At 34.4% G+C, this 72089-nt stretch overlaps 5 protein-coding genes and 2 pseudogenes across 8 annotated transcripts; 4 read left to right on the forward strand and 3 right to left on the reverse strand.

The window, feature by feature from the left end:
- Positions 1 to 1891: 1891 nt before the first annotated feature.
- LOC120187190 lies at positions 1892 to 3621 on the forward strand. Its single transcript, XM_039190975.1, has 4 exons — positions 1892 to 2050; positions 2237 to 2384; positions 2670 to 2780; positions 3236 to 3621. Exons 2-4 carry the CDS (start codon positions 2268 to 2270, stop codon positions 3470 to 3472), a joined length of 465 nt encoding a protein of 154 aa, XP_039046906.1. The 5' UTR covers positions 1892 to 2050; positions 2237 to 2267; the 3' UTR covers positions 3473 to 3621.
- A 5722-nt stretch (positions 3622 to 9343) lies between these two features.
- LOC120187085 lies at positions 9344 to 14346 on the forward strand (annotated as a pseudogene).
- Positions 14347 to 17328: 2982 nt separating this feature from the next.
- LOC120187086 (ATP-dependent Clp protease proteolytic subunit-related protein 4, chloroplastic-like) lies at positions 17329 to 20046 on the reverse strand. Of its 4 annotated transcripts, XR_005522258.1 has the most exons (9): positions 19712 to 20046; positions 19229 to 19432; positions 18957 to 19012; positions 18425 to 18551; positions 18226 to 18303; positions 17890 to 18003; positions 17698 to 17806; positions 17407 to 17466; positions 17329 to 17365 (listed from the first exon to the last, which is right to left on the reverse strand). XR_005522258.1 is itself a non-coding variant. In XM_039190886.1 (8 exons), exons 1-7 carry the CDS (start codon positions 19979 to 19981, stop codon positions 17735 to 17737), a joined length of 921 nt encoding a protein of 306 aa, XP_039046817.1. In that variant the 5' UTR covers positions 19982 to 20046; the 3' UTR covers positions 17365 to 17457; positions 17698 to 17734. The 4 variants fall into 4 exon arrangements, 3 of the variants coding, with proteins under 3 accessions (XP_039046817.1, XP_039046815.1, XP_039046816.1); XM_039190886.1 differs by having other exon boundaries at positions 17365 to 17457; XM_039190884.1 differs by lacking the exon at positions 17329 to 17365 and having other exon boundaries at positions 17366 to 17469.
- A 1844-nt stretch (positions 20047 to 21890) lies between these two features.
- Positions 21891 to 25034, reverse strand: LOC120187123 (ankyrin repeat-containing protein BDA1-like). Its single transcript, XM_039190912.1, has 3 exons — positions 24639 to 25034; positions 24441 to 24549; positions 21891 to 22567 (listed from the first exon to the last, which is right to left on the reverse strand). Exons 1-3 carry the CDS (start codon positions 25005 to 25007, stop codon positions 21891 to 21893), a joined length of 1155 nt encoding a protein of 384 aa, XP_039046843.1. The 5' UTR covers positions 25008 to 25034.
- A 384-nt stretch (positions 25035 to 25418) lies between these two features.
- Positions 25419 to 26350, forward strand: LOC120187124 (annotated as a pseudogene).
- A 7715-nt stretch (positions 26351 to 34065) lies between these two features.
- LOC120186982 (probable serine/threonine-protein kinase PBL19) lies at positions 34066 to 35929 on the forward strand. The gene is made up of 4 exons (XM_039190774.1): positions 34066 to 34513; positions 34694 to 34951; positions 35058 to 35180; positions 35387 to 35929. Exons 1-4 carry the CDS (start codon positions 34175 to 34177, stop codon positions 35813 to 35815), a joined length of 1149 nt encoding a protein of 382 aa, XP_039046705.1. The 5' UTR covers positions 34066 to 34174; the 3' UTR covers positions 35816 to 35929.
- Positions 35930 to 66924: 30995 nt separating this feature from the next.
- Positions 66925 to 69572, reverse strand: LOC120187126 (poly(U)-specific endoribonuclease-B-like; the record flags this gene model as incomplete). The annotated part of the gene is made up of 4 exons (XM_039190913.1): positions 66925 to 67152; positions 67260 to 67331; positions 67402 to 68010; positions 69498 to 69572. Coding segments are annotated over 4 exons (984 nt in total), but the record flags the coding sequence as incomplete, so codon positions are not given.
- Positions 69573 to 72089: the final 2517 nt, after the last annotated feature.

Genomic DNA, 72089 nt, shown 5'->3' on the forward strand with positions numbered 1-72089 from the left:
GTTGCTGGAGATGACAGTATATACGATGTTTTAGATAAAATCGTAAGAACGATAAAAACTATAGTGAGTGCATTCATTACAAGTTAGAATGAATCGTAATAATTGGTATCCAAGTTAATTCTGAAACGTTAATAATGCGTCACTAAAATTGATCATAAGATATAACTATTCTTTGTATAGGCTAAATATAATTTTTGATACATAATTTTGGCATTTATGTATAATATGATATATATAACTTTTTAGGTGCATTTAAGCATCCAACGTTTTAATGGTGCAATTAGGTACTTGATTTTTTTTAATGGCATAATTATGTGTCTAACTTTTATCTATTTGATGCTAATAGATATCTAATATTTTTTTTTAAAGTTAGGAGTTAAAATTCTAAGTATAAACACATGTAATTAAACAAAGAATATTAGGTAACTAACACGTCAAAAAAAACCTAATTATACCCAAAAAATTTAGGTATCCAATAACACCATTAAAAAAGGTCATACGCCTAATTGCAATGGAAAATATTTGAATATAATCTTTCACATAAGGGTAAATTACAAGTTGACTCATTGAACTTTACTCTCTCTTCTATTTCACTCACCATACTTTCAATTTTTTCAATTTGCTCACTGAACTTTAGACATTGAACTTTTTTCTCACTCTAAGATGTTGTGGATTGTTTTTTTTCATATGATGTGTTATATTTTATTAATATTTTTAATACAAAATATGATTAAATAAAAATAAATTTGAAAATTATAATTATACCCTTAAATTATACCTAAATTCTCAAATTATATCCCAACTTTAAACCCCAAATTACAACTCCACCCACCATCACCCTTGACAAGTTCACCCTTCCACTGACGATCACCCTCCCACCAACGATCACCTTTCCATCAACGAATGGTCAAGCTCACCTCTGCCCCTCACTCTTTTGTTCATCTCTCACAACCCTTAATCAAATCAATCAGCACAAACATAGCATCAACCATATCCAAACCCTAAACACAACAAATAATAGCAACAAACGAAGGGGAATGAGATATTACATGGACTGAATCAACGATTCAATACCAATTTTTTTATAAAAAAAAGTAAGGAATTAACCATTTCACTATTTAGTAAAAAAATCAAAAAAGGGAAAATAGAAAACTTAATCTTTGAGTTTTCAAAAGAGGCGGCTCCGACGATCAAACGACATATCCGAACGGTGAGAAATGATGTTATGACGGAGGGTCCAACATATCTCCATTTAAGCTCCATCCAACGACTATCGATGGAGATTCAGAGAGTAAACATCCGAATGATTTTAGTACAGATTCATTAATATCGGGGAATTTTTCAATGAAATAAGGGTGGATTTATGTTTAGGAGTTAAAAAAACGTTCAGGTTGGAAAGTTTAGAGCACAATGGCCAATGGAGACCACTGTGGCAACCACCGCAATCGTAGCCACCAATGGCTCAACCCAGTGCTATTGTTGAAAGGGTGAGAAATAGGGTGAAAAATTTTAAATTTTAGTTTTTAGGTGTATATTTTAATATTTTTTTATTATAATCTTAAATAATATTAAAATATTAATAAAATATGACATGTCATATGAAAAATAATAAAACAACCCATGTCATCAATGAGTGATAAAAATTCAATGTCTAAAGTTCATCGAGTAAATTGAAAAAAAAAATTAAAAGTACAGTAAGTAAAATAGGAGATAGAGTAAAATTCAGTGAGTAAGTATGTAATTTACCCTTCACATAAATGTGATAATTAGGTAAAAATATTATATTTACCCGTTTGTAAAATACCTATTGTCAGATTGTGTAATGTAAGTGTGAGTGATTTGCTTAAGCCCAAATGCAGCCCGTTTTTTAACCCCAAAAATGACTTGAAATGAAATGATAGTGAAAGAACCTCATCATTGGTCCGCAACACCTCGATCGGGATAGGGATCGGGACAAACCAGTTTTCGCCATCGGATCAATCGCTCTTTCATCCTAATCCTGTGCCGCCGCCTGTCTTCGGCCAAGCTGTTTTAAATTTTCGCCGCTCAGGTTAGTTCCCTCCGCCGTTTCCTTTTTCTGTTGGCTTTTATCTTTCCATAATTCTTTTAGGCACGGCATTTTTCTTTTTTCTTTTCTTTTTAGCGAAGGTTAGGCGTTGGTTAGAATCAACTTTGCTGGAATTAGATAATCGATTATGCGATCGAATTTCTTTTAAAAATCATGTTTTAAGTTTAGGAAACAGTGGATGCTACAGGTGTAATAGAAGATGGACAAATTAAGGGAATTTGGGAGAAAAGCTATGTTCTACGTTAGGGTTCTCTCTGGATATGAAGAACGTAGAATTCGAAACTACAGATTGGAGCTCGAGAAACGCCTGCAACAGGTCTTCCTCACTTTCTTAATTTATATAGATTTGTGGACCTAAACATATTTCATGGTATGATTGATTTTGTAAAATATTTTTAAAAAAATCTCAGAAGTTTAGGATTTTATCAATGTGATAAGCTTTATTTATGCAATGAGGTGACTGCATTCAGTCTGTAGTTGAAAAAGTTATGTTCGAATATGCATATTAACTTGTATATGTTTATATTATCTTAGCATCTGTTGAACTTCTTGCCCCCAAAATCCTAATGTTGATTTTTCTTCTCTCTCTTCGATTGTTCAGGCGCAAGCAAGGAAAGCAGCCTTAAGAAAGATTCCTGAGCAGACTGTATTACAAGAGGTTCGCCGAATGGTTGAGGATATGCAAGCACTAAATAAAAGGCTTGAAGAAACAGTAAGTTTTACTTGCACATGGAAATTATAGCTTTTGCTTCCTAAAATTTTAATATGGTTGATTTTTTAATTTTTGGCACTGCCATTTGTAACCGCGATTCATTCGTGAGGAAAATGAACCAAAGAGTGTCCTCTTATGTGCAAGGAAAAACATCCATTGATAAGTCTAGCCCTGTTTTTGAGGAGTTTATCCATGTTGGTTGATTTTGATTCAAAGTTGGAATTCACAAAACAATCAAGTTATTGGTTTACCATGTGTACTTTGATTAACCCGAACTATTGGAACCTCCCATAACAAAGTTTAATGGTCACTTTGTCTAATAAGCGAATTGCATTGTATCGTTTTTCGTTTTCAAGGCACTTGTCATGATGGGAATCTTTCCACCATTCTTTTCTGTTCCTATTTCATAGTGATTTCTTTTGTCCTTCATAACAAAAATTGTTGCTTACATTCAGGAAGCTGCCATAGAAGAGTACTTCAAACCAATAGACAAGGAAGCTGAGACGATAATGAAAATCCAGCTTGATGGGGAAGAGAAGACAATGAAACAGATGATGGCAACAATGCAGAGAGAGGCCTTGCTTGAGAAAATGGAGGCCGAAAAAATGGCTAACTTACGTCAACAGGATGCGAACCAAAGTAACCAGGATGCTACTACTTCTAGCAGCAGTCAACATGCTCAAATGAGATAGTTAATCAACATCGATTTCACGAACGCTTGTATTTTATGTTTCTCCTCTTTGGGTTGGCTTGTATGTTCGAGTTGAGGGATGTGTTTGAATAAATTAAGGCTCTTACTGAGAAAAGTCGAACTGTCTAAAGGCTGAGTTTTGTCATACAACAGTCATTATTTCCTTGTATTGTATTAAAGATCAGAATATTTTTAGTTATTAACAACGTACATACATTTTGCAGATGTAATTGCTCGAATCTGAGTCTTTTAGAGATATTCTGATAAAATCTATCACATAAAATATAAAAGAAAAATGGGTTCTCCAATGTTGATTATTAAAGGCCATTTTCAAAGGGGAATCTACAAAACCTACTGGGGTAGGCATTACCGTCTCCAAATTTTGCTTTGGTGTTTTGGCTTTTGTTTTCAGTTCTAGCACTATGGACAACCTTTCCTTTTCATTGTTTACAAGAAAAGTTGAATCCCAATTGGGCAAGTAAACCCCAAAACCATGTCTAAACTAAATCATAATCTTAAAGCATAAATCTATGGATATCCTTTATGTCTAAACTAGGACATCTTTGGTCCCCATGCTCTATGTTTTGTTGGGATTCCTTCTTACATAAACAAAGCGACTCTTGACTTTTTTAATCACACCCATTAAGGGCTAGTTGGGGTGGTTTGGTTGGCTTAATCTTGTCTTTTGCCAATTTTGAACTTGTTCATTTGCTTCAGGGACTTGTATTTATTAATATAATTACATCATTTGCTTTGACAGTAGATGCCCACTGCCCCTTGCTTACATGAAAATTGGTTTACTATTATTGTTTTCCTTTTCAATTAAACCCAAGGCGAAATAATTTCCTATTTTCAGTACAAATTTCAAAGATTCCTCAAGTAAAAAAAATAAAGAGTTTGGTTGGATGGACCGTCACCAAAGGAAATGACATTCAAGCTCAAGCATAGTCCACAGACATTGTTATTTAATAAAGATATGACATCACAAAACCCCCTATTTAACCTTATGTTTGTGAATTGGTAAGATACAATCCTTTCATTAAGAGCCAAGTAAACATTGACCGTACAATACCCTAAGAGTCCTTTTCTACAAAATTCAAAGATTTTTGTCCATTTACCCCATCATTGTTTTTGGTAACCAAAAACTAAATCAATTCAATAATAATTTACAATTCAATTTTTAATGAACTCGAATGGTCACGACTCGCTTGTTTTCCGATATAATCACTGATATTTAACATATTTGATCGATTAATTCAGATCGAATATTATAAAAATTTATTATAAGCACGATTAGCTCAATTCAAATTATTTCATTTATACCTTAGAATTCAAACTCTAACCTTATTTAGTAGACTTTGCTTCAAAACATAGTTTTAAACTTGTTACTGGTTACGAAAAAATTGTAGGCAATCCCCATGTTCCATTACCCAAAAATCTAGAACATTTTGTACATTTATGATGCAGAAAACTAGGATCCTCACTAATAATTTAGGTCAGAACAACTCATTAAATACCCCACCAACTGCCATTGATGTACTGCAAATATTGGTCTTAATTGAGACTGGAATCTTGATCAATTTTATTTCAAAATATAATTGAATTATTAGAAATAAGTAATGAATTTTCAATATAATTTTGAAATCAACTTATTGAATGGTGTTTAATATGAATATAACTTGGAGGAAAGAGAGGTACATTATTCAAATAAATCATAATTAACCAATCCAATCTAATTCTTTTGAATTATAATTTTTTAACTAATAATACTGATTAGTTTTATTAAATAAATAAATACAAAAAAATTACAAATTTAAAAAGATCGATTAATCACACTAATCTGAAGATCGCAAACTAACCACTAACTATAGAAATGATAAGCATTATCAACACCAACATACAAATGAATATAATGAGGACGACATGTTTTATCACAACTCTATTGTGAATTATTTGAGAATATTATAAGCACCTATCAATACGATAGAATCAGACTCTGAGTTCAAACAAAGATAAATCAATAAAATAATCAAATAAATACCGACAAGAGAGACAACGTTAAATTCAACTTTGAAAATAAAGTATTAGAAAATAAGAAGAGAAAGCATCCACCATTTTTATTAGCAAATAAGAAACATCGATGGTTAAGCATTCTTTTATTTTGATACACTCGAACTCGAACTCGTATCATTTTCCCTTATTCTTATTTTATTTATTACCAATAAGATCATTTTTAAGAAAATATGTCTTCAACCTTCAACCAAGTGATAGACTTGGTCCAACTACCGGTACTCTTAAAATTAGGATCAGCTTATCACCATCTAACTAGGGGTGTTTATTTTTCGGTTTTAACCGAATTAATCGATCGAACTGAATTAGTTCGGTTAATTCGGTTGGTCAATGAATTAGTTCGATCGGAGAACGATTAATAAATTTTTTAGAATTCGGTCAACGATTAATTCGGTTCGAAATTGGTTAATTAACCGAAATTAAATTTTAAATATTAAATATATTATATATAACATATGGGATCAGCCCAAACCATTTAAAACTCAATTAATAATTTAAGATCCAATAACTTTTAAACCTAAATCAATATTAATTAATTAAAAAATCCATATAAAATTTTTATTTTATAATTATATATTATTTAAATTAATTGTAAATTATATTTTTGAATTAAAAATATTCAATTTTTATATAAATTAGAAAATTTTAAAAAATTTCGGTTAATTCAAAAATTAACCGAAATTTATTCGGTTCGGTTAATATTTTCAAAAAAAAAAAGTTCGGTTCAGTTAACGGTTAAAGAAAAAAAATTCAGTTAATTCGGTTCGATCGGCTACCATTTTAACCGAATGAACACCCCTACATCTAACTAGAATTATTGCATTAAACTAAAATTAAGATCAAATTGAAAGAATGCATAAATAACGAGGACTAAATATATAATTACATATATTTGTTTAATTGTCCGATCAGTATTTCCATTAACATCTAATATTCAATGACTTAATTAGTATAATTTTAGTAGTTAAATAACCTAAATGACAAAAAAAAGTAATTCAATTATCAAAATGAAATTACTCTATAATTTAGTGTCTGCACATATAATTTATCCTAAGAATAATAGCATTGCTTTGAATAATTGAAACCAGCTATATTGATTAAATATTATTTAATTATTCCTTTTATTTTCTGAATAACATTTTATTTATTATATATAACATTCCTAGCACATGTTTTTATTCATTTTCAATCACATTTTTAGGGATATAATATTCAATTATTTTTTTTAAGAAAAAAGCTGTTAAATTTCAGCCGTTGGATTTAATGCTTTGAGTTCATTATCAGTTGGTTTTGTGTCAAAATCATTTTTATGAAAAACAAACACATCATATCCAATGGCTACATTTGCCCCTCCCTTTTGCTCACCTTGATTTTCCAATAATAATTATTGTAATTTTATTTATTACAATTATGATTAGTAATTATACAATAATATTCAAACCCACATTAAAAATAATTTTGATGTATTTTATATCACAGCTAATATATAGAAGTTTTACATGTAAATTAAAAAATATTATATATTATATATTTTAATTTTTAATTATAAGCATTAACAGCCAATTAATTAAAGATTTAGGATAGGTAAATATTAATCCTGAAATATGATTTTTTTTAAATAATTATATATTTTATTAATTATATTTAGCATAGAATTTTATTTATGTTCATTTCGTACAAAAAATTTATACGGTTAATATTAATATATCGATCCTCAAATATATTTGTATTTATTTCTTATCTTGTTGTCTATTGTCTTGTGGTGGCTTTTCTTTTTCTTTAACCATAATTTATCTGGGAATTGATCTAATATATATTTTATTGGCATCAACAAAGCTGAAAAGTCTATAGTCAACAACAAATTTGCAGTGCTATCCCATTACCTTGCCCTCTTTCTTTGAACAGCTTTCCATTTTTAAAACCACTTCTTTAACCTTTTGACATTATTATAATAATAAGGGTAAATTACATATTTGGTACCTAAGTTATTACTTTTATTCAGTTTTGATACCTAAATTTTATTTTATTTTCAAAATCATACCAACATTTTGTTTAGGTTTCATTTTGGTACCCAACATTAAAAACTTAACGGTAATGTTGACGTGCCAATATAAGATAATGTCATGCCATCATTGAAAATAAAAATAAAAATACCATATCAACAATTATGTTATTTTTTTAACAGCGGAGTACCAAATTGAAACCTAAACTAAATGTTAAGTATGAATTTGAAAAATAATAAAGTTGGGTATCAAAATGGAACAAAAGTAATAGTTTAGGTACTAAACATGTAGTTTACCCTAATATTAAAAGGTTTTTTTCTTATCAATTAAAACATCAATAAATTCGTAAATATAATAAATAATAGAATAAACTACACATTTTGTACCTGAATAATCACTTTGTTCCATTATGGTCACCCAATTATTTTTTATTTCAAAATCATACATAACATTTAGTTTTGATTTCATTTTGGTCACATATTGTTAAACAATTAACTGAACTACTGATGTGACATTTTAAAAATTTTCAATGATCAATTTTGATCCGACTCAATACCCGATATTAACATGAACATAATGATCAATTTTGATCCGAAACCTGAACCATACCTAACCCGAAACATACCCGGTCCAAAATTTAGCTGACCCAATATGGATCCATATCCAATTTGACTCGAATCGAAAACAACATGAACCGAAAGCAACTCGAACAAAAAATAAACAGAACTGAAAATAATCTGAACTGAATTTAACTCGATCCGAAAGTAACCCAAACCGAAATTAATCCAAAATGAATGCAATCTGAACGAAAAATCTATATATACTTGATTAGACTTATAAAAGACTTAAGCCTAGATGATAAGATTAACAAACAAGAAGACATGTTTACAAGAATATATCAATAATTCTATATATACTTGATTAGATTCATAACCAATTCAATTCGAATTGAAATAATTCAAATGTTGATCCAAATAAAAAATAATTGATCCAATATTTGCTCAATTCCAAAATAAACCGATCCGATATTGACCGGACCCGAAATCTAACCAATCTGGTATTAACCGGACCCAAAAATTAACCGATCTGATACTAATCCGACCAAAAACAACCGATCCGATAGTCACCTGACCAAAAATTTGACCCACCTGAAAATTAACCCGACCTAACTCGATTTATCGTACACTCAAACTAAATCTGAACCAAACTCGATTCGATCCGAATAAAATTAAATCGAATATAATCTAGACCCAAAATGATAAGACCCAAACCCGATCTAAATGACCCAGTTGCCACCTTTATCAGTATCATTGTTAATTGTTTAACAATGATTAATCAAAATGAAACCTAAACTAAACGTTAGGTATGTTTTTGTAATAAAAAATAGTTTGTTGATCAAAATAGAACAAAAGTGATAGTTTTGGTACTAAACATGTAATTTACCATAAATAATATTAAGCTTAAATTAATTGTATAGTCACTAAATTATAAGAGTGATTATTTTGACCACAAAACTATAAATTTTGTCATGTAAGTTACTAAATTATTAAAATAATTTCAATCAAGTCATTGATTGTTTACTGTTAACAGAGTTGTATAATTATACAAATATACTTAAATTTCAAGTCAATATTTCTCTTAAAAGTTAATAATTAGTGACTTGATTGAAATGATTTTAACAATTTAATGACCTAATTAATATAATTTATAGTTCAATAGTCAACATAGAACTACGCTATAGTTTTTTGAATATGTAGGTAGTTTACCCTAAAATTAAATAAGTGCTATCGTGTTAATGTACATTCATCACATACAATACTTACAAACATAAAACACAGTTCTCTATTTCTCTCTCTTTCTCTTTCCCTTCCCCTTCCCCTTCCCCTTCTATCTTCCTTCCCATTTCAGCTTCTTCTTCTCATAGCCATTTACTAGATTCCTCTCAATTACCCATTTCCTTTATTTCCCCCCTCATTGGATTGTACAAAGTCCCAGCTCAAATACCCATCTCTAAATATTTTCCTTTCTTCTTGATTTTTTGTGTGGCTTTTTTTTGTTGTTTTCCCCTTAATTATGTTATATGGGCTGATAAAAATGATAACAAAACTCTAGCTTTTGCTTTGTTCTGCAAACTAAACTAGCTTTCTGGGTTTTTGTTGTTGTTGTTGCAGAGACGCCTTTAATACCCAGTTGAATATGTCATATAGAGCTTGAAGAAACCAATCAAATAAAAAAGTTTCAATTTTTAGTCAAAGTTTTTGTCAATCATAGTTTTTCCTTTTTCTTTTTCTCTTGTTTGTAAATTGTGTTCTTAATTTATTTTTCTTCCCTTTTGCTAAAGAGAAGATATGGGCAAGCAAGGACCTTGCTATCACTGTGGAGTTACAAGTGAGTTCTTGTATCTCCAGTTAAACATAAAGTTTAAGAAAAATGAAAAAAGAAGAATTTTGAGACCTTGGGTACAAGTAACTGTTCATGTTTTTTTCCTCTAAAATTTGTTCTATGTGATTTACATGCTTAGAAGGGTTATGATTTCCTGGGAATAACAGTGTGAAGAAAAGAACCAGATTACATGGACAATGATAATATATTTTACAAATTATGCTGTTCTTTGAGTTGTACTGTTTGTATATGGATTTAGAACAACTGATGTCCTTTTTTCTCGATCCATGTAAAGCTTAGAACTTGATTTTCTCAGCTTTTTATCTTTTGGGGTTGGTCTGTTTGACTACTGTTTAAAATTCCAACATATCTCACAAATTGAGATTGAATTCTATTGGGTGCTGGGGAATTGCAGAGCCTATGTTGTTGAATTATGGCCGGTTTCGGATTCAACAATAAATCGGTATTGCCTTCCCATTGCTCCATAGATGTTTATAAGCCTAAATATCAAGCCAAACCTCAACCTTCCTCTATTCAATTCATAGAAATGTATTTCCTTGTAGCATCATTGTTTGACTCCTTTATAGGTGCACTTGCCATTCAGGTCTTGACAGATTTCTTGCTCATTTTCTAGTCTCATAAATAAGCCATTGTTTAAATTCCAATGCTGATGAGCTAGTACCCTCATGCTTGTGCGACACCGGCTTTGGTCTTTGTTGATAAGAATTGTCAACCAATGTGTACCACTTTGCAGAGTTGCACTCATATCCATTTTAAATCATTGTTTTACACTTTTTTCTGATATCGGCAGCATTTGATTCTATTTTGAAGTTCATTTTTTGCCTCTTAGGCCTTTAAACACTTCACCACAAAAGTATCATTGCAGTTACTGAATGACTTCCCGGTGTGAACATTCATTGCACCATTCTTAAAATTAGAATGGTTCGTGGAACATGGTGTTTCTGCACCAATTAGTGCAACTCAAGTTTTTTCATCTGTATTCTTTTCTATGGTCATTGATATGAGTTTTAAATGTGTCGAGTACAAGCGTTAATGGAAGCTTTAGTGACCATAATTTGAAGAAGATTTATCTGATGTCGCGTTTATCTTTGAATTTGTCCAAGAAAATACTAATCCCATTGATGCAATCTTTTTTCTCCCTTCAAGTTTTTCCCCTTTAATATTTCTATAAATTTTGGCTAATGGCTCTTGCCATAATCTTATCACAGTTTTGGTATCTCCGTGTCTTTAAATAGTATTATACTTACTATCGACAATGCATTGTGATAGGCACTCCTTTATGGCGCAATGGACCTCCTGAGAAGCCAGTATTATGCAATGCATGTGGATCGCGGTGGAGGACTAAAGGGACCCTTGCAAACTATACCCCACTTCATTCTCGAGTTGAACCTGATGATTATGAAGATCATAGGAGTTCCAGATTGAAGATCATATCTATAAATAAGAAAAAAGAAATCAAACTTCTGAAAAGAAAACCAAATCATGAAACAGCATTTGTCGCCCCTGATTACAACCAGGGTTTCCGCAGGTTCGTGGATGAAGATACTAGTAATAGATCGAGTTCTGGATCAGCGATATCTAATTCTGAAAGCCATGCCCAGTTTGGCAGTGCAGATGCAAGTGACTTGACAGGTTGAACACATTGCCATCGGTGTTACTCATTGTTGTTTTGACTTCTTGAGAGTGATTTGCTTGTTTTAGTCCATCTTGTGAACTTACGAGAGATTCATGAGTGGTCGTGCTTGGCATAAACGAAAACGGTTGTATATCTTCCTAGAAATATAACCATTACAATTTACATTATCAGGTTGATCTTGGCTGATACCGATGGCTTCATTGCATGCTTGTACTTTTATAATGGCCTGAAATACATTTAAATCATCTTCTCTTTCATCTTTTTCCAGGACCTGCTCAATCTAACGTGTGGAAGTCAATGGTGCCTTCTAAGGAAAGGACCTTCGTAAATCGTCCTAAGCAATCTTCAGTTGAGAAACTGACCAAAGATTTATATACTATTTTACATGAACAACAGTCTTCATATTTCTCTGGATCATCTGAGGAAGATTTACTTTTCGAGAGTGAAACACCCATGGTATCTGTTGAGATTGGACATGGAAGCGTTCTAATTAGACATCCTAGCTCAATAGCTCGAGATGAGGAATCTGAAGCTAGCTCACTTTCAGTTGAAAACAAACGATATTTAGTGAACGAGGTGTATTCACATTCTTCAAGTTTCTCTGGATACAAGGATAGCAAGGCCGTGGAATTTTTAGGACATGCAATCGAAAAGGCTATGAATCCAGCTGGACCTGGAATGCAGCACGAGCAATTTAAGAGGTATGTCTTTTTATCATAATATTTTTGTCTCTGCAGTTTCTCGGAAAGACATTTTAGAATAGTTTCTTCATTTTGATAAATATTTCCTTTTTATTTTTGATGTTTCGGCAGGGACAAGGCCCAACATGAAAAATCACTAATGCTGGAAAGTCATAAGTCACCACTGTGTAACATAGATTTAAATGTAAGTTCCCGTGTCATTTTTCTTTGGTTTTTCTTGGAAGCAGCTTTATAACTCGATTCTTGAGCTGCTATATTGTTTAAAGAAAATCTTTTGAGCCCTGGGAGTCTGTAAGTTTGCAAGCATATAGTGACTGAATATTTCACAAATCTTGAATTGTGATTCTTCAATCTTAAGCAAAAGGTGGACCGCCATGAAAATTTCACATTACAGCACACATGTTCATTCTCCATTTGTGATTGTATATTTGCGTGGAGCAGGATGTCGTCAACTTTGAGGAGTTTGTGAAACATTTAACAAATGAAGAGCAGCAACTATTGTTGCAGTATCTACCTCCACTCGAAGTTGCCAAACTCCCCAATAGGTATCTCTTTTACCCCTTTATCAACATGGGGAAATAACACCTTTCTAGTTCATGGCTTGTGCAAAATGGAATGCATTCACCAATGGTAATCTTGCTTTTATTTCTATTTTAATAGTATCTGAAGCATATATAGTTGAAATCGGATAATTCCGTAAAAGAAAAAGGGAATAAAACCAGTAATGTAAGTTTCTAATGGGACGATCACTAGTAGAACATGATGTGGAATCACTGATGGTTATCCTTGCACCTGCAGCCTCGAAAGCATGTTTGAAAGCCCTCAATTCAAGGATAACCTCTGTTACTTCCAGCAACTGCTTGAGGAAGGCGTTTTTAATATCTCTGTCCCGGGGGTGAAAGCCGAAGATTGTAAGACTTTGAAAAGATTTGCATTATTTAATTTGACAAAATCACAATGGGTGGAACGCCGTCATGTACTTAAGGTTCGAATTTGTTCATGAATTTGTTGACAATGAACTTACTTTGCTCACTGGGTGCCTAAGCATATTCGCATTTCCTCAGCTGCAGAGATGTAAAAGTAGTATTAAAGGGCCAGTGATAGATAGAGGACCAACTGCCATTACATCGAACAATTTGGTGATTACGAAGAGATCGCGTGACTGCCAAAGTCAAAATTTTCCAGGTTCAGTTATTTTCTCTGCTGTTATTAATCGATTGATAATCTTGTGAGCTGTTGTGATTGTTACCATGTTTTCCTTTTTATTTTTAGAAGCAAGTTCCTTAAAGTTCCCTAAAATGGTGTTCTTGAAGGCTACCTACGAAAACAAAGAAGTCATAGACGATGACGGTTCTTGCTTTAGTCCGAGAAGCCTCTTCGCTTTGCCTCCTGATGGTGATGGATTCTCTCCATTTCGTCGATGAAAGTTCCGACCAAGACTTGCTTCTGGACGTGCCACCCAACGGTTCATTCCCACGGGCGGAACTGCTTCATCCTACCTTAAGTTTCGGGCAACAGGCAAGCACAAGTAGTAGCTCAGCACGCTCACAGCTTGTCAATCCTTATTAAAGGTTGTTAATTACCAGAACCATAAAGTCCTTCTCCTCATGCAAGAGATCTGCATATTTTGCATGTCAAACACCAAAGTCTGTGATTTAGGTTTGATGATTGCACTTTTCCCGCCTTCCCATAACTTCGAATGTTCGGGTCGGTTTCTTTTTTCGCATAGGTCGACAACATAATGTAATATATAGCTAAAAAATTCAGAAGAGATGGTGGAGTTTTCGGATATAGACATTTTATATAACCCATGATCACTTTAGAATGTGAATTATCCATGAAATCAAAGACAGATTTTAATATAAATGTAGGGATGTGCTGGTGGGCAAGGCTGGGAAGATTTTGCTTTGGGAATCCGGAATGACCTACAAAAGTGGGCACCTATCCTATTAGTATGACTTTTGAGCTAATGAAAATGAACAATGGACTGCACTAGTCAAATGCTTTGATGTAAATGCATGTACTTTAGTACTCAAAAGTAAGCATCCCTTAATTGATGGGGGGGGGGGGGAAGGGTGAAAGCATGTCTTTCACCTGTTTCCTTGTTTGTCAAATATTAATCACAAACTGAAGCAACATTTAATCTTTGGTAACTTTTCTTGACATGGTAACTTTTTAATTTTTAATTTTTTTCATAATGAGGTAATTTAAGATTGTATAATGTAATAAGAATTGAAAAGAATTCAAATACTGAAAATTAATTTTAATTGTTAATATAGATAAAAAAATCAAGAATCAAATTAACAAAATTACCAAGTTCAGGGATTTGATGTTGCTCTATCCTGTTCTGAACACCCACAATTACAAGACTCAACTTTAAACAAATATTTTCTTGAAAGATTAAAGGATTTGTTTTTACTAGCCTTGAAATTAAAGATCAACTGTAATCATTAATTTCGTAATTAAAATATAAACTATAAATATATTCATGTGATGAAAATAATCCAATAAATCTGAGGTATAGAATAACTCGTGTAGAGGTCGAAACTTATCTTATAACCAAATTGATCCAACGATAAAAAATGACGAACAGAAAGTTAAATCTAGCCTTTATTAGATTTAAAGAAAATTAAACTTAGATTTAAGTTTAGAAGAGAGGAATTGAAAAGTAAAAAAAAAATTAGAACGTACCCGAACTCTGACGCGTCAAAACATGGCGGCGCCATCACCGGAGCTGCCCGGCTGTAGTCAAAACCAGACAGGATTGGCCGGCTACCGGCCGGTCTAGCGATTTTCATATATTTATTACCTCATCAGCTCTCTCATGATCTCCGAGTAGCCCACCGAGGCAACTCAGTTTCATCGACCTCCACTCCTCCTGCAGTTTCCTTCAACATTTACTTTTATGTTCTCTATGTTTCCTTCTTCAGTTTCACATTGGATATCCTCAGCGGTCCAAATTCCCATCTAACTTCTTAATTCCCCCCTTCCACTGTTTCTTCCGTCGTCATGTTCTTGCTGCGATTACCGGTGGATTGGGCGAATTTCTGCTACCAGAGTCACGGTCATAGAATCCGACCAGCCAAAATCAGAGCAGCCACCTGAGTCTCGTTCACGATGAGAGCTTAGGCTTTTCTTTTAAGCAATCGAAAACCGCTGTATGTATCATCCTTTTTGAATAGTTTCCCGCCTTTTTCTGTTTTCAGATATTGACCGTTGGATGAGTTGGCGCCTCCGTGTATTTGTTGCAAGTATTTTAGGTTTAATATCAATTGTATAATGAAAAGTTAAAATATAATTTTTATAATTCATATCCGTTTTACTTTTTAAATTCAATATTTATGGTTATTTCTTCTAATAAAATCAATATATCATCAAATAATATATATATTTTTATATAATTATATATATACTTACAAAAATATATTTCAAAATAGTATAAAAATATTTTTTGATGATGTGACATCACACGTGGATCTATAACCAATAGGAAGCGTTGACTTTTAGTCCAAACGATTTCATTCATCGAGAGGGAATATTTTTCTTCAAAATAAAACGTTAGGGGGGGCTAAAATACTAAAAAAAATGATAGAAATAAAGTGATCATTTGTACAAACGTTGAGAGTAATTTTATTATTATGCCTATTAAAAAACAAGACCCTGAAATCTATATAAAAAATTTATCACTCCATCTATTATCATTTGTTAGAAAATATAAATTTATTTAATTATTATATTCGATATCTAATCTATTGATTAATTAATCTAGGTTGGATAATTATAAAAGTTCAATTATGAGACAATCCTCCCAATATAATTTACTCAATTCACAATGTCAAAATTTAAACCTTTATTATTGCTTAAAAGATCCAATACCTTATCTTAATACCAAGAGGTTAAATAATTCTTTTTAAAAAATTATGGAAAGTAATAAAAGCTTAATACTTCAATCAAGTTAGAGCATGAATGATGATTGCAAATATTAAATCAATATTTTAATCCGATATCAATATGGACTCTCATATAATCAAAACTGATAACTGCGATTTTCGAAAATGAAAGGCCTGAGAGGTTTATCTGCGGGTATGCTGGAGAGATCGTCGAGGATAGGGTAGCTGAAAACAGAATAGGGCACCATGAGTACCCTTCTGACATAGGAAATAATTACAGTCACATTTCTCTCTGGGATGATCTTTCACCACTAATGCATGATGTGCATTCAAGTTTTCACCATTCATGCACCACGGTTTGGGGAGACTCATAAACCACCTAATTTGTATGCACAAGATGCTTCTTTATGATCATGACAACAAGAGAATCCCGCACATAATACTCTTTGCATGTGCAAGATTTGACTTATCGCTATTAGGAGTGAATATTCAATCGAGTTGAAGAGTCAAAACATTTAGTTAGTCAAGACTTATTTTATTACTCAAATTTTTTTGAATTTTTTTCAAGTGAGTCAAGTTATTTGAGTTTTTGTTCAAATTTAATTGCAATAATTTATAACATTATGATACTATTTGATTTTAATTTAGACAGTGTGTTGTAACCATATATGATATACATATATATTCTTCATATTTTTTTCATATGCGATATAAATGTAGCGTGCAAAATTGAGTGACTCAACTCAAACTTGAAAATTAATCTATTAATTACTAAAAAAAATTGAATTATTCAAATTCTATTTTATAACTCGACTCAAATTTGAAAGTCAAGTTTTTTTAGCATCGACTTAAATCCTGCCCACCCCTAACCATTACAATTATATGGTAGATCAGGTTTATGATGAAAATGATGTAAAAAAGTTGCTACTGTGGCTCTTCAAGGTGCACTGGTAGGCTGCATTAGGACGTGCATAAACTATTTTAGCTTGCTTCATTTGTCAATCACATTGATGTGGACTCGGTTCATGGTGATTTTACCTTGATAGGTTCCTGACCTAAGCTAATAATCGGGGTGATTTAAAACAAAACAAAACTTCATTTGCAAATAATTTGTGTTAAAACAACTACAAGCATGATTTATTGAATTTAATTTATGCTACAAAAGGATGTGACAGCACATCCATGATGACCATGACTCCCATTCCCACACGGCTTTGTTTGGCTATTGCTCCCCGACAAAGCTCACACAGTTCTCAGCTTCTCTTGTTACCCTTCAACTCAGTCTATGTATACTTCAGCATGAAACATATTAGAGAAGCTATTATAAATGAGAAGAAATCAATATTTATTCCTCTTTTGTCCTCCGCAGTTTATTAATCAAACCCAGCAAATCATTTCATTTTCGAGGTACTGTTTTCACACAAAATAACAAACACAGCTACATCATGATATCTATGGATGTCTAGAACATGAAACATGCAATGTAATGAATCATACAATTCAAGCGAAAACATAGTTTTTACCTGAGCAAATTTAATAAAGATACAAGTTCTCCTATGGTCAGATAAGTTGTGCCTTTTTAAGGTCAGAAACAACACCACGGTCTTCAGAACCCCTTTCATTGTATAATACCTGCCGAATATAATTGGGAAAATGTAAGTTCAGAAATGCATGAAAATTAGTACAGAACAAATAACTACTTCCTAGTAAAAGACCTTATCTATGATGCCATATTCAACTGCTTCACTGGGGCTAAAATATTTCGGGCGCCTTATATCTTCCTCAATCTGCTCAGTTGATTTTCCCATGTGTTTCGCATAGAGCTTAACCTTGAGTATGAAGCATATAAAAAGCATGCAGTTCTATTAGCCCAAATTTGGAAGCAAATCCACCAGCAAATATTGTAAGGTCAGTTTTAATGTGTAATAACCAATATATACACTCTACAGTTTAGCAATCAAACCGAAAGATGTTTAGACAGGACCATGGAGTTTCTAAATGTAAGTTTGGTGTATAATCAGAATCCTCAACTAAGTAGATTATTTCCTTACCAACTCTGTTTTCACATTCTTAACTTCCTTTCTTGCAAGATCAACATCTGTTGCCTGACCTTGAAATCTAGCAATTGGCTGCAAAGTGATAGAGTAGAGGGAAAAGTAATGAATATTAAACATTTATGTCAACTGCATCCAACATATTTGAAGAAATTGATAGTTTAGGGCATCAGAGATCCAATGTCCGACAACCAACCTGTCTTATCATTATTGTAGATGAAGGAAGAGCAGAACGGTTTCCTGTTGCACCAGCAGCTAAAAGTAATGCAGCTTCACCCCAAGCATTTCCAACACAGAGAGTGAAAATAGGAGGCTTAACATACCTGCAGCAAAAGATAGTATTTACAAACACAAAAATTAAAGCTAGGAACGACAAGGATGTACAGTGGTTTGTAGAATGTTATACATTCATAAATGCTCCAAGCTTAAGACAGGTAGTATCTACTTGGTTTCTAGAAAGAAGAAAAATCCACAAGTAGCTAGGACTCATTACGACTGAATGAAAATATTGCTATAGAAACGTAGAAGGTAAAAAAGACCTTATCATCATTCACAAAGAATGATGCATTCACTATTTATCAGTAGTAGATGCAGCTGGGGTTTGACATTGAAACTAGCACACCGAATCCAGGAAGATAATTCAGATCATTCAAACATACTTTGTGCAGCTCATGAAACAAGCCAATTCTGAAACAACTCGTGAGTTAAAAAGCAAAAAGTGTGATTACCCCATAACATCATAAATTGCAAGAGCCTCAGTCTCATAACCTAGCTTCTCACCACCCTGAAAATAGTGAAATATCCTATTAATAATGTTAGAAGAAGGAAGCAAATAAATGCAACAATTTAGTATCTTAATAATGCAAAAGAAAATCTAGGCGTAACTTCGCATTTTTTGGCATTCATTTAGAATCCAATGCAAATTACAATGCCAATAATCACAGAAAATACTACATTTATGGCCCTAGAACATGTTCAATTTCCAGTATCAAAATCATACCTTGGTTGTTCCAGTGGAGTTTATATACAAGTAAATAGGCTTCTGCTCATCTTCATACTGAAGGTAAAGAAACTCAGCCAGTATCAACTCTGTGACAGAAGGAACCAGCGACATTCCCAAGTAAACAATCCGATTCTTGTATAAATACGATGCCAAATCCGGTGGAGGTTGCTCCCATGCACTTCCCCTCGAAAACGGAATAACCTATCCACAAAATTTCAGGAAAACACAAAAACAAAATGAATTTATTCAGTTGCACTCTTGTCTAATCACATAATTTATCGAACTTATTATTAGATAGGGCAACTCAACTGTCATATGATACTCCAAATTAAAAAAAAGGAACTCAGATTAGTATTAATGATAATTTTCAGCATTCACATAAAATAAAAGTTGCCTACTTCACTACCAATAAACACCCCCTAGGCAAGTAAACTGGTAAAGTAATGAAATTTAGATGAAATTAAAATGATTTGAAAGTACCATGGTGACGACTCCACGTTTGGGCTTGGACCGGGAGAGAGAGGCTGGGTTGAGAGCATCGGGTCGTAGCTTGAATCCGGAGAAATCTCCAGCGACGCTGCCGAAGGCGGGAAGGGGAGAGAGGAAATTGGTGGAGAGAGAAGCTCGGAGGGAAGTCGACGTAGGAGATGTTAGGGTTCGGTTAGGGCTTACGATTCGAGCGGCGGTTGGTGGTGACAACATGTGCGCCTGGACGGAGAAACTTGAAGCGGCTGCTGCTGCGACCTCCATTGAGGGCTATAGTGCTTGCAGAAAACGGAACAGTGTGTTTTTGGACGACTGTGAGAGAATAGTTGAAGTTAGAGAATGATATCCGGATCAAATCCGATACGGAATCCATAAAAGGTTCGGGTTAGCCCGAAACGTTTTCCCTTAGGATTAAATATAAAATAAAATAAGTGCTCAAACCGTATAACATTTCAAGGATGGATGTTTGAAGTTTTTTTTTACTTATTTTGGTATCTAAAATTACAATTGTTGTTATTTTAAGTGTTTGGGTTGTCAATTGTCTTAATTTTTTCGTTGAGTGATACATGTTATAATTTGATAACTTTAAAAAAATATATTTAAAATTAAAATTAGATATATTTAAAAAATATAAAATTTTGAAATAATACCAAAACTTTAGAAACCTTCATTTCAACCCCTAAACACACATCGACTGTCATCCTTTGCCATCGACTAAACTCTACCCAACCTCACCTCCCCAAAGACTAAAACCCCTATGAAATCGTGACCAATCGACGTTTTATACCCCACAAATCCAATGATTAAAATCGCGATCTCACGAGATTCCAACAACCAATCAACGACAACTAGGCGACGTATGACTAGGAGGATGACATGGACTACATCAGAGTATGATTAGGAGGATGGCATGAACTATATTGGCAACAGCGGTCGTGGCCGAAAAAGGTGGCAATGATGTATGATTAAGAGGATGACAGGGACTACATCGACGACAGTGGTCGTGGTCGAAAATGGTTGTGATGGCAGGTTAAGGTTAGAATTTGGAGATTTTAGAGATTTGGGGGATTTTTTTTATAATTTAAGAGAAATTAGTGTTTTTTATAAATATAATAATATTTTTAATATTTTAAAAATATAAATTTTAATTATCAGATTGTGAGACATGTAACTTAACAGAAGAAATTAAAGTCGTTGATGGTTGGACACTTAAAATGGAAACGTTTGTAACATTAAACACCGAGATGAATAAAAAATATTTTAGACATATATTCGTGAAAAACAGTATAATTTGTGCACTTATTTTATATTTAAGCCATGTATTTCTCTTCAATTTTTTTCATCACAAACGTTGTCGTTTAGTAGGCAGACTCTCAACTTTTATGAACTCTTTTTATTTTTTGAAGTTTCGGGTTCGAGCATCATGAATGTTAAATGAAAATATGACTAATATCAAATGATTGAAAATTATCTTTGAATAGATACTACCTTATACTTATCATACATTAATAAAAAAACTAAAAAAAGAGTAAAATGATTGATAGACTAGTTGAAAAAGTGACATCAATGATAAATTTTAGAATATAGATTAATAAGTAAATACATAGGGGTTTTAAGAATGCGAAAGTACAAAATTTTAAGGAAGTGAAATTAAATTATTAATAAAAAATATAAAAAATATTTAAATTATACGTGTGAACTTAAAATTTTTACTATGCACAATATAAATTTTAAAAGTTTTTCTCTCAACCCTAAAACTTATTTCTTTTTCTTCTTTAATTGATAGGCGACAACATTAATCTTGGTGTTGATCGTCGACGTCAATATATTTTTGTTTTTCTTTTATTTTCTTATATCTATATTTTGTCGTTATTTCTTTTAATTTTTAATAACTTTACTTTTATGACATGTTTTTTTAAGATCAAATTTAACATCATCACAATCGATAAAGATAATTTATTTGTTATCATATTAATTTTTCATGCTTTGAGCTCTCAAATTAAATTTAGATATATGGAGTCAAAATTGAAGGAACTGATCATATGGACACAGAGAGTCTCAACTAACAAGACAACTACAAAAACCAAACAAGTAGCGTAGTAGTTATGTTGTACATGGATAATTCTTACAAGGAATTCAAATTCTAAAACACCACAAAACCAAATACCCTGCTTTAGTTTTCGGGAGAGGCAACTACCCTGCTCCCTCTCATTGCATCCACCCGACGTTGAAGCTTCTGGTGCTTTGAAAACGCAACCGAAGGAGTTAAGTACGCCGCCACTGTGGATATCACAGTTACCGATATGTACAATGCCCTTCCAACAGTTAAACCCACGCTTCCCTGCGTCGGGATGGTAGCCTGCATGGAAGCATAATAAGCGTACAGAAGAAGAGATGTTGACGTATAAAGAGCTCCTGAAAATGGAAGGCCTATTATAATAACCAGAATCGTCCACACCGACAGATGAAAAGCTAGACTGTTGAGAGTGAAGAAGTAGAACAGATTAGAAGGGCTCATTATCATTTCTCCTGCACGGTGTGCCCTTTGCCCTTGCCCGAGGCCGGTGGTGCTGTTGGTGTTGTTGGTGGCGTTGTTTGCCGGTGGGATATAATCATCTTGCCAGTACCCACTTGGAGGGCTAAGTCCGGCTTGGTAGCTGGCTGTTGCAATCAGTACAGCCACCACGAGAGGTACGCTGCGGATGTCGTTGTGTTTATTTCCGGTGATGATTCCGAAGTATTTGTCTCGTTTATCGATCAGGGTGAGTTCCTTGCTGAAGTAGTCCCCCAGTGTCATGTTTGAGGTGAGATCAGATGCTTTTTTTGCCTTGGCCTTATGTAGAATCTTACCTAGGATGATTAACACAATGTTAATATGAAATAAATTGTACTAAAATGAAAGTCAATATGTAACAGTACCAATTTCAGGGTTCTGCAGTGATCCTTGAAGGTGAAATACATCCATTGCTGTTAAACCATTGAAGTTATTCACGTTCACGTTGACAGTCTAAACCAACATCTTCACCACCTTCACGATCAAAACAAAGTTTAATTAATTAATTAACGATAATCATGTAATGAAATCATTACTTTACAGCAAATATTAAAGCTTGCCTCTGTCTGATTAGTACTAGTAGATATAGCAATATGCAGTGCAGTGTTACCATCTTCATCTTTCCAGTTCAGTACATCTTCTTTGTTGACTCGTCGAAGCCATCCCACAAGGACTTTGAAACATCTAATCGAGTGGTTTCGAATAGCAACATGCACGGCGGTCTCGCAGTGAACCGTGGTGTCTTCAATAGATGATGGACAAACAGATAAAAATTCAGCAAAAAGAACAGGATCTTCAATCTGTGCCAAATAGTGTAAAGGCGTAATCATCCCTTTCGCTTTCACTCGGATAAGCTGAGCGTTGAGTGTGATTAGCCGTCTCACCATTTTGATGCATTGATGTTGCAAAGCAAGATGGATAGGGCTGAGCCCCATGTAATTTAGCTTCCAACCAAGCGACGGTTTCAAGTTCACTACCATGGCGAAATGAGGCTTTCCTGCAACGGCAGCATCGTGCAATTGAGTATCGACGATCGGTATACGATCGATACGGCTAAAATATTGGGATCATGGGGGAGAGTTACGTATAATGCATATACGACTCCATTTTCAGCTGCCATTCGTAACTGTTCATCCACTGGGAACCGATGAGGTAAAACTTTCACAATGAAGCTAACCAGTCTGTTTCTTGTTAGCTTCTTATAACAAGGATCGGCAGTGCAGGTGGCTATATCTGATGCAATTGCTTGTAGCGTAATGCATAAAGCGTCAGCATGGTTGAGTCAATTGGATTGTTGTTAATATTAACTTGACTTTTGTACTAAAAAAAGGTATTGACCGACTTTTCTTTCCAAGAAAAATAACTTTGAAAGGCTCATTGACGTGCAAACAACTGGGGAAAGATTCATGCTTTCAAGTAGCAATGAAACAACTGGGGAAAGATTCATGCTTTCAAGTAGCAATGAAAATAAGAACATAAAAGCAAATACCCTGCATTAGTTTTCGGGACAGACGAGTACCCTGCTTCCTCTCATTGTGTCGACCAGACGTTTAAGCTTTTGGTGTTTAGAAAATGTCACCCAAGGAATTAAGTATACTGCCACTGTGGATGTGATTGTCAAGGCTACGAACAAAGCCCTTGCAGCGGTTAAAGCCACGCTTCCTTGCGTCGGAAAGGCAGCCACCATGGAAGCATAATAAGCATACATAAGAAGAGATGTTGATGTATAAAGAGTTCCCGAAAATGGGAGGCCGATTATAATAACCAGAATCGTCCACACTGACAGATGAAAAGCTAAACCGTTGAGGGTAAGGAAATAGAAAAGAATGGCAGGGCTCATTATCATTTGTCCTGCACGGTGTGCCCTTTGCCCTTGTCCAAGGCCTGTACTGTTGGCGTTGTTGGTGCTGTTGTTTTCCGGTGGGATATAATCGTCTTGCCAATACCCACAAGGAGGGCTAAGTCCAGCCTGGTAGCTGGCTGTTGCAATCAGTACAGCCACCACAAGAAGCACACTACGGATATCGTTGTGTTTATTTCGGGTGTTGGTCCCGAAATATTTGTCTCGTATATCGATCAGACTGAGTTCCTTGCTGAAGTAATCCCCCAGAGTCATGTTTGAGTTAAGATCAGATGATCTTTCTGCTTTAGCCTTATGTAGAATCTTACCTATTTCAGGGTTCTGCAATGATCCTTGAAGGTGAAATATATCCATAGCTGTTAAACCATCGATGTTCTTCACGTTCACGTTGACATTCTTAACCAACAGCTTCACCATCTTCATGATCAAAAAACAAACTTTAATTAACTAATTAACAATAATCATGTAGTGAAATCATTAGTTTACGGCAAACAATCAAAGCTTGCCTCAGTTTGACTAGAAGATACAGCAATGTGCAGAGCAGTGTTACCCTCTTCATCTTTCCAGTTCAAAACGTCGTCTTTGTCGACTCGTCGAAGCCATCCAACAAGAACTCTGAAACATCGAATCGAGCAGTTTCGAATAGCGACATGCACGGCGGTCTCGCAGTGAACCGTGGTGTCTTCAATAGACGATGGACAAGCAGATAAAAATTCAGCTAAAAGATCAGGATCTTCAATCTGTGCTACATAATGTAAAGGTGTGACCATCCCTTTTGCCTTCACTCGGATAAGCTGAGCGTTGAGTGTGATTAGCCCTCTCACCATTTTGATGCACTCATGCTGCAAAGCAAGATGGATGGAGCTGAGCCCCATTTGATTTAGCTTCCAAGCAAGCGACGGCTTCAAGTTCGCAACTTCCATGGCAAAAGGGATCAACAATTTTTATAATAAAATTGCACATATTAATTTTTTTTATAAATAATTGTATGTTTTGATACAAAAATAAATTATCATTTGTTAGTTAGAAAAAGAATTCAAATATATACAATTATTAATAAAAAACCAAAAACCCAAAATTAAATATGAAAAGTAAATTTTTGGGGATGAAAAATATTGTAAATCAAAGAAAATTTATCAATTAAACACTTAAACATCAAATTTAAGAAATAAAAAATAAACTAAAATAATCGATAATAACAATTGAAGGTGAAAAACCCAAAAGAGAAAAAGCTCATCCTTTTCGTCAAAAACCCAAACCACATGATTCCATTAAAAAACAACACTGAATAAAATAAATCCATGTCAATGTCCATGGCTTCCTTTTCTCCTCTTCCATCTTTCTCTGCCAACCCCATTTCACCCAGAGTTCGACGCCTTCTCTCCCTCTCAACAGACCCTTTATTCTACTGGCTACTCCCAAGTCTTCATCGGAAAATGGCGCCGGTGTTTCAGCTTCAGCTGCCGCCGTTGAAAACGCCGTGGAAATCTCTTCTGGGTCTAACGGATCGGCTACGAGCATGACCTCTGCTGCAGAAGTTGAGGTTTTAAGCAAGTTTGAGGACCCTAGATGGATTGGGGAACTTGGGACTTGAAACAGTTTAAGAAAGATGGTACCACTGACTGGGATGCTGTTATTGATGCTGGTAAGATTTTACTTTCTGAAACTTCCATCGGTGCTTTCTAATTTATTTGTGATACCTTTTTGTTTGTAACAATTTTCTTTTCTCAGAGATGAGGAGGAGAAAATGGCTCCAGGATAATCCAGAAACCACCAGTAATGATGACCCTGTAGTGTTTGATACATCCTTCATACCGTGGTGGGCATGGATGAAGAGATTCCATCTACCTGAAGCTGAATTGCTTAATGGTTTGTGAAAACCTATTTGTGTATATATGTCATGGATTGTGAAAATCTGTACTGTTTAACCATGGTTTGTTGTTGTGAGTAATGTGCAGGCGGGGCCGCGATGGTCTGGTTCTTCATGGCGTATCTTGTTGATAGCTTGACTGGGGTAGGTCTTGTTGATCAAATGGGCAACTTCTTTTGCAAAACTCTGTTGTTTCTTGCAGTTGTGGTAGTGCTTTTAATTAGGAAGAAAGAGGATTTAGATAACATCAAGAAACTGATTGAAGAGACGAATGGCGAGCGACATCGCAGGACAACGACACTTGTTCCAGTAATAACTAAGTTCACTTGGAGCTCTTTGTTCTTTTAACAATGCATAGTTTCTGAAGTGCCTAGCAATGTAGTTATCTTGAAATGTTATGAGCATTATTTAAGCATCAATGAAATGCGTCATTTTACCCTTTTTCATATTAACTGTTTGCTCAGTCTCGTCTAAAGCCTAAGACCCTTTAATGAGTGTACTCGGGCTAAAGTTCACTAATCACCATTTAAATTTTTTTTATAAGAATTAGATACCTCGTTAAAAACTCCCATCATTATCATCAACATACTAAAATGTATGCCAACGAATATTGGAAGGAGAAAAAGAGTACCTCATGATTTATTATATAATATAACCATTACACCTTATATGAAAACACCCCAATAAGATATATACACCACATCTAAACCATAAAATCTCTAAGTCCCCCTTAAACATCCAAATATTACAAGGTCAACCATATTCGAAACCCACTCATACCTATCCTAAGCCTCACATCACTAAAAATCAAAAATATTCGAATGCAATACATAAATCTTTAAAGATAAAAACACAACCGACTCCTAACGGCGAACCATCTGTATATTGGATAAGCAACACACTCTAATAAATAAAAACTCCTTCCAAAACCGTTATCAGACTAAAACCCAATATTCGTCTGAGACAGTTAAGCCACTTCATCCTTTTACTTGCTATTTTTTTATTCGCGATGTTTTTTTTTCTTTCCGAACTTTGATCCTTTTCGAAGACCCTTCCCCTACAACCGGTTAGAATCACCTATTGCCTCACTACTGAGACCATCTTTCAGGGCATGAGATACATCAACGTTTTGATCTGATTGATTGAGGGTAGAAGGTAATGAAGACTCCAAAACTGAACATGGCCTTGAAGCTAAACACATCTCACCACTATTGTTTCCTTCGCCAGGTACAACTTCTTTCCCAATATGATTCGACAAGTTTTCCAACAATCCAAGTGTTGAGGAACCCGGTGTAGCCTCAGGGGAACATCGACCATTGTGTGGAAATTCAATTTGAGTATTAGAGATGGTCAATGTAGCCGTGATCGACATTGGATTTTTGGATTCTTCGTTGTCATGGGCAATCGTGTCTTCTTCCTCTTCCTCGGGAACCCAAGGAATAGGCTTGAAACTCTTATCGATCTCGCGAACCAGGACGTTAAACGATTGATCTTCAACCTTCAATCGTACTACCTCATCAATTCTGGAGATGATATTTGAGAAGATTTGGATTTTTACCCGATCAAAGGACGATGGATATTGGGACTTTTCATCGATTGCAATAATTTTCTCCCACTTTGATGCAATGTTTGTAAAGGTATCCCAGCTCCAATAATGAAAAGGAATACCTTCGCAAACCAACCATATACGCCGACTCTCAACTATCAAGTTTTTTGACCATTATTCAAACCTGTCGAACCACACTACCAGAGACTCCTAATTTTCTACCTTCATTCTATTCAGTAACATCGAGGATTTAAAACACATTAAGACAACATTTCCAGTAGCTCTCATCAATGAAAAACCCTTAAGGCATTTTTCATGCATTTGTCTTGCAAGGTTCGAGATGGAGACAAAATTTCTACACCAACACACAAGGCAATTTTGCAGAACACGTAATTTATCTTCATCAACCACCCTTTCTATCGAGGATATGTATCTCTTCTTGTCAGCTACCTCCCTATCCTTCCGCTGAAAGGATGTATTAGTTCTTCTCCAGAAGGATTGCCTGAGCTTATATTTTGCCATCGAAACTCCAATCTTGCGGCAAAAAATGAAAGAGCCTTCCATTATAACAATTGCTTTCTTGGCTTCTTCAAATGTAGCAAATCTGATAAATCCAAAGCGAAACCCCGTATAGATTTTTTAGAAGGGAAGAAAGCATCAATCACCTTTCCATGGATGCAAAAAAGAGATCTAAGCTTTTTCCAATGAAGATTCTCAGGAATATTTTCAACAAATAGCGTATAACATGCAGCCGTGATTCCCTTTTTTGTTGGTATGTATTTTTCCTTCCCCACGAACTGTTATCCTTCCTCCAGAAAGTACTAGCGTTCCTCCCATAATTATTTTTGGTTCCATCCCAAAACCCGTTGCGATGATCGCTCATATTTCACAAATCGCTCATATTTCACAAATCAACTTAAAATCAAACACTAAAAAACAGATTCAGATTTAACCTTTTAGTAATGCCAGACTAACGAAGTTGAAACCTCCTGGATCTACAAAATTTGATTAATGTAGTTGTTTAAGAGATTCGAGTAAATCTTCCTCTGAGATCGCTGCAAATGAGTCATCCAATAGCTTCCCTACAATACACTGCTTGCATGTATCGAATTATCAACGACAAATGGCAGCTCCGTTCAGCAAATCAACACTTGGGTTCATCCAATCAACTTAAAATGAAAGGCGTATTTATTTAAATGAATGGAATCACAAACATTTATATTTAGCACTCTTTTGATAAATATGTTTTACTTTAAAAAAACAATTTTCAAAAGGCGTATTTTGCTAATTTATTGATGTGATAGATTTTTCAGACAAAGGGCTGTTTGTTTGCCTCGTCATGGAATCATTCAGCGCTGAATGCTGAATCGTTCAACATTCAGCGTGTTTGTTTCGCACCTCTGAATGATTCAGTGCTGACTGATTCAGCAAAACAGTGCTAAATGATTCAACACAGAAATACATTCTGAATGATTCAGAGTCATTATCAAACAACATATCACATTCAGAGCTAATTCATACAGAGCCTCTGAATCATTCAGCAATTGAATCATTAAGAACTTAATCATTCTGAAATAAACAAACAGCCCCAAAATCTCTAACGTTGACTTAAAACCGAAAGAAATAAGAATAATAAATTGATTCTTTTTTAATAAACTTGGTATTTTTTAAAGAGTTTTTGTCCATTATTCTCATTTTTTTTTCATTCTAGTCTTGAATAATGTCAATGTTAGAAATATCATCTGATGAACCTATCATTGTCATTGTCGTATGTCTAAATTATTTATCTTTACATTGAGTGGCGAATCCAGAAAAATATTATTTACTAGACTAATATAGATATAATAAAAAATATAATCTAATATTACTCGTACCTATAATCTTCCAATATAAAATTTTAATTAAAACTAAAATTAGTATAATTACATGTTCTAACATAACTTTTAAATTTATGTAAAAAAATACATAGTTCGAAATATAATATTTTCTTCAATTAATATGAACTCTCATTTTCATAAAACTAAAATCATTTATGATCGAGGCAAAAGAAATATTGAATAATTTTGATTGAGTAAAATAAAATATGGGAAATACCTTTTAATATTTTATTATAATCTTGTAGGTGATGTTGAAAAATTGCTAAACAAAACGCTAATAACACCACAATTTTATAGGTAATTAATGAAAAAAATAAAAATAAAGTATGAAAAATTAGAGAAAGTAATTAAAATTTTACATAAAAAAATTAATTAAAATATTAGATTACCTTTGAGCTTTAAAAAGAATTCTTTGAATTTAAAAAGAAAAGAATGAATATAAATAAATAAGAAAGACAAAGCATCACATTATATAAGTTATAAGAAGGTAGCTCTTAGTTTAAGATTTTAAAGAGATAAAATTATAGTTAAATTTAAAATTAAACAGATTTTTAATTAATTTAATTTTGATTAAATAAAAATATAATTAAGAAAATTTTAATAAAATTATAGAATTATTTTTCTCCCTTGGTATTAGGGGCCATAGCCTAAGAAGGCTCAGGCCTCCCTCCATCTCTGTTTACATCGAGATCATGGATTATTATTTGATATATTATAAGTGAAAAAAATACATATTATGTAAAGATAAATATTTTAAAAAATATAAATAAAGTTTAGAAAACTATAAAATTAAATTTTTAATAATTATTATCTTTAATAATAATCATTTTAGTCAAATAAAACTTTATTTGAAGCACAAAACGAGTTAGGAAAGTATTTCAGATAAAACATATTTATAAGGATAAATTATGTATTTTTATCACCCAAATAACGTGTTAGTCCTATTTTGATCATCCAATTATTTTTTTAAAATTATATCTAATATTATGTTTTAGTTATGTTTTGATCATGCATCATTAAAATATACATAGAATTGTTGATATGATAAATTTTTTATTCTTTTAAATAATAATAACATGACAATACTATATGGCGACATGCCAAAAATACCATTAATTTTTTAACAGCAGGTCATTAAAACATAACTTTTAGGTATGATTTTGAAGAAAAAAAATTAAATAATAAAAATGGAACCAAAATGATAATTGAGTGACTAAATATATAGTTTACCCTATTTATAAAGACTCGCGGTGTAACTTCTCATGCAACATAGCTGGCTTACAATAGCATCCAAATAATCAAGCAAGACAAATTTTTATTTCAGAGTGAGACTCGTCTTAAAATTTGAATTTTCTCCGATTATTTATTTATTTTATTAATTATGCTTATTTTTAATTTTTATTTGTATCCATCTCATAATTTTTTTTGTATGTCTACAAATTATATACCTAAAATTTTAAAGTGAATATTTTCTTTGCTCATTTATCATACAACAGTAACATTTTCATTTGTAACTGTTATTATTATCGATACAGATAATTTTTATGATTCCAAATTACAACATTATGTGTTCACTTTTAATCTATCACCTTCTTAACCATCACATCATTTATTAACCTTATTTTAACCACTTCATGCAGGATATATACGTAAGACTCTAGGGTGCTGAAAATATTTCCAGAGTGGTCATCCGCCATTGCAACATCAAGAAATCAATGAAGAGAACCGATCATATAAGCAAGAAAAATTATGCAAAAATGCCCTATTTTGATGCAAAGTAAACAACATAATTGATAATGAATCAAACAGTTGAACCTAAATAAATTTCCAACACAATACAAATTAAAACAATGAAAATTAAGCACATAGTACATACATCATTGTGTAATATGCATCGGCAGTGGAAAGTTTAATGTTCGCTATGATGTGCACAAGACCAGACATTGACAAGCAGTGAGAGTGGTTAGTCGGTATATGGCGAATCCAAGCAAAGAGCGTTGGAATACAGTAAAGAGGGTCTTGAGATACATCAAATGGACCTCAAATATTACATTATATTACGGAGGATCAAACTTACTTATCAATGGGTATGTCGATTCTGACTATGTAGGGGATTTGGATAAAAACAAATCTACTACGGGATATGTGTTCAAAGTTGTTGGTGGAGCTGTAAGAAGGGTTTCAAAATTGCAGTCAGTTGTGGCTACATCCACAACAGAGGCAGAATATGTAGTAGCTACGCAAGCCAGTAAAGAAATAATTTGGTTGAAGATGCTATTGGAGGAGCTTGGACACAATCAAGGGCATGTCTCTCTGTTTTGTGACAGTCAAAGCGCCTTACATCTAACAAGTAATCTATCATTTCATTCAAGGACAAAGCACATACGAGTTTAATACCATTTCATTCGTGAAAAGGTGGAAGAAGTGATGTTAGATATGCAGAAGATCCATACCAAAGACAACATACTAGATTTCATGACGAAGGCAATCAATGCTGATAAATTTACCTGGTGTCGATCCTCTTGTGGTCTGTCAGAGACGTAAGCAACATGATTGTACAAGATAGAAAGAATGGTGTGAAGATATGATTGTTCCAATCAAATCTTCAAATGAGAGATTGTTGAAAGTCAGCAATAAATGACATTAGTCAACACCGAAAGGTGAAAATAGAAGAAAAAATTTTCATCTAAAAAAATTGTCAAAAAGGGTTGATTTTTTGTTGAAAATTAGGAATGATTAAATTGCACATTTAGTCATTGTACTTTAGGGTATTTACAAGATTAATCATTAAGCTTCAACTATAAATACCCTAACTCATTTAGCTTCAAAACTATCCCAAATCATTCTAGCTTTCTCCCAATACTAGAGAATTTAGAGAGTTTTCTTGAGAGTTGTTTTCTCCTTTTTATCAAGAGAGAATTGTTATTGTTTTCTCCTTGTTAAATCGATAGAAGTTGTAATTTCTATTTTCTCATAGTGAAATTATTCTACCATTGCCCGTGGTTTTTACCCTATATTATTTAAGAGTTTTTCACGTAATTTTTTTGTATTCTTTATCTTCATCTTTATTTTCTCAAATTATCAATTACGATTTTACTTTATCCGATAGCCGTATTCCGCAACACAAATACAAGCACTAGAACAAGTACACAAACTCTACTTCAGCTTAAGAAAGGAGTTAATATAATCTCCAATTTCTTCTACTTGCTTGGCTGGCCCTCTAATCCAACAAACAACTTTTACAGAGAGCATTTTCCCGAGGAAACAAACACAACCACGGACATACAAAGCTGATAAAAAGAAAGATTTTCCCGATATAGAAAGAAGAGAAATACCGTCGTTGGATCGGAAGGATCTCTGGCTGTCCGGTATCTGAAGTGAGGAACGGCTCGTCCAGGGAACGCAACAGAATCAAACGAGAAACAGGGTTTCTCCTGCAAGCCTTTTAAAGAAACTAATCGACGGGATTCTTATGATCCACATCTTGTACTCCAAAAGCACTAATGAAAACACCACAAAATCAGGGTCAGATTTCAGGTGATGGTAGACCAAAGAAGCATCGAATTTCATTTGCCATATGAACTCGAAACAACATTCTTGAATCAGAATGTTTTTTCTTTTTTCGCAGGGATTCTTCATAGTCACGGTCAAAAACGATAGTCAACCACAAAATCAACAGTGAATAATTAAACATGAAAAGGATGTAAGGTCAAAGGTTGAAGAAAGTATGCCAAAGTCCAATTTCGAGGAAAGAAAATGAAAAAGGTTAAGTCAAGCAGTAATTATAAGGCAAATCTGGGAACGTAGTCTGAAAATGTATGAAGGGAAATAATAAAGAAAGAAAGTTGTGAATCTTCATGCGGACTTGGTTGCGTCAGCCGTGTAGAATGGATGAAAAGGTAGACGCCATGTTGTTGAAAATATTGCACGTAATTTTGAACAGTGTATTAAAACAAAATAAAAACTAAAGTTTTTAATAACGAATTATTAAAATAAAATAAAAACTAAATTTTATGTGTGATTTAAAAAAAAAGTAAAAGTTTAGATATTAAAACGGATTAAAATCGATAGCTTAAATACGAGTAATCTACCCTAAATCTTATCCTCATTTTCGTAGACAGATATGAAATGGGAACTTCCATGAAAGTTCTGCTGTTTTCCTTGGTTTTATTCGGACAAAGTTCCATTCAAACAACGATTCAAGGGAAAAAAATGAACCTAACAATGTAAAGTCGAACACTTTTACCCAGAAAGCCATTAATAAAAAGGTCACTAAGTAAGAAAGGGCAAAATCATTGTTATCTTAATAAATTCGTATGGGATCCATAAAGAAACCAAACAAAACGCGGTACGCGGTCAGTGTTCCCATCCATTGTAGAAATGTCAAAAAATAGAAAATGGGTCTCTTCCAATGTTTCATGTCCCTCCACTGTTCAATATTCAGTGCCTCTCTCTCATTCATGAACCATGACCCGTCTTTTTCATCGCCTTAATTTCATCGTCTTAAGCACGCACTGCACAACGAACGTAAAATCTGGGGTTTCACTTTTCCCTGCTTGTGTCTACCCTTTCTTTTGATTCATTTGTTATATATTTTGCTTTTCCTTCACCATTTTCCATCTCTGTTTTTCTTCTTGGGTGGGTTCATTTTTCCTTTGATGATGATTGGTAAAGGTTGCTGCTTGTGAAACAAGATGTTTGAGTTTAACTGGAAAAAGTTTTTGTTTTGATTTTTTTTAAAACATAGAAATGAAGTGTTTCTCCATCTTCATCAAGGACAAACCAAAGAACACCAAGAGAGAATTGAGAAACCAAAGCAAATCGGATAATTCAGCACTGAGTCGAACTCGGACATCGAGTTCTTTGCCATCTCCAAGGAGCATATCCGAGCTGTACAAAGAGAAAGAGCATAACCTGAGGGTTTTCTCTTTCCAAGAGTTGAGGGATGCAACGCACGGTTTCAACAAGCTCCTAAAGATCGGAGAGGGTGGCTTTGGTGGTGTCTACAAGGGAACAATTAGCCCTCCAAATGGTAAAGGTGAACCCATAGTTGTTGCTATCAAGAAGCTCAACACCCAGAGTTTACAGGTAATAAAACTGCTGCATACACCATTTCATTTCTTTAAATTCAACACTGACAAAGATTTCATAAGAATTTGCAAACAAATTGATGCCCCTCTAGATTTAGTGATGATGAACATTAGAATCTCCCTTTATTTTGAGAACTGGTTTTTGTTTCTCATTGTGTATTTGGTAACCTTCATATAGGGTCATAAGGAATGGCTTGCGGAGGTTCAATTTCTCGGTGTCGTTAATCATCCGAACCTAGTGAAACTTTTAGGATATTGTTCCGTGGACGGCGAACGAGGGATCCATCGATTGCTGGTGTACGAATTCATGCCGAACCAGAGCTTAGAATATCATCTCTTCAACAGGACACCTACTCTGCCTTGGAAAACAAGATTAGAGGTCATGTTTGGTGCAGCACAAGGTTTGGCTTATCTACACGAGGGATTGGAAGTGAAGGTACAATCTTCATTTATTCAGATGGCTTGCACCAAAAGCAACCCCTTCATCACTTCACTCTACATTACAATTAATACAGTTAATCTGCCATTTGTTCTTTCCAAAGGTGATATATCGAGATTTCAAGCCCTCGAATGTGCTGTTGGATGAAAGTTTTAAGCCGAAGCTCTCAGATTTTGGGCTTGCAAGGGAAGGGCCGACCGGTGATCGTACTCACGTATCCACTGCAGTAAGTATATCTCTGCTATTTGAGTATAGCACTTAATGAATCTTCACTTAATTTAGTGTCTGCAAAGCATCTCCATTACACCCTTGTTGGTTGGCTCCACAGTCCATTAAGTGGTGGTGGTGCATTAGCAGCAATAATATGGCACTCATTATCATTAGGATACTAAACAGGTCTTTCCTTTTCTTTTCTTTTCGTTTTTGTTGAAGGTGGTCGGAACATACGGATACGCTGCACCGGAATATGTGAGAACTGGCCATCTCACAATTCGAAGTGACATATGGACTTTTGGGGTGGTACTTTACGAGATCCTCACCGGAAGACGAGCGGTGGAAAGAAACCGGCCAACATCAGAACAGAAGCTTTTAGATTGGGTGAAACATTTCCCTCCTGATAGTAAAAAATTCGGCATGATAATGGACCCTCGACTTGGAAACAGTTATTCTTTGACTGCAGCACAAAGGGTTGGAAAGTTGGCCGATAGCTGCCTAAACAAAAATGCCAAGGAAAGACCAACAATGACTCAGGTGGCAGAGAGCTTGAAGCAAGCAATACAAGAATCATCCGACCGAAGTTCCTCGGTCGACAAGGCTCCTCTCACGGCCTCGTCGAGATATGGTGGACGGAGATCGAAATAAGGTTCGGTACGAGCGAATTTCTGGTCTGATCTTGAGCAGATAACCAATCAAGACAGCTTATATTAGTCACTAATCATATTTTTGTAAATCAGAGCAGCCATTGTAAGTTGTTGATAAAAAGGAATCCTTCTTTTGAAGGAAATATTAATAGTAATAAAAACCTATTTTGTTGGTCCATCATTTCGGCCACTACGGTATTAGATAATCGTTTTCTCAGGCTGGTGGCGCAATTAGTGGGATACTTTCTAATTAAATAAGGGTTTGTTATAACAACATATGTACAATGTTAAAAGGGGTGTTAAACTTTTGAAGCACAATGACAACAGAAAAGTCCCTCTTGCTAATTTTATATAACATACTCTCTCTCTCTCTTTTAATAAAACCAACCTCATTAAAAACTCCTAAGACGTATAAGGGGAAAAGAATGCCCTAGGACCTTGTATTACCAGAAGAAAAATCATTGTATACAACAGACGTAATAATCTCATGATAAACTGAGTCAAAGTACAAGGTATTTCTAGAGTGGAGATCCCAGTTAGCCAAAGTATGTTCCACGATATTACGATATTACAAGCTATAGGAACAAAACACACTTTGTAATTCGAATTAGCATCCAAAATCCTACAAGCTTGCCGAAGATGATAACCCAATGTGGACAAGTCCTCATCCGTTCGAGATATCTTGTTGACTATAAGCTGATTTAAAGATTACATGTGTCCACCGATACTCATTTTCCAAAGAAAGTGCTGCATTCTGAGCATGAATCTCCGAAAGACCAGCTTCAACACAATCTGGTGACGGTGCAGCCATGCTGCCAAGTACTTGGCCAACGGCATCTCGTGCAATAATCCCCACAGTCGCTATACATCCAATAGACTCGAAAGCAGCATCCAGATTTTATCTTCACAAAACCTAGAGGGGGAGGTTGCCACTTCGCCTAATCAATACACAAAGCTACTCCTGGAGAAGTCCGCAATCCCTCGCTCTCCCCGACGTCTGCTTCCTGACCAATAGGTAGTCGTGCTGAAGGAATGCAACATTGATGGTCAGTATCCATGAGGGTTGTAGCTTGTTATCATGCACTTTGGAATTTCTCCCATTCCAGAGGTTCCAAAGCAACACAAGAAAGCAAGCAAGGCCATCTAGATCCAAGTTAGTAATCACCAAATCTAACCAATCCAATGGAAAAACAAGTTGGCTAGACAAGAACGTACCATGCATACTTGCACAAATAAAAGTTTATTGGGCATAAAATCAATCCCGTAAAATATGAACTATTGTCTCTTCTTCCAAGCCGCACATTGGACAAATGTCATCACTTAAATCAGCGTCACGTAACCGCTTACCAACCGGTAACCCACCATGTGCCACTCTCCAAGCAAAGATCTTAATCTTAGATAGGATATGTAGTTTAGCAATTATCTTTCAACCTCCTTCGGACATGTTCTTCACGAATTCCACTAAATTCCTCCGGTTGTCCCCTTCAAACAACCTTTTGTTCATTCTTTGATATGTAAATGCACTCAATCCGTTGCCCGAATCCGATCTACTGGTCCCCAAAACCTGTGAATATCCACCGGCATCGTATCTCTCGAGTGCATTTTCTCTGGCGAGTTCGACGCTGGCCGTCTTTGTTGCCATCTTTACTTGCCGGACCAATCCCTTTGCCGATAGTTTCGCGCTGGTTCTGTGGAACGTTCCATGCTCGAGTAACTTTCCGGAGTACCATTGTAGGAAGAAGTGGCCGTACTTGGTGTTCCATGTTCCATCCCTTTTGAAAAAAACCTGTTTCTTCAGGAAGTTGCTTGTAATGGCCTGAATCATGTGGACTGCCTTTTTCCCAGTCTTTCTTCCCGATGGCTTCGGCCGCTGCTTCCAGGGAAGCTCTCATGTACGGTAAGTTTAACATTTTTGCTTGTTTAGGAAGTAACCAAATCTATGTTTTGATCATTCAAGTTATGTACAGTTATCTATGCTCTAGTATATGCACAATAAATGAAAGAGAAAGTTCATCAGATTTACCTTATCATAGCACTGAAACTCTCCAATTCCAGGGAATTTCCAGGTTCCATCACTTTCTGGAGAAGATGGGTGTCTCAGTTCCCCACAAGGTCCCTTCCCCACTTGAATTTCCTGAAATAATAGAAATTACAATTTGTTAAGAAAGTTCACTTTTTTTCTTTACTTTTACAGCTTTTCATCAATATTTTCTGACCTCCAAGTCCTAGATCTTGCAGTAAAGATAAAATGTATGATATCAAAACTTGTTCCCAACATTATCCTAATAACTCGTCCCAAGTAATCTCTGAACCTCTAGCGGAAGCTCCTCATGTAATCTGGGTAAGCTTGAATAGGTGTTCTTCCTCTAAGAACAGGAACCGAGTCACATCCCAATGATATGTACTCAGGATTCCTCCTCCCCGATTTATCTGTGTACACAAGATCCGAGTTCTTGCTGATTTCTTGAAGCACCCAAGGAGGCAACGGAATACTAAAAATTCAACCACATAAATCTCAGTTTCATAGATTTCATCAGTCGAGGGAAAATCAGATACACCAGAAAAAGTTTAAGTAATTACCTGCAAGAATCCCCAACATTGCCTCCACACTGATGAAAAGACATGACAACTTGGAGTTTCAAGCCATGTTTTTTTACCATTTTCACAAGCCCCACATACCCTTCCCAGTTGTAGTTTAAAGGTCCATCTTTCTCCACCAAACCCCACCACGCGTCCACCATAACTCCCTCCGCGCCGGCGCTCTTTAACGCCAACAAACTGGCGTTCATCGACCTCGGCTTATTCAAGTTGCCTCCGTGAGTCACCGTGTCGAGCGGCTGCATCACGAAAACCGGCACCTTGGAGTTGTTTTCAGTATGGGAAATTGTCATACCATGTGACTTCTCCGCTCCTTCGATAAAGATACTCCCATGAGGTGGTTCCGGTAAAGTCATCGATGTCGAACTCCTTGCTCGGAGATGGCACGAGGGCTTCGTCTGAGCAATGGAGATGGTGGCTATGGAGATGGTGGCTGATGTTATGATGATGACATTCTCCGGGACGAAGCTATTAGTTTCTTTTCTAATCTCTATCAGGATGAAGGCATTTGCACGAGTTCCTTTCCGACTAGGAAGGCTTTCCCTCCCATATTTGAGCCTGATTTTCGATGCTTGGATGCTCTGATCGCGAATGAAGAAATTAGAACCACCATCTTTGGTATGAGTCCTCTTAAGTTTCCGGGGTGTATGGTACGAACGCTCTTTTCTACCAAAACCAATTGCATACCATTGGACCGTAAATCTATGTTTGGGTCAAGGACATCTTTAACAGTAAACCAATTGATTAATAAGACGATGATTGTTCTCATTCCAGAAAAGAAGGATCCTGAATCTTTTGCTGACTTCTGACCTATCAATCTTTACACTGTCCTCTACAAGCTGGTCATGAAACTCATTGCAAACATATCCAAAGTCATCTTCTTGAAGATCATTGCGCAAAATCAAGTGAGCATTATTGCCGGTCGGGGCTTAAACGACAATATCCTAGTTGCTCAAGAAGTTGTTTATTCCATGAGAAAGAAAAAGAGAAAACGCTCTTGATGGCGATTAAAGTGGATTTGAAAAAAAGCCTAGGACTTCATATCTGATTCCCTCGAGGATATGGGATGCCCTCCTCGGATGCATCACCTAATCCTGCATGTTGTCACTTCTAGTTTACAAATCCTCAAGAATGGCTCACTTTCTTCGGAGTTTAAACCTACCAAAGACATTGGACAAGGTTGGCCGCTATCTCCTTATATTTTTGTTCTTTGTATGAAACGATTTGGTCAAAGTATTCAGTATGCTCATAATCTAGATCTGTGAGAGTTTATGGTCTTATCTAGGGGAGGCCCTAAGTTGTCTCACTTGTTCTTCGCTAATGATCTCCTCTTGGTCTGCAAGGCAATCAATAACTAAACAGTTCTTACTCGGGCTATCCTTGATCAGTTTAACAGATTTTGGGGACACAAAGTCAATTCAAGCAAGACTTAAGTTTTTTCTAACAACAATGTTCCTGAAAATCTCGCTAACGACTTCTGTTCTACGTTGTGTTTTCAACGCTATTTGAATATGGGTAATTACTTAGGTATGCCACTCTTCCACAACTGAATCACTAAGAGTACGTTCTAATTACTTGGGTAATTACTAGGTGGCTTCGAAGTTATCTCTGGCGAGACGCATCACTCTTGCCAAATCCACTTTGTTAGTTGTCCCCAACTATTTCATGCAGACGGTGGTCATTCTCAAATGTGTGTGAGGAAATTGAGAAATTACTCGCCGCTTTATTTGGGGAGGTATTAATGAGCATCCGAAGATGGCGTTTGTTAAATGGGAGTCATGCTATCAACCTATATCCTGTAGGGGTTTGGGTCTGCGGCCCCTATGGACCCAAAATGAAGCCTTTTTATCAAGCTTGGATACAACCTCCTGACTAATCCTAAAGCCCTTTGGGTTAAGTTGTACCATTCTAAATACAAAATTATTTCTTATCTTCCCACACAATATAACTCGAGAAATTACTCTTTCGTGTGGCGATCCTTATCCAACGTTTGGTGTTTTATTCGAGATAATGTTTATTGGTCTCTAGGCAACAGACAGAGTACCAATTTCTAGATTGACACTTGGATCCCGAGGAAGCGCTCGATTATGGAGAAGGTTAATTGTAACACCTCAAATCTCGTGTTAGGAGTTCGGGCTAATCCGAGAGTCCAAAATTAAATAAATTAATATATGTGAAGGCTTGGTCCATTCAAATTTTGAATTGGGCTTAGGTTTGAGGTAATTGGGTAGAAGAAGGGGCATTTTAATAATAAGATGGAAGAAGATAGGACTAAAAGGGTAATTTCCCCACTTTTTAAAACAAAAGTCGATCATCCATTAATTGGGCGATCTCACATTGGTACATTTCCTTAGCTTCACCAACTTTGTCTTCTATCTTATCATTATCATTTCTTTTCCTCTTCAAGAAATCTCCCAAAGATCAAAACTTTATGGTGCTACAAGCTTGGTTTGGATTTACCAAGGTAAGAATATTCATCCTCACCTTTCAAGCTTTAGTTTTATCCCTCAACCTCGAGTTTTAATCATAAAAACCAAAAAAGAGTTTTAGAAGGGTTTAGTAACCCAAGTAATTTCCAACCCATTTTTAGTGGATTTAAGTTCTATGGAGCATCCTTAACTTCAATCCTAGCTCCTAGATGAGTTAGTAACTCATTTTCTTGCCTTTGATTAGTGAAAGAAATGGGAGAGAGCTAGGGAAGGAGAAATAGACTATTTGTTTATTTGAGGGCATTCTCAATAGATAAGAGACTAAGGTAACGCATTTACAACTCTTTTATACCATTTGTGAGTCATTAGAATGCATCTAGCTAGAGAGTTTGAGTTGTGGAACATAAATGAGAGTTCATGGTAGATTTACGAAATTTGTGTTTTAGTATGTTTAAAGACATATTCTGATCCCTTATTTTAAACATAAGACATTAATAACACTTGGGGACCTCAGTAGGACTCTTGGAGTGGTTTAAAGGGGCAAATTCGTGCCCAAACAGGGCATTTCTGGGTTCGAATATCGGTACTGAAAGAACAATATCGATATTGTTCATATGATAGCTTAAAAACAATAGAGTTTAGGAGGAACAATATCAATACTTCTTCAAGTAAGCTTAAAAACTATAGAGTTTAGTTGGAACAATATCGATACTTCTTCAAGTAAGCTTAAAAACAATAGAGTTTAGGAGGAACAATATTGATACTTCTTCAAGTAGTATCAATACTGACAGCCTGGTCTCGATACTCGCAGGGTAGTATCGATACCGAACAAGCTTAACCAATCACAATATATCATTTTTGTATCGATACTCATAGGAGTATCGATACCGAGGTATTTTTCAAAACATCGAAGCAAATTTTGGTATATATACCCCGAATAGTATCGATACACAGTTCGGGAGTATAGAAATTGGTCCAATAGTATCGATAATGCCTGTCTTTTTTAACGTTTTTTAACTCTATAGTATTGATACCCAAGGGTGAGTATCGATACCATCGGGCATTTTTGGGCACAAAGCCCAAGTGAATTAGAAGTCATATTGAGGGACCCAATAATACGAGAATACCTTCAAATAAAACTACAAGTAAGAATTATTGATAATTTTCAATTACAGCTAGAAACAATATCAATTAGGGTGACTTAAAACTAGCCTTGTTTGATGCTCAAGAAAACTACCAAGACACCCGAGTTATTGTAACATATGAAAATAGCTTCAGAGTATAGATTGTCTAAATATCCTTAGGTAGTCCACAAGGCACTTTGAGACTAACTAGGGTGCAATGTAACATCCTCAATATCGGGTTAGTGATCAAATTGTAAAGTTTTAGAATTTGGTAACTAAAGAAGAACAATGGATTAGTTCAATGATTTATTTGGAAATAAATCCTAAAAGTTGTTAGTAATTATTAGATGAATTAGAGGGCAAAGTGGTCATTTGAATTTGGAAAGGATAAGATAATGATTTATATGGGATAAGCTTGAGAGATTTCTCCAGAAACTCTCTTTTCTTCTTCTTCTTCATTTCCTCCCGTGTCTCCATAGCAAAGGTAAGTTTTCTGATTAGTTGATTATTTGTTGATTTTAAGTATGTGTTTTGATCATTAGATGATAACTAAGTTTAAGGTAAATCTTAAGTTATCTTAAAATCAAAGGACGATGGAGTTAGAAGAGATTAAAGATTAGAGGTCCTTGAATGAAATTTTGGAATAGAGTTTATAATAAGAATTGAAAGTAAAATTTGACTTGTCATCAATCTAGTTAAGACATACGAAGTGTTAAAAGTGGAATTAACACATGTTGTAAAATTAAGGTAATTCTTGAATTTCATATGAAGGATAAGATTTTGAGGTTTAAGATGAAATAAATGAGTATAGATTGGTTTAATTATGTGTACTGGAGTTAAGAATGAAAAAAGAGATGAAACATGAAGGATTTAAGCAAACATGGATGAATTTTCGGGTTTAAAAAGAGATTTCTGGACAGAGTGCATTGGTGCACATTCAATGTGTATCGATGCATCAAGGTTAAATCCCAGAATTTGTTGAAGGTGCATCGATGCACTCATTTAAATTAATTGAACATCGAATGCCATTTATGCATCGATGCATAAGGAGTGCATCGATGCACCTGCTTAAAATACAAACATTGAATAGGATTTATGCACCGATGCATGGGTAGTGCATCGATGCACCCGTCAAGGGATGCATCGATACATGGTGTAGTGCATCGATGCATACCTTCAATAAGAGATAGAAATAGCTTTCTTTTAGCCTAAGGATTTATAGTTTGAAATATATCAATTCATATGCTGATAAGTATCAATGTATTACTATGTAGATTTAGAGCGTAATCTCATTCCAGAACAATCGAAGGATTAGAATCGAATCAAAGCAAGGCTAAGGTGAGTGCAATTTAAATTGTACTTGTGTATCAAATAAAAATTGGCTTGCGATGAGCCAGTGATGGAGTTACTATAGTAAGAAGGGACTTCTAAAATGTTATTTGAATTGTGATTCTTATGTTTGCATGAGTACATGAAAATGGGTACATATGTTATATGTATTACATCTGTTACATGAATTGGGTGAATAAATGTTAGTGTGATGAGTTATGTGAACTAGTTTAAGTAGTGGATGTAATTATATACGTTATGTAAAATAAATATGTGATTTAAGACATAAGTTAAAGAACTATATGATATGAGATAAAATAGACACATGCTATTATAAGTAACTATAGGATCACGAACTATGTAAAATAACAATGATTTATATGATAACAAGAGAAAAGATATAAATTACATGAGTTAAATATATATATAGGAATTTGTATAACAAACTTATGAGATTAGATGAAAAGTGAGATAAGTTAAATAACATTGATTTATAGGACAATATAAGAATAATATATAAATGAGGAGACATTGATAGAAATGATTATATGAACATGTAAAATAAGTTATACGGAGAGGTTTTATGAGCTGAAATGAACATATAATATATGAGTTATATGGTAAAGAGATTTATGAAGCTATAGGAAAATGTTATGGGAACTATGTGATGATAAGTTATGAGAAAATATTTATATAGGTAACAAGCTACGTGAAATTGAATTAAGTAATATATGAAACTAGAATATAATTAATGTGAAATAAGTGATTAGGTAAAACTGTGAGAAGTTATAGGGCATTGTTATTCGAAGTATATGAAAGTATGTATATGGATACCTGTATAAGTTTATATGTTATACTATGTGCTATGTGATGTATATATGAACATATGTGAACAAGATATGACATGCGAGTTTACATGAACAAATGAGGAATGATATAAGTCATATGAAATGATCTACGTGAATATATGCACTTGTGATACATGTGATATGATATGAAATATATGGTTACACATATATATGATATGTGACAGAAGAGAAAGAACAAGTGATATGAAAAGTATAAATGATAATGCCCATGTTATATGATATGAGAGCTAGTGGTATAGTTGGCATGCCAAGAGTCGAGGGTATATTAGTCCTTCGAGACGCATCCAGTGGTCCTTTGGGATGTATCCAGTGGTATTTCGGGACATAGTGGTCCTTCGGGATGAATATTGAACAAATGTTCGGTGCCCCATGAGGGAATTTATACGAGCTGTGGTGACAGCATTAGTGCACAACCTCAATGTACTCACATACCTTAAGTTCTCACAGGTGTATATGGGCTAATAAAAAGACAATAACAAATTAATACATATGATGCATATGCTTTTGGTGATATGGAATATGTTCCATGAATTATATGATATTATGTATGTTTAGTTGAGAAATGATAAATACAAGATCATATGATAAATAGAGATTTCGATAATGATGGTATATGTACATGTATGTATTTTGATATATGAAATGTACTATGATTTCTATTATATGTTTTATATGCCTCACTAAGTCAACGACTTAGCGTGTGATTGTTTTACACGTAGGTACCAAGAAGAGGAAGAATGATAAAAGTTAAGCAAGACAGGTCAGCTCCTCCTTTCCAAAGATCATATCAGAAAAGCATTGTATAATATGTATTTTATAATACGGATGGTAGTTGGCATGTAAATAAAGATTTGAATTTGATATGCTCTAATTAGTTTTTCTAAAATCATATGAATATCTTTTATGTAATTTAGTCAGTTGTTTTAATAAAAGTTTTAAAATTATTCACTAGTTTGTACAAGTACCGGTTTTGAAAAGTCAATGTGACACCTCGGATTCGTATCCGGGTCGGGTACGGGTTGGGTTGTTACATGCAATGCTTGAACACCCGCAAGAAATGGGTTAGTTGGGTGTTATGTCCGATGTAGAGAACCCAGATCTCATCTTTGGTGGACTAAAAGTGTGTGTGTCCTGAGATGTGTAACCCTCCGACCTCACCATGATGTCTACCCAAGAATAGTGTGAAGTATACGAGTATACTTATTCTTTTATTCTACTCTATAGCATGAGTATTTACTGAGCACTTTTAGTATGATTTAGTTGTTAGTGTGGCACTGGGCTAGTGAGCTCATCTTTTGGAATTTGTTTCCGTGCGCAGGTCGTTAAGAGGAACATTCGAGGAGCATATAGCGCAACCGACATTCCAAACAGTATAAGCAGAAGAGTACGTCTTGAGTCTTTTCTTTAGAGGGCATGTATTATTTATGAACCCCTTTTTGTATTCGAGTCGTAACTTTATTTTAAACACTTGGATGTATTATTTTGAGATATTGATTTGGGAGCTCCCAATGTAAACCTTGTTTTAAATTATGTTAAATTCTTTTATTTAAATGATCTTAATTTTGTAATTACCAAAATATTTAAATTAAAATTTTGGGTTAACCACTGTTGTGGTCCTGTGTGATATTCTAATCGGTCGACTTTGTGTTGTATCAGTTTTGGGGTGTTACATTAATCGTGACTATATTAATAATTCGAACGCTACGGTTAGCGATTTTGCGAACGTTGACGGCCAAGGGGACTTGGACCAACCAAATACTACCCTGGATGAGGATATCATTCGGGACATTATTGCGATCCCTACTCCAACCATTGATACGGAGGCCGATCAACCCACATGGCTTTGGGAACGGCTGAGCAAGTGTACGGTCAAAGCTGCCTATCACATGCTTCATCGTGAAGTTTGGAACCAACAGGATAATATGTGGAATTTGGTTTGGAACTTTGAAGGACCCCAAAGGATTAGAAACTTTATATGGCTCATCTTGAGGAATGTCTCTTAACCAATATATAGAGGAATAGAAGAGGTATTTCATCGGATCCTACTTGTCCGATTTGCGGTGGCGGGAAAGAAACCATTCTTCACACTCTTAGAGACTGCCCAGTCACAAAAAGCAGAAATTTTTTTACCCTACCCATTTTTGATTGGATGAGTTATAATTTAAAAAATATTGCAGTCATTGATGATGGAAATTACAGGTGGAAACATACGTTTAACATCATGATTTGACGAACCTGGAAGCAAAGATGTAGCATGAAATTCAAGCTCGTGCTTGGGCTCAGGCTATTTCTGCCAGACCGAGGAACAATCTGCCGCACACTAGTCGGATGCCTAGTAACCAGGCTTGGACACCGTCGAACATTGAAACTTTCAAACTTAACACGGACAGCTCGATTAAACAGAATTCTATGGACGCTACGAATGGTGGCATAATCCTCAACCACGATGGAGACTGGATCGTGGGCTACAACAGAAACATCGACTGGTGTTCGATCCTAAATGCAGAACTTTGGGGATTACTGAACTGTCTCCACTTAGCCTGGGAACATGGAGTAAGGCGCGTCATAGTGGAGATGGATAATGTTGAGGCTGAAGATACTCATTTTTTTTCATTTAAATATTATTTATATTATTATTATTATTATTATTATTATTATATATATTATTATATATATTATTATATGTATTATTATTATTATTAAAAAAATTACAAGTCCAAATCCCAGGCCCAACCAGAATCGGCCCAGACCTAAAAGGAAACCCTAAACCAATTTAGGGTTTCAGCTAGGGTTTCTAAACCCTAGCACTACTGCTGCCGCCGCCTCCAGAAGTCCTCAGCCACCGCCGTTGGTTCCAGAAGGCCACACGTCCGTTGCCTACGCTCCACCAATGCCACGAAGCCGCCCCGAAGAAGCCTCCAGAAGCTCTGCTGCCACAACCCCGACCGTCCACGTCGCCTCTATGGTGAGTCACCAGCATAGCTTTGGTGACTCACCGAACTTTTCATCCTTCAGACCGGTCCGACGAGAGCCACACTGAGGCTATAAAGCCTCAGTTCCCCTGCAAACAAAAAAAACCTAGCAAAAGCAGAGAACAAAAAAAAAAAAAGAAAGCAACAACACAACAACAACAAAAAAAAAGAAAGAAGAGAAGCTTACCGAGGAAGCCAAGACCGCCGGACCTCACCAAAACCTTCGAAAATCGAAGGTACTTTCTTAGATTTGCTCAAATCGGGAGCTATTTAGAAGAAAAGATCACCGGAACCGTCATTAGGACGGTCCGATCTACATTGTGGTGTAAAAATAGATTTTTTCGGCCACCGGATGCGGTGGCCGACGGTGAGAACTACGGCGGAAGACGGCTGCCGCCCGGTGACCGGCTTCCCTCCGGTGAGGGAAGCTAGAGAGCCGAGAGAGCTTCTTCTTCTCTCGTTTGTGAGAGAGAAGAAGAAATGAGAAGAATGAGCTGCTGGCCCTTCGGGCCAGCTATGAAGGGGCTTAAATAGCCCTCCCCAAACGACGCCGTTTTGGGGAGGGATGTGTTTGTAATTTTTTAAAGGTTAAATCCCGTCCGCAGTCCTCCTAATTTGTAAACTTTACATTTTAGTCATTAAATTAATTTATAATCATTTTAATTCGGTTCTTTAATTTTAATTTTATTTATTTTAGTCCTTTGTGTTAAAATAATATATTTAGGGTAAATAACAGATTTAGTCCGTTAATTTTAATAATTAATATTTTAATCTGAATAGTATGTTTTAATTTATTTTAATCTAATATTTGAATTTTATATAGTTTTATTTTAGTCACCAAATTAATAAATAAGAAAAATAACATGTTTAATCCTTGAAATTTTAAATAATTACGAATTAGGTATTTAATTTTATTAGATTATAATTTAGTCACTAATTTTAAATATTTTCATAAAGTTTTACTGCTTTTAAATATATAGTTCTAATTTTATTTTTATTATTGATTATTTATGTTTTAATTGTACTTGTTTATATTTAAATATTATTTTTATTATTATGTAGTCATATAAATATATATAAAAAATAATAATTTATATTTTTTTTTCATAAATTATTTATTTTTCAATATCGAAGAAAAGGACAGTCTTAATACAACTGGATGTCCTATTCTGGTATTTTAAATTTAAATATTATAAAAAATTTATAATTTTAATTTTATTTAAATTATTATATTAATATTTATTAATATCGAAGAAAAGAGCTGTCTTAAGACACCTAGAAGTCATTTTCTGATATTTCTAACTAGATAAATATTTTATATAAATTATTTTTTTCTCATAATTATAATTTTAAAATAATAGGATTATAAATTAAATATATTTTGTATTTTTAAAATTTCTAATAATAGAGACAATTTATAATTAAAAAGTACCAATTTTGGGCGTTGTAGGGGTGCTAATCCTTCCCTAAACGTAACCGACCACGAATCCCTTTTTATTATTAAAAAGAACGAATTTTTGGTTAAAACGCAGATCAGTTCATCTTTTAACTGATGTTTTCTTAAAACTCTTTTAAAAGATAATTTTTAGGTATTCTACCTACCTGACCCAAAAGGCCGATGACGACTCCCAAATTATTTTCAAAACCATTTATTCACATCAATTTTCCCGTCAAGTAAAAATTCGTGCCCGGACGAAAACCGGTTACGACAACTTGGCGACTCCGCTGGGGACTGTCAAACTTTAAAATCAATTATAAATTGTCTCTATTAATTAAAAATTAAAAATTTATATATTTAATTTTTAATTCTTTCTTTTCAAAATTTTTATATATACTTATTATTTTCATAATATTTATATGTATATTATTTTATTAATGTTTCATTTTATTTTTCAAGTATTTTATTTCATTATTTATCTGTCAGAGGTTTGAACATTTCTCCTCACACACAACACTTGCATTGCATAACATAAGCTTTCTAATCAAGCTTGTCCCTTTTAAGTGGGAGTGAAAGCGACGTCTTCGTGAGAATTTATTCTCCATGTCAGACCTAGCAAGTAACTTTTGGGGTTCATATGCTCTATGTCTTCGTGAGAATTTATTCTCCGTGTCAGGCATAGAGAAATGTATCCCCTCGAATTGAACTCGATCCATTTTAGTCTGTGATGGACTAGGATTGAGGGTTAGCAACCCAAGGGGGCACTAACAAGGACAGTTCGGGTACCTTTATTCTTAGATCTGAAACCTTGCATATAATAAACCCTAGAAACTCTTCCGATCTGAAGCCATGCCAAAATTTTGTCCAAAATAGGTGTACACACAGGATAAATGATTTCTAACTTTCCTTTTAATTAATTTATTTATTTTCTTATTGATTAAATTACATGTAAATTTAAATTATTATGAAAAAGCATGTTTAAATAAAGATATTTAGGTAGATATTATTATTAAATTTCTTTATTATGTAAACTAATTCATTTCTTTTTGTGTGTTTTTTATTTTTTGTTTGCATAGCATCATACAGGATAAAAGACATTGATCCTCGTGTTAATTGTCTCATTGGAAAGCCTTCATCCATGGATAAAAAGTGTTCAAATCAAATAATTCTAAACTCAGAAGTAAGACAGTGGGCTGAGGACTTACAAAGACAAGGAGGAGACAGTCTGCAAGATGATTATGTATCGGATTTGGCCAGTTATGCTCCAGTTTCGCTAAAAAGAAATGACATGCAAGATTTGTGAAGCATTTGGGAAAGTTGGGACTCAAACAAAAAGTTGCAGTTTTATCAGACTTACGGAGACATCCTATATTTGCTCTATGTCGAAGTTGATGATGACTTACTTCGAGCCCTAATTCAATTCTGGAATCCAGGGTACAATTGCTTCACTCTCAATAAGGAGGACTTGGTCCCTACTATTGAAGAGTACACAACTTTGCTACATATAGAAGGGGCTTTGGAAAATCGAATTTATTCAAAGTCAATTAAAACTCAACCCTTTCGAGTTAAATTAGCAAAGATTGCCGGAGTACGAGAAGAATGGGTGGCATCCCGTACAAAACAAAAAGGTGAAAGCGAAGGCATTGCTTGGACCAACATTAAAGAACTTATTCAGAGTCATCCATACACTAAAGTACGATTCGATCTATTTGCTCTGGGTATGTATGGTATGGTCATCTTCCCAAAAGTATTGGGATATGTTGAAGCTGCAGTAGTAGATTTGTTTGAGCAGCTACCAAAAAAGATTAATCCTGCTTCTGCAATTCTAGCAGAGACTTTCAGATCATTAAATGCTTGTATAAAGCTAGGAGGTGGACGATTCTCAGGGTGTACCCAGTTGTTATATGTTTGGATCCGTAGCCATTTCTGGAGGACAGAAAAGGTTTCATACCGGCGCTTTAATACGGATTATTCACCATTAAAAGAATTTCTGGAGCAAGAATGGTCGAAAGAAATTAAGAAAGATATGTGGATTAATGCATTTCGAAATCTGCAAAGCAATGACATTGTTTGGCGAGCCCCATGGCAAATCCAAAGAGAATTCTTTTACAAATGTGGTGATTACAACTGGATAATGCTGCTCGGATTGTGGGGAGGAATTGGATATGCACCACTTCTTGTCATAAGACAGTATGAAGGTCGTCAATTTGTACCTATCACCGCTGGATTACATTCATCTGAGTTCGCATTCTACAGCAAAAATTATAAAAGAGATATCATGGAAACCGTTACAGCTTAGAAAACAACTTTTTGTATCCGAGCTAAAGCAGCAAAAGAAATGCTAACTCCTGATTATGAGGAATGTAGATCTGTCAGGAAAAATGAAAATATTCCTCTACCAGATCAAAATGAGGATATCTCTATGGAAGATCGCATTAAGGTTGTTCCATCAGAGATTGAAATACTGAGAGCTGAGTTTGAAGCAGAAAGAGAAGGCTGGTCGAGAGAATTAGAGCAAATGAGACGAGATAAAGCTATGTTGGGTGTTGACATTGACTTTCATTCATCACAATGTGCAATGTTGAGAGAAAACAAAGAAAAAGTTGATGGTGAATTTAGAGCATTAAAGAAAAATTACCAGGAGTTATATAAATCCCGGAAAGCATCAGGACCAAGCCAATCAACAGTACAGATGACTAGAGAATTGAACATCGAGAAAAGTCGAGTTGAAGATCTGAAAGGAAAGAATAGCCGTCTACTCAAAAGCCTTGAGAAAGGAAAGCAAAAAAATGGAAGATTTTGAGGTTGACAGAAGAGAGCGAATTATAAAACACAAAGCTGAACACCGCGAGATCATGAATGAAATGCAAAGAGAAAGGGATCGAGCCAAAGATTTAGAAGAGATGAAGAATGACATCTTTGATAAATTTGAAGGTGAGAAAAAATATCATGTTCAAGGGATTTGAATCTGAAATGAACCAGCTGATTGCCGAACTTGAAGTCAGAGGCCAAAAGATTGAAGAGTTCAATATTGAAAAAGAAAAATGGGAGCTGGAAAGAAAGAATTTCAACACCAAACTTGAGGTAGAGCAAGAAGTGGCTAGCAATTGGATGCAAAGATGCAGAAACAAGAATGTTCAAATCCAGAAGCTTAATCAAAGAACGCAAGAAGCACGAACAAAACTTGAAGAAGATCTGGATCAGTCTAGAAACAAAAATGCAGAATTTAATGCTTACATTTTGCAACTTGAAGAATCATTATTTCAAGAAAAAGTTCGTCTAGGACCTATTGATCTCAAAGAAAGTAATGAGGAAAGTACTTCACTACGAAGACGCATTAGAGATCTTGAAAAAATTCTGCACAATTGTCAAGTCAGAATCACTGAATTAGAGCAAACTCTTGAAGGAACTAATGAACGATGGCAAAAGTCAACTGATTTCTATGTAGAAAGAAGTGAAGAAAGAATTAATATGGTATTCGAGGCCATGGTACAAATGAGCGAAGTTGCTAGATATGTTGGGGAACTAGCTGTTGAAGCTAAAATAATTGAGCATCACGTTGATCCAGTTTCTAAGTTCGGAAAGAAGGTGTCATGGCTAATGAAAGAAATTATAGAGCTTAATAGGAAAGCTACGCCTTATCTGTAGTTATGAACTATTATAAAGAAACTTTTGTATGCCGATGAAAGTTGTTCTATGACAGTTAACTTTTTGGGATTAATACCTTTTTGCATACATGCATTTTGCATACATTCATTATTCATTATTCATTTCATGATTTTCTTTATGTATAATTTTTATTATTAAGATAAAAAATTAATTAAAATTTGGAAAAAATAATATCAAAAGATTTTTCAATCGCAGTTATTCTGGCCAAAAGAGAAATACAACATCACTACGGTACTAGACAAGCTACTAAGAGAATTATGGAGGATAAAATACAACGTATTGAGGAACATCATAATAAAGAACAAGCAGAAATGAGAATTAAGCTGGAGAAAATTGAAGCCAGTATTATAAATTCACAAGACAACATGATGCAGAAAATAGAAGACATGTTTAAAAGGCAGGCTATCATTGAAAAAATGCATGAAAATCCTGTATCTTTCGACCAAGAACCTATGTATCCTTTAGGTTTTCCACCAGAACCAATTTATCACTCTGGTACTACACCTATACAAATCAATGCTCGCACATCAGCCTTTCAAGAAGCCAAACCACATGAAAATCGACAAGTGGATCCTGCATCTTCAAGCAAAAATCCACTTATATCAGATGTGAAAATAGGGGATTTTAATACTGAGCATTTAATCCCAGATTTGAATGAGCTGGATGAAAAAGAAAAAGTAAATGAAGAATTGACCAGACAGATCAAGAGCTTAGAAGAACGAATGAAATTCGTGGAAATAACTGAATCATTCTATGGGTTTGATGCTAGTGAGTTGAGTTTGGTTCCATACCTAATCCTCCCCATCAAGTTCAAAGCTCCCGAATTTGATAGATATGACGGTACCACATGCCCTTCATCCCACATTACTATGTTTTGTCGCAGAATGGCAGGATATGTGAAAGATGATAAATTGTCAATTCACTGTTTTCAAGATAGTTTGACAGGACCAGCCTTAAAATGGTATACTCAATTGACCAAAGCCAACATTAGATCTCAGAAAGATCTGGCTAAAGCATTCCTAGAACAATATCGCCACGTAACATACATGGTTCCTGATAGATGAACTCTCCAAAATTTGGAGAAAAAGAATAACGAAACGTTCAGACAGTATGCTCAGAGATGGCGTGACACGGCAGCACAGGTTCAACCACCTTTGTCAGAAAAAGAGGCCACAGTAATATTTGTCCATACATTGAAAGCTCCTTATTTAAATCATCTAATGGGGAATGCAACTAGAAATTTTGCAGATTTGGTCATTTCTGGAGAACTCATTGAAAATGTCTTGAAAAGTGGCAAAATTGAATCAAATGAGGGGTCTAGTTCCAAAAGACCTATGTACCGGAAAAAAGAGAATGAAGTCAATAATGCAAACTCTTACAACAAGGATTCATCGAAAAGTGTTACAATAACCCAGTCAAGGGTTAAAAAAGAGGAAACAAACACTAATCGAGCAGAGTCCAGAGGATCTCGAAAGGAAAATGAAAGGTTGTCTTTTACACCTTTACCAGTACCATATGCTGAGATCTATGATTCGCTGTTAAAAGCAGATGTTATACGGCCCTATCCTTTGGTTCCCATGCAACCACCATTCCCTCCATGGTATGATGTAAAGGCACACTGTGTTTACCATGAAGGAATTACGGGTCATTCTATTGAAAACTGTTTGGCATTCAAAAGGGTGGTTCAAAATTTGATCAACACTGGAAAGTTGGAATTCAATTCACCATCTACATCAAATCATCCATTGCCAAATCATGGAGATAAAAATGTGAATGCAATTCAGGGAGAGAACAGAAAGAAAGCAAAAACTGACATTTCTGAAATTTAATCTCCTTTTATTTGGGTATTTCAACAACTCTCTTTAGCCGGTATAATTCCACAACAATTCAGGCCAAAGCATAATGAAGGCAAGAATTATTGTGAATATCATCAAAAGAAGGGGCATGAAATTCAAATATGTCCTGAGTTTAGGGATTTGTTGCAAGAATTGATGAATAGCGGAGAGATAGAATTCTTTGAAGAAGAACCAGGGAAAAAAGAAGATGATGTTTGTTCATCAGAGGATTCTAAACCTAGTCAGAGAACAAATGATCCTGTGATCATTAATGTGAAATCTTCTACGATGATTCCTGCACCAATAAAGTCGAAAGTAGTTATCACCACTCCTCTACCATTTCCATACAAAGATACTCGCAGAGTACCTTGGAATTATACTACCAATGTTTCAATGGTAGGAGGATCTGTTTCTCTAGAAAAAACAGAAGAGAAAATACAGAGTCTGGGTTCGACATCTGAAGCAGTGAGTGAAGTCGGATTCTTTACAAGAAGTGGGAGATGTTATTCTCCCGAAACATCCAATGCTTCAGAACAAGTGAAAGCAAAAGGAAAAGCCATGGTAATACCCCAAAAGGTATTTGATAATGAATCCCCTCCAGTATTCAATGAGCCTGTAACAGAAAAACAAGCTCAAGAATTTTTGAAATTCCTGAAACATAGTGAGTATAGTGTGGTTGAACAACTACACAAACAACAAGCGAGAATTTCTATTCTTGATCTATTGATGAATTCAGAAGCACATAGAAATGCTTTGATGAGAATGCTTAATCAAACCTTTATCCCTGAAGATATATCCCTCAATAAACTTGATAGAATTGTGGAACATATAGCCGTTGACAATTACATAACGTTCACGGATGATGAAATACCTGAAGGCGGAATGGGGTCAGTAAAAGCTTTGAATATCACGACACATTGTCATGGTCATGTTTTGCCAGGAGTATTGATTGACAATGGATCTGCTCTCAACTTGATGCCTCTAGTTACACTTCAAAGAATGCCTGTGGATAAATCACACATGAAGAGCTATCAGAATATAGTACGAGCCTTTGATGGTACTAAAAAACAGGTGCTTGGGAAAATGGAAATACCGTTGTTAATCAGACCAGTCGTGTACAATATTGACTTTGTGGTGATGGACATCCACCCTACATATAATTGTTTATTAGGGAGGCCATGGATTCATTCAGCAGGAGCCGTTCCTTCTTCATTACATCAGAAATTGAAATTTGTTGTTGATGGACAACTAATATGCGTAGGAGCTGAAGAAGAAATCATTGCGTCTGTAACAAGTGATGTTCCATATATTGAAACTAATGATGATGCTCTTGAATGCTCTTTCCGAGCTCTTGAATTTGTCAATGCAACCTTTATTGCAGAAGGAAGCAAAATTCCATATCCCAGATTATCTGATTGTACCAAGATGACGGTACGATAAACTTTAGGCATCGGAGCTAAAGCTGGGAAAGGTTTAGGAAAGAATCTTCAAGGGATTTCAGTTCCTGTAAGTATAAAGATGAAGAAATATCGTTTTGGGCTTGGATTTAAGCCCAATTTTCAGCAAAAGAACAAAGAGATGAAAAGAAGGTGTGAAGACAGAAATGCAAAATTGAAAGGGGAAGAAATCCTTTGGAAACACATGTCTTTCCCACAATTAAAGACCACATTCAGATCAGGGGGAACAATTAATATAGAACAACAGCTTGTTGAGGCCTTTAAAGAAGAAAAGTTGACGAAAGATCAAAGCATAGTTGAAGAAGCTATGAATGGATTATTTATCAACATGATCATGAATGACAACAAGACTGTCAAATACTTGGATAGGATTCACCCATGTTTTCCTGGAGAAACACTCAACAATTGGACCACTGAAGACCTTCCTATAGTTTTTAATATTAACGCAGAGTAATATTCAGAACTAATCTTTATGTTTAGCTCAAAAGTATGAAAACTTTTTGTTATCTTGTAAAGGAAATTAGGTTAAATATAAGAAATTTTCTTTAAAATTTTCAGATGGCAATCATTCTTTACATTTTCTTACATTTTTACATTTATTTATTTCATAAATTTACTATATTCTTTCGGAAATATGTCCGACTTAAATTTGCAGGTGTTACAACGTTAATAGCATGTTTATTCCTAAATTTAATCAAGAGATAAATTTAGAGCAGCCCATATGTCTGGAAGAAATCAATGGGTGTGAGGGTGAACTAGAATGTGATGTTCCTACTGAATTATTAAGACTGGTAGAAAAAGAAGATAAACAAATTCTACCTCACAAAGAAGAGATTGAGACTGTGAATCTGGGAACAGATGAAGAAATGAAAGAGGTGAAAATTGGTACTACTCTGACAATCCAGATAAAACAAGAATTGATAAATCTTCTTCAAGAGTTCAAAGATATCTTCGCCTGGTCTTATCAAGATATGCCTGGTTTGAGTACAGATATAGTGATGCACAAGCTTCCAATCAATCCAGAATATAAACCGGTCCAACAAAAGCTCAGGCGAATGAGGCCAGAAATGTTGTTACAGATCAAAGAGGAAGTAATGAAACAGATTAATGCAGGTTTCCTACAGGCAGCCAAATACCCAGAATGGGTAGCCAACATTGTTCCCGTATCGAAGAAAAATGGGAAAGTTCGAATGTGTGTGGATTACAGAGATCTCAACAAAGCTAGTCCGAAAGATAGCTTTCCATTACCTCACATAGACACCTTGGTGGACAATACTGCAGGACACGCATGGTTTTCATTCATGGATGGCTTTTCAGGATATAATCAGATAAAAATGAATCTTGAAGACATGGAAAAAACAACATTTGTAACCATGTGGGGCACATTCTGCTATAAAGTGATGCCATTTGGATTGAAAAATGCAAGGGCAACGTATCAAAGAGCCATGGTAACTTTGTTTCATGACATGATGCACAAAGAGATTGAAGTATATGTAGATGACATGATTGCCAAATCCCGAACTGAAGAAAAACATATTCAAAATCTGAGAAAGCTTTTCCAGAGATTGAGGAAGTATCAATTAAAGCTCAACCCCGCTAAATGCACTTTTGGGGTAACTTCCGGGAAACTTTTGGGATTTATGGTCAGCAAAAAAGGAATCGAGATTGATCCAGATAAAGTAAAAGCAATTCAAGATCTTCCACCACCCAATACAAAAAAAGAAGTTCGAGGCTTTTTGGGAAGATTAAATTATATATCTCGGTTCATTTCTCAATTAACTGACAAATGTGATCCAGTATTCAAATTACTTCGAAAGAACAATCTTGAAGTCTGGAATGATGAATGTCAAGAAACTTTGGATATTATTAAGAAATATTTATCCAATGCCCCTATTTTAGTATCACCAATGCCTGATAGACCGTTAATTCTCTACTTGACGGTCTTCGAAAATTCGATGGGATGTGTACTAGGACATCATGATGAATCTGGAAGAAAAGAAAGAGCTATTTATTATCTGAGCAAGAAATTTACTGATTGTGAAATTCGATATCCACCAATACAAAAATTATGTTGTGCCTTGGTGTGGGCTACTCGAAGACTCAGACAATATATGTTATACCATACTACTTGGTTGATATCCAAACTTGATCCTTTGAAATTCTTAATGGAATCACCAGCTTTGACAGGCAGAATGGCTAGATGGCAAATGTTATTATATGAGTTTGATATTGTATATGTCAACCAAAAAGCGATAAAAGGAAGTGTCGTAGCCGATTTTCTGGCCAGTCGTGTATCAAATGATTATCAGCCTTTGAGTTTCAATTTTCCAGATGAAGATTTGCTGTGCATATCCATGAATGAAGAAGTCGGAACAAATGATACATCTGCATTTTGGAAGCTTTACTTTGACGGAGCATCCAATGCCTTGGGACGAGGAATCGGGGCAGTATTAATTTCTCCAGAAAATATTTATTATCCCTTTACAAGTAGACTGGAGTTCTTTTGCACCAATAACATGGTGGAATATGAAGCTTGTGTCATGGGATTGAAAGCAGCTATAGAAAGAAAAATCAAATGTCTCAAAATATATGGAGATTCATCATTAGTGGTGTATCAATTGCGAGGAGAATGGGAAACAAAAGATCCCAAATTATTGGAATACCGAAATTTTACCCTCAAATTAGTGAAAGAATTTGAGAAAGTCACCTTCAATTATCTCCCTCGAGAAGAAAATCAAATGACAGATGCTTTGGCTACATTAGCTGCTATGTTTCAGGCAACTAAGAAAGTTGATATGATGCCAATCAAAATGCAAGTATATGAAATTCCTGCACACTGTTATAGTGTGGAAGAAGAGGTAGATGGTAAACCATGGTATTATGATATCCTGCAATATATCAAAAATCAAAGTTATCCACAAAATGCATCTGAAATTGATAAAAGAACCTTGAGAAGAATGGCTGCTGGATATTTTCTTGATGGCGAGATTATGTATAGAAGAAGCAATGATCAAATGCTATTGAGATGTTTAAATACCAGCGAAGCCAGAAGCATCATTGAAGAAGTACACAGTGGAATATGTGGAACACATGCAAATGGTCTTTCCATGGCCAGAAAAATAATGAGATATGGATACTATTGGGCTACCATGCACACAGATTGCATTGATTATGCAAGGAAATGTCATAAATGCCAGATATATACAGACAAGATTCATGTACCCCCATCTCCTTTACATGTAATGACATCACCCTGGCCATTTTCTATGTGGGGAATAGACGTCATTGGGGCAATCACACCAAAAGCATCAAATGGACATTATTTCATCCTTGTGGCAATTGATTATTTTACCAAGTGGGTTGAAGCTACTTCGTATGCCAACATTAAGAGGTCTACAGTCTGCAAATTCATAAAGAAAGAGATAGTTTGCCGGTATGGCCTACCAGAAAGGATCATTACAGATAATGCTCTGAACCTAAACAACAAAATGATGACCGAACTTTGTGCACAATTTAAGATCAAACATGCAAACTCAGTGGCATATCGTCCAAAGATGAATGGGGCAGTTGAAGCGGCAAATAAGAACATCAAGAGAATCATTACAAAGACCACTGAAACTTACAAAGATTGGCACGAGAAGTTACCTTTTGCTTTATATGCATACCGAACTACTGTTCGAACATCTACTGGGGCAACACCTTTTTCTTTAGTCTACGGGATGGAAGCAGTCTTACCAATTGAAGTTGAGATTCCATCGCTTCGAATTTTGAGAGAAACAAAATTGGATGAATCCGAATGGACCCAAGCTAGATTTGATCAATTGAACCTTATTGAGGAGAAAAGATTGAAAGCTATTTGCCATGGACATATGTATCAAAAACGGATGATGAAGTCTCATGATAAGAAAGTACATCCAAGAGAATTCCAAGAGGGTGATCTAGTACTAAAAAAGATCTTGCCTATACATAAAGATTTCCGTGGGAAATGGATGCCTAATTGGGAAGGGCCATACGTTGTGAAAAAGGCCTTTTCCGGAGGAGCATTGATCTTGGCAGAAATGGATGGAAAAATTCTGAGAAATCCAATAAACTCGGATTCTGTCAAGAAATATTATGCTTGAAGAAGAAGAAGAATAAAAAAAAAAGGTGTCAAGATGAAAACCCGCAAAGGGCATCTTGTAACCAAAGGAATGATTTGAGTTGAAAACCTGAAAGGGCCGCTCAAATGCATATTGATATTAGACATCTGGCAATTGAACCCTTTTAAGATTTTGACAGTTTGGGAGAAACTTCACATCTACAAGCATTTTGACAACGTTTGAGATCTTCCAGACAAAAACTTACATCATTACTCTAAATTGTGTCAATTTGATTAATTTAGAAATACTTATGCTAATAATTTGTTGAGTCATTTGAATTTTTATCATTCTTGTGCTTGCCATAACTTTGAATACAATTATTTAATTAACAAATTCCAAGTTCAATTTATTTGAGATTCAGTTTATTTTCAAAAATTCAATTTATTCTTCTATGAATTAACATAATGTTGAAATAAATTAAAGATTTCTGAATATCACTTTATGTTAATACTTTTAAAGGCATGGAATACAAAGTAAGCAAATCATCATCATCATAAAGCCATGAACAAGTCATTATTTGCACTCTGGTTATATAGGGTAGCATTGGTTATAGTATTCCAAAAGTTGAAGATGATAAGTTTTACTGTCAACTAAACTGTTCCATGATTCAAAAAGAATGGGGTATATTGAAGCAGCAGAAGAGACAGTTCGTTGTAGCAATCATTGTAAGTAAATGCACCAACAAAAATCTTTAAGCCCATGAATGATGTTTATTTCTTCCAGTAAGGTTGTTACAATGGATGCCACCGACAACAAGGTTGAGTCCATTAAAACTACTCATCAATTGCTCCAACCGATCATCATTCAGTTCTTGCACGTCTGTTTTCAAAAGTATGCCAAGACAGTAAAAGGCAACCTCTGTATCATTGATCCCAGAGAAAAGAGACAGGACATTGATACCACCATGGAACATGTTTCTATACAGATCCTTGTATATGGTTTTTAGGGAAACCTAGAAGTATTTCCACCTCATCAGATTCAAGTAGAACAAGTGTCGTAGACCCAATAGCATCTTCTGGAAGTGTTCTTTGAGTTATCTGATCTGGTTTGGTATGAACCCTAAAAACCAATCATTGAATTTGGAAGATGAATGTGCTCATAGCATCTTCTGGAAGTGTTCTTTGAGTTATCTAATCTGGTTTGGTATGAACCCAAAAAAACCAATCATTGAATTTAGAAGATGAATGTGCTCATAGCATCTTCTGGAAGTGTTCTTTGAATTATCTGATCTGGTTTGGTATGAACCATAAAAACAAATCATTGGATTTGAAAGATGAATGTGATCATAGTAGAAATAAGAAGACCCAATAGCATCCTCTGGAAGTGTTCTTTGAGTTATCTGATTTGGTTCGGTAGGAACCACGGAACCAATCATTGGAATTAAAAGATGGACTGCATGATCGTTTTCATTAAGAAGCTTCTTTTCAAGCTTCTTCTACTTATTTCTTTCCCAAAAATCATAGCCCAAGTTTTGCCTTTTCTTGTAATTGGGATCATTGCATAATGGCTTCCTACCTTTTACCGGAAGAAGTGCGTCAGCAGCCTTAGCCATTTGAGCAGCACATATAAAATCTGTCAACTCTGCAATTGATGAATCATGATTATATCTCTATGACTATTGAAGACATAGCATCTGAAAATCCTATTTCTTTTCAAGTATAACAGTTTACTCTCCTCATCAGAATTAGAATTCATGATTTTCTCGGTATTAAAAGAACTATCGATATCTGCGAAATCATCTTGAAAGATCACTTCATAATCAGATGAGTTGTTATCAGAATCAACATGTTGCATGAATGCAAGCTTTTCAAGAGCCTATACTATTGAGTTTTATTCTCAAGAGATTTTGTGACATTATATCTACATCTACATTTGTCAAAGATGATAGATTCTCTGATTTGAAGAAGAAAGATTTATTGGGTTTCTACAACTGAAGAAATACTCAGTTCACCAATCTGAAATCAAATAACTTAATATTCATGCATCATATTTAAGCATTTGCAAAAATAGGTGTATTTTCATTCATTCTCATTCATGTTGAATTTTGACAGGAATTTCAAAGATTTTTAGCAAAGATTCAAATCCATCAATTGATGGATCAGCATTACCAGTTCGAGTTCATAATAACAAGAACTCATCTGAAGAAGGAAGAAGAAGTTCATAATGAGAAGAATTTGTTCAACCTTTTGTTTAAATTCATTATTTGATGGATTAACATTGCCAGAAAGAGTTCATAATAAGAAGAACTCATCTAAAGAGAAGAAGAAATTCATAATGAGAAGAATTTGTTCAACTTTTTGCTTGAATTTATCATTTGATGGATCAGCTTTTCCAAAGAAAGTTCATAATGAGAAGAACTCATCTGAAGAAGGAAGAAGAAGTTCATAATGAGAAGAATTTGTTCAACCTTTTGTTTAAATTCATCATTTGATGGATTAACATTGCCAGGTAGAGTTCATAATGAGAAGAACTCATCATCTGAAGAAGGAAGAAGAAATTCATAATGAGAAGAATTTGTTCAACCTTTTGCTCAAATCCATCACTTGATGGATCAGCTTTTCCAGTTCGAGTTCATAATGAGAAGAACTCATCATCTGAAGAAAAAGTTCATAATGAGAAGAGCTTATTCAATCTTTTGAATGACTCTATCACAGAAGGAAATAGGTCAACATCATCCCCAGTGGAAAAGTTCATAATGAGAAGAACTAATCCCAAAGAAGAATTAGATCAACATCTGCATCATAATCAAGTAAAGTCAAATGAAAAAAAAACTTATTATCTTTTCGTCTTTGCTATATTCTTATTAACACAAGAATAAACAAAGAGGGGCAGCTGAAGATACTCATTTTTTTTCATTTAAATATTATTTATATTATTATTATTATTATTATTATATATATATTATTATATGTATTATTATTATTATTATTAAAAAATTACAAGCCCAAATCCCAAGCCCAACCAGAATCGGCCCAGACCCAAAAGGAAACCCTAAACTAATTTAGGGTTTCAGCTAGGGTTTCTAAACCCTAGCACTACTGCTGCCGTCGCCCCCAGAAGTCCTCAGCCACCGCCGTTGGTTCCAGAAGGCCACACGTCCGTTGCCTACGCTCCACCAATGCCACGAAGCCGCCCCGAAGAAGCCTCCAGAAGCTCTGCTGCCACAACCCCGACCATCCACGTCTCCTCTATGGTGAGTCACCAGCATAGCTTTGGTGACTCACCGAACTTTTCATCCTTCAGACCGGTCCGACGAGAGCCACACTGAGGCTATAAAGCCTCAGTTCCCCTGCAAACAAAAAAAAACCAGCAAAAGCAGAGAACAAAAAAAAACAGAAAGCAACAAAAAAAAAAAGCTTACCGAGGAAGCCACGACCGCCGTACCTCACCAAAACCTTCGAAAATCGAAGGTACTTTCTTAGATTTGCTCCAATCGGGAGCTATTTAGAAGAAAAGATCACCGGAACCGTCATTAGGACGGTCCGATCTACATTGTGGTGTAAAAATAGATTTTTCCGGCCACCGGATGCGGTGGCCGGCGGTGAGAACTACGGCGGAAGACAGCTGCCGCCCGGTGACCGGCTTCCCTCCGGTGAGGGAAGCTAGAGAGCCGAGAGAGCTTCTTCTTCTCTCGTTTATGAGAGAGAAGAAGAAATGAGAACAATGAGCTGCTGGCCCTTCGGGCCAGCTATGAAGGGGCTTAAATAGCCCTCCCCAAACGACGCCGTTTTGGGGAGGGATCTGTTTGTAATTTTTTAAAGGTTAAATCCCGTCCGCAGTCCTCCTAATTTGTAAACTTTACATTTTAGTCACTAAATCAATTTATAATCCTTTTAATTCGGTTCTTTAATTTTAATTTTATTTATTTTAGTCTTTTGTATTAAAATAATATATTTAGGGTAAATAACAGATTTAGTCCGTTAATTTTAATAATTAATATTTTAATCTGAATAGTATGTTTTAATTTATTTTAATCTAATATTTGAATTTTATATAGTTTTATTTTAGTCACCAAATTAATAAATAAGAAAAATAACATGTTTAATCCTTGAAATTTTAAATAATTACGAATTAGGTATTTAATTTTATTAGATTATAATTTAGTCACTAATTTTAAATATTTTCATAAAGTTTTACTGCTTTTAAATATATAGTTCTAATTTTATTTTTATTATTGATTATTTATGTTTTAATTGTACTTGTTTATATTTAAATATTATTTTTATTATTATGTAGTCATATAAATATATATAAAAAATAATAATTTATATTTTTTTCATAAATTATTTATTTTTCAATATCGAAGAAAAGGGCAGTCTTAATACAACTGGATGTCCTATTCTGGTATTTTAAAATTAAATATTATAAAAAATTTATAATTTTAATTTTATTTAAATTATTATATTAATATTTATTAATATCGAAGAAAAGAGCTGTCTTAAGACACCTCGAAGTCATTTTCTGATATTTCTAACTAGATAAATATTTTATATAAATTATTTTTTTCTCATAATTATAATTTTAAAATAATAGGATTATAAATTAAATATATTTTGCATTTTTAAAATTTCTAATAATAGAGACAATTTATAATTAAAAAGTACCAATTTTGGGCGTTGTAGGGGTGCTAATCCTTCCCTAAACGTAACCGACCACGAATCCCTTTTTATTATTAAAAAGAACGAATTTTTGGTTAAAACGCAGATCAGTTAATCTTTTAACTGATGTTTTCTTAAAACTCTTTTAAAAGATAATTTTTAGGTATTCGACCTACCTGACCCAAAAGACCGATGGCGACTCCCAAATTATTTTCAAAACCATTTATTCACATCAATTTTCCCGCCAAGTAAAAATTCGTGCCCGGACGAAAACCAGTTACGACAGAGGCTATCAAGTTGTTTACTACCCCTAGTCCGAGCAATAAATCGACTCTCATAAGAAGGATCCAAAAGATGCTGGAACAAAGCTAGTCGGTCGAGTTTATTTCCATTCCTCGGGAAACGAACGGAACAGTAGATGCCCTCGCACGTTACGACTACAAGGTGAGGACATGCCCCTCTGAATGGCAAGAACCTCCTGTTTTTATTAGAGCTTTTCTTCAAGTGGATAAAAATGTTAGTGTTTATCCTTCGTCGCCAACCGATAATATTTATTTGTATTTATTATTAGTTAAATTGTTTGATTGAATTTTGAGTAAATTACATATTTAGTATTTAAAGTATCAGTTTTGGTCCGTTTTAATACTTAAATTTTTAATTTTTTTTTAAAATCATACATAAAGTTTAATTTTTGTTTAATTTTAGTATTTTTCTTTAAAAACTCAATTTGGGTCCGTTTTAATACATAAGCTTTTATTTTTTTCAAAACATAACGTTAAATTTTAAACGAAATATTAAAATAAAACAAAAACTAAAATTTTTAACAATGGTTCTAAAATGAGCTTTAGCGGTTGTTGGGCAATCAACATCTAAGCTCCATGGTCACCATAAAGGAGTTTTGTGGAGCAAATTAAACAAGATCTTATCCCTTCCAAGTTTCTTTCTCGTAAGGAAACAATAATCAAGTTGGAACTTCAAGAAAAATGAGCACCCAAAATGGAAAGGGGAAAAGGGTGTTTCGTGGAGCCAAATGAAGCATGCAGTGGAGGTCCCATATTTTTCTAACCAAACATCATCAAACTTGTATACCAGCAAGAAACATATTCATTAACCTATGCGTATATATGGTTTTCAATTACTAAGCAACAAAGCTTGTTTACGTAATCCCCATTTTTCCTGTAGAGGTCAGTTTTGTTAGGTATAGATTAAGTCATTGCACAAACTATCTTGAATTGAAATACCTTAAAAGTCAACTATTAAAAAATTATTTTAATGTAAAACGGAGCACGAAACACACAGTCTTAAGGGTCGAGGGATTGTTGGTATCATTTGAGATTATGAATTTGAGCAATACATATGCATGGATAGGGGTGTTCATTGTCAAATGGTGCTTAATGTTTCTAATTTTACCATTTTAAGTGTATGATTCATGTTGTCCGTTAAAATTTTAAGTTATCCTATACATGTGACGTTTATATTTTTAAAATATTTTATTTAAAAAAAACTTAAAAACATTTATTTTTGAAAAGAATTTAATTTTTTTCTGAAATCCTACAAAATTATTAATCTTTAAAATCTCTAATTTTAATTCTTTTATTGTCATTGCCGGCCATTTGTGATCACCCTTTCCGTCGTCAAATGATTACTCATTTGTCGTCGCTTACCCACTGAAAGACTGTCACCCTTGTCATCGCCTCACACCTCTAAATTCTTCAATCCTAAATTTAAATCTCTAAAATCTCAAATATACAATCTCTAAACCCTAATTACTAATCACTGTCGGTCCTCCCATAAAATGTTAAATTCAATGCCGGCCTCGTTCATGCTTTGCTTAGCTGCTGTGGAGTCGTGGACAGCTGCCTTCATTTCATGCGTTGTTTTTAGGTTTTTTTCAACAATAACATTTTTAATTTTTTTTAAATATAAACGCGAAATCAAGATTTTTTAACGATTATTATGACGTAGGCACACAAAATGATATTATTAAAAACATTAAATTAAAAACACTAAATATTTATATGAGCAGAAGAAAGGTTGCACACCTAAAAAGAAAATATGTATAATTTGAACTTTTTTTAATATTAAACTTAAGAGAAATGGTGGATAAGTTTGCTGTGGAAAATTGATAAGCAGACAATTTACCTAGGAACGTGCCATTGATAAGAAGGGAGTAGCTGTCACACTATATATTCCCATTGATAAGAGAAGAGGCGAGGAGGGTTACCATTTAGAACTTCCTCCAGAAATATCTGATGAACCTTCAAAAGATATTTTGTCCAACATTGATATTGGCCGCTTAAGATATTTTTCCTTCAAAAAGGATAAGAGGAGCTGCAATGGCATAACACTGAGTCACTCTCATGTGTTCGATAATACGGCCAATGCCTTCCGTTGGTACGTTATCAATGTTTGTTCGATAAGAGCTTGCTCAAAACATGGAAGCTCACAAGTTCAAAACTATATTGCAGAATTTGATTCCTCATTCATCATAAGATTAAGCCATAGGGGAATGCATACCAGCAATGTACCTAAGTTTTATTCATGCATTATTACCAAAATTTGGAAGTACATGATCCAAGAAACACAAACATGTGTTTAGTGTTTCTGTGGGTTCTGGATAATACTAGTAATACATAGAGCAGAGAATCAAGCATTATGCTATCGGAAACACGGAACTGATTTTATCCCCGAACCGGTAGCATTTGATGTTAACCGAGTATGGACCGAGCTGTACATGGTTATCCTTTTCACCCCCAAAGAAACACAGAGTATAGAGAGCAATTTCAAACTCAGGGCTGACACCAATCAATATGGTTGACACAGCTTTAAGGACCCCATTCCATTGGAACTGAATTGAAAGCAACTGTGTTTCAGAGTCTGGCTGCAAAAGGACACATGTAGATGCAGATAGATGAGACAAAAAAAATCCACTTCAAGATTATAATAACATTCGTCAAACACACGAAGATCGAAGACGAAGAGACTTACGGCTTCCCCTCGCCTTCGGGGTAATATATAACCTTGATAATCAACTCTTCCTTCTGCTTCTTCTAGGTAAAACTGGAAGATGAAATATAGGATTAGGAGTAAATATCTATAGAGTAGGGGGAAAATACACTAAAATCCACACCTGAAGCCAATTGTGGAAGCCAGTGACTTCTTCCCCACCACATTGCTTGATTTCTCCAACGAAAACGTGTTCGAAAGCGGAAGAGGAATCAGATGCTCCGCCTCGACCATAAAGATCAAACCATAACTTTGTCAACATTCTTTTGAAATCTTGATAGTTTTCAGATACAATGCCCTTCAAAGAAAGGTACCTGTAAAGATATTTAATAGGCGCAGTTCTACTGATTTCTTCTATGAAAGCAGTCTGCTCTTGTATCTCCTCAGTTGTGACGACTTCTTTGCACCCAACATTAGGGTTGTAATTATCTAAGAGAGCACAGAAACGAGAGAATGTAGGTCTTCTAAATATGTCTTCACTCAGAGAATAAAATAGGCTGTCTTCTGCCATATCTCCCTTCTGGTGAACCTTCTTCCCTCCACCACAGTCAATCTGGTAATCCTTTCCAGGTTCCAAACGGTTTAAATCAAGTTGCCACAGCCTGTTGCAAGCTTGTGACAAATCAGAAAGTTCCTCTTCTGAAGGTTCAATGCTAGTACCTGTTCCGACCTCGTCTGCATATTGTTGCTCATTGGGAAGTCGTTTATACCCTTGCCAGTGATCCTTACGAACCTGCAAATGTTCCATTCATAGGTATTAGACACAATGATAAAAAAAAACAGCAACCCTACAGCTAAAACAAATAAGATCTAGGCCGTGCATTAGCCAGGGTAGCTTGTGATATGTCATGCTGACCTCAAAATCTGTTAACCTAAAAAAAATTAATTTTTTTATCATACACATGCGTGAAGAAAAATTCAGCGGATAAAACTTAGGGTCCGTTTGTTTTACGTAAAACGTTTTCTAGAAAACGTTTTTCTCATTTTTCAGTATTTGGTTGGAAAAAAAATTGGTTAGTCAACATAAAACATTTTCCTGATCAACAGAATTTCCTTTGTGTTTTTTAGAAAATGACTTACGGCCTAATTTTCTGAAAACCATTTTCCGAACTTTTTACTTCAAACAATTAATACTCAAAATAATTTTATTTTATGAATTTAATATTAATAAAATATTTTAATATCATTTTAATCAAAATATTAATTATTAAAATATATTTATTAATATTTCTAATAATATAATATTATATTTTTAATATTATGATAAAATAATTAATTTTATTATAATAATATAAGATATTATATTTTTATTTTAATAATATATAATAAATTATTAATAAAATTTATATTATTTATTAATTTCATAGAAATAATATTATTAAATTAATAATAATGAATAATATTATTTATATATTTAATATTAATATAATAATCTAATAATATTTTAATAAAGATATTTAAAATATACTAATTAATATTTTTAAAATATAATATAACACTATTACTTTAATAAATAATTAATATAATTTATAATATTTTTTATTTCAATAAAATATAACAATATTAATATTTTATTAATAAAATTAGAAAAATAATATTTTAATAATAAATAAATTATTTTAATCTTTTAAAAATATTAATATTAAGTTTTATGATAAATAATATTATTTATTGTATTTAATATATGTAATAAATAATTTTTAAAAAAATCATCAACTAGTGGAAAAAGGGTTTAAACAACATCTTCTAAACATCGTAAAACGTTTTACAGAAAATGCTTTTCAAAAAATGTAATTCATTTTACAAAAAACATTTTCCGAAAAACGTTTTCAGTAAAAACAAACGAACCCTTAATTTATATGATTGAATTTTTTTATTTTGTAAGAATCAATCGTAATATGATAAACTCTTATATTTTACAATTTTATCTTATAATAAATATGTTATGGGCCTCATTTTAAAAAGTAGCACAAAGTCTCCCCTTCTTCTAGGACAAGTGTAATAGGATCCATTTACGAATACCATTGTTGATGAAAGTGCACTGGCTCCTCACATTGCTTTTTCTGCTACTTGAACCCAAACGTATGCACAGTTATTGGAGCTTAAATCTTTTAGAGAATTACGTTTTTTTTATCATTGAGGCTGTTCATGTGTTGATTTAAAAACCATCAAATGTGTACTACATTACTTGACATATAAAAAGAGAGAGTAAAAATGCACCTTATGTGGTCGTCTTCGAGGCTTTCTACCAACAGTTTCCCGCCCATCATTATTCTCCTTTCCGTGCTTCTTTATGCAAAATCAGTTCGAGGTCAACCAGAGCACACAAAATAAACGTATCCTTGCAGATATAATTATTCAATATAATCTATTACTACTGACGTTAATTAATGGATCCCGTCCATGAAAATTTTAAATACTAAACGGAAAACCTGTTTTCCCCGTTGAGACAGACAACGATGTTCGTTATCATGATCCCCCGACACCACCTGCGCCCGACTGGATCTGGAGCGTTCATCTCGTTTCTCGTATTCACCGTCGCGGCCGTCACCACCGCTGATAACTACGTCGTTGAGACCCTTGGTTAGTCCATCCATATTCAACAAACGAGTGAAGCAGGCTGTAAATGAGAGGTGGAATCAGGAATGTGATATGAATATATATGAGAAAACACAAGATGATGGTTTTTTTTATACTTTCCATTTTTTGGCGGGTAATGGAAACGCGCTACACATCTTGCCACGTGGATGGTCTTACCTGTTTTAACCGTTATTTTGTGCGCCATTCCGCCCACCCTCACCATTTCCCCTAACGTTTTTCCAAGGATTCCTTTGGAAAAAAAAATCCCCATATAGGGCTCTATCCAAATTATTTCTTGAACTAAAGTGTTTGCTACATTAACCTTATTAGTCGCCAAGTGTTTCCTAGGTCACCAAGTGCTTCTTGCGACAATACCTCCTCTGTTGCAACAACTCTTCTCTCTTCCCTCGCTGTTGCAGCTCCATAAGTCGTCAAGTGTTCCTGGAGACCTATGGAGGTCGTCATGTGCTTCTGGAGACCTATGGTGGTCACTGTAACAATCACCCTACTTAAGCAAATAATTGTTCGACTGCACTATGTGAAGAATTTTTTTTCCATTGCATTATTCAAACACTTTTGCCTTTTTCTAATGCTTAATTATAAAATAACTATTTAAATTATATTATTTTTAAAAAAGGTGATTTAAATTTTTTGAATCATCTAGGTGTTTAATGTTACAAACGTTATCATTTTAGGTATATGGGTCGTAACTGACGTTAAATTCTATCGTTAAATGATATATGTCACGTTCTTATAATTTTTAAATAGTTATTTAAAATAAAAAATACATATTTTTTATATAAAAAATTGAATTTTTTGATAAACTTAAAAAAACTCAAAACTTTGAAAACTTCAACTTCAATCCCTATACCTATGTCGACTATCATTGTTTGAAGTCGATCGAATCTCCACCAGAACCTCTCCCGATGTCAAATCAAAACCGACCCTAAAATCCCACATGTTCGACGAAGGAAAAACAAAATTGCGATACAAAATCACATTTTCGACGAACTCAAACCCCCGAATTCGTGACATCCTGACGATCCAAAGACGCACACGAGACAAGGGAGACGACGGTCGACCAAAGAAATGACAAGGGTGGCGTCGGCGATGGCGGCTATGGGCGACAAGGGAGGTTAGGGCTAGGGTTAGGAATTTAAGATTTATAAGGATTCATGTTTATTTATTTTAAGTTGTTTTAGTTTTATCTAAATTATTTGATTGTTTTACTATTTAGTCATCGATTTATTTATTTTTATATTCTTTTATTTTAAGTTATTTTTTATTAAATCTTAACTACATATTCTTAAATCATGTACAACATTTATGTAGCTTCATTTTTTTAGAAATTATTTTTTGCAATTTAATATTTTGATTTTATTGATTTTTTTGTTTCTCCATTTCTCTTTCGTTTTGAGCTTATTTTTTTAATAAAATTGAACCAAACTCTCTTCTAAAACAATAGAATACCGATTTCGGTGCAGTTTATATTTTTAACAAAAAATATCCGTTTTTAATTTAATCTCTTAATTTTTATTTTATTCAATTTAGTCTTTCGATTATAATTTTTATAATTTTTTTTATAAATTATTTCTTCTTGTCAATTCTGTGACTCATTTATACTCTCACAAATATTTTATCTTCAAATTTATTTCTTTTGAAAATAGCATTATAAATATATTTTTTATAATTTTATGTCATATTTAATTTATTAAATATTAATTTAAATTTTATTTACACATACTAAAAAATATAAATATATATATAATTAAAAAATCATTTAAATTTAAATAAATTCATACCATAATATATAAACAATTACAATTAAATTTGAACATAAACTCAAAACTCGATTGAACTTAAAATTTTCAAAAGATAAAAAAAATATGAACTCCACTCAAAATTCTTTCACTTAATTCGACTCAACCAAATACACGAGTGATTATTCCTACCTTAAACCTCTCGCATGGAAGCCCAGTCCTTATCGGAACTGTTATCAAAGGTGTCTTGTGCATCATTATTTTAACAAGTCTTTGATAATTATGTTAAATTAATCAAATTGTTAATACCACCTGCGCCCAACTGGATCTGGAGCGTTCATCTCGTGTCTCGTATTCGCCGTCGCGGCCGTCACCACCTTCGATAACAACGTCGTTGAGACCCTTGGTTAGTCCGTCCATATTCAACACATATTGCCACGTGATGGTCTTACCTGTTTTTACTGTTATTTTG

The sequence above is a fragment of the Hibiscus syriacus genome, unplaced genomic scaffold, assembly GCF_006381635.1.
Source record: "Hibiscus syriacus cultivar Baekdansim isolate YM2019G1 unplaced genomic scaffold, ASM638163v2 tig00113722_pilon, whole genome shotgun sequence".
In the NCBI taxonomy this organism is placed as follows: domain Eukaryota; kingdom Viridiplantae; phylum Streptophyta; class Magnoliopsida; order Malvales; family Malvaceae; genus Hibiscus; species Hibiscus syriacus.

Coding starts and splice junctions, on each gene's coding strand:
- LOC120187190 (XM_039190975.1), top strand. CDS start 2,268: ATGGACAAATTAAGGGAATTTGGGAGAAAAGCTATGTTCTACGTTAGG. Junction 2,385..2,669: donor TCGAGAAACGCCTGCAACAG/GTCTTCCTCACT, acceptor TCGATTGTTCAG/GCGCAAGCAAGGAAAGCAGC. Junction 2,781..3,235: donor ATAAAAGGCTTGAAGAAACA/GTAAGTTTTACT, acceptor GCTTACATTCAG/GAAGCTGCCATAGAAGAGTA.
- LOC120187086 (XM_039190886.1), bottom strand. CDS start 19,981: ATGGAGGTCGCAGCAGCAGCCGCTTCAAGTTTCTCCGTCCAGGCGCAC. Junction 19,433..19,711: donor AACGTGGAGTCGTCACCATG/GTACTTTCAAAT, acceptor TTTTGTGGATAG/GTTATTCCGTTTTCGAGGGG. Junction 17,807..17,889: donor AATATGGCATCATAGATAAG/GTCTTTTACTAG, acceptor TATATTCGGCAG/GTATTATACAATGAAAGGGG.
- LOC120186982 (XM_039190774.1), top strand. CDS start 34,175: ATGAAGTGTTTCTCCATCTTCATCAAGGACAAACCAAAGAACACCAAG. Junction 34,514..34,693: donor TCAACACCCAGAGTTTACAG/GTAATAAAACTG, acceptor ACCTTCATATAG/GGTCATAAGGAATGGCTTGC. Junction 35,181..35,386: donor GTACTCACGTATCCACTGCA/GTAAGTATATCT, acceptor TTTTTGTTGAAG/GTGGTCGGAACATACGGATA.
- LOC120187123 (XM_039190912.1), bottom strand. CDS start 25,007: ATGGGGCTCAGCTCCATCCATCTTGCTTTGCAGCATGAGTGCATCAAA. Junction 24,550..24,638: donor TATCTTCTAGTCAAACTGAG/GCAAGCTTTGAT, acceptor TTGATCATGAAG/ATGGTGAAGCTGTTGGTTAA. Junction 22,568..24,440: donor ATTGCAGAACCCTGAAATAG/GTAAGATTCTAC, acceptor TAATCATCCTAG/GTAAGATTCTACATAAGGCC.